This window comes from Ostrea edulis, chromosome 4, assembly GCF_947568905.1.
Source record: "Ostrea edulis chromosome 4, xbOstEdul1.1, whole genome shotgun sequence".
NCBI classification, from domain to species: domain Eukaryota; kingdom Metazoa; phylum Mollusca; class Bivalvia; order Ostreida; family Ostreidae; genus Ostrea; species Ostrea edulis.
The window spans coordinates 1,235,024-1,307,112 of NC_079167.1; the positions used below are offsets into that span (position 1 = coordinate 1,235,024).

General features: G+C 36.5%; 8 protein-coding genes, 1 long non-coding RNA gene and 3 pseudogenes across 11 annotated transcripts in view; 4 read left to right on the top strand and 8 right to left on the bottom strand.

Moving 5' to 3' along the window:
* LOC125671046 (histone H3) overlaps nt 1-1,652 on the bottom strand; it is a 2,655-nt gene extending 1,003 nt beyond the window's left edge. Inside the window, exon 1 of the mRNA XM_048906538.2 lies at nt 1-1,652. This exon is cut by the window's left edge and continues 1,003 nt beyond it. Within this exon, the coding sequence (XP_048762495.1) occupies nt 829-1,239 (411 nt within the window). The 5' untranslated portion in view covers nt 1,240-1,652 and the 3' untranslated portion in view covers nt 1-828.
* Nucleotides 1,653-2,942: 1,290 nt separating this feature from the next.
* On the bottom strand, nt 2,943-5,827 carry LOC130053907 (histone H1-delta-like). The gene has a single exon (XM_056161564.1). It carries the CDS (start codon nt 4,000-4,002, stop codon nt 3,448-3,450), a length of 555 nt encoding a protein of 184 aa, XP_056017539.1. The 5' UTR covers nt 4,003-5,827; the 3' UTR covers nt 2,943-3,447.
* An 11,237-nt stretch (nt 5,828-17,064) lies between these two features.
* Nucleotides 17,065-17,688, bottom strand: LOC130053910 (histone H2A-beta, sperm-like; annotated as a pseudogene).
* Nucleotides 17,689-17,745: 57 nt separating this feature from the next.
* Nucleotides 17,746-22,103, top strand: LOC125671887 (histone H2B-like; annotated as a pseudogene).
* LOC125671886 (histone H3-like) lies at nt 21,492-27,521 on the bottom strand. The gene is made up of 2 exons (XM_056161572.1): nt 26,301-27,521; nt 21,492-23,904 (listed from the first exon to the last, which is right to left on the bottom strand). The coding sequence occupies exons 1-2, from the start codon at nt 26,730-26,732 to the stop codon at nt 23,566-23,568; spliced, it is 771 nt and encodes a 256-aa protein (XP_056017547.1). The 5' UTR covers nt 26,733-27,521; the 3' UTR covers nt 21,492-23,565.
* Nucleotides 21,540-22,139, bottom strand: LOC125671894 (histone H4). The gene has a single exon (XM_056161571.1). The coding sequence runs from the start codon at nt 22,067-22,069 to the stop codon at nt 21,758-21,760; it is 312 nt and encodes a 103-aa protein (XP_056017546.1). The 5' UTR covers nt 22,070-22,139; the 3' UTR covers nt 21,540-21,757.
* A 4,528-nt stretch (nt 27,522-32,049) lies between the features above and the next one.
* LOC125671892 (histone H2A-beta, sperm) lies at nt 32,050-32,950 on the bottom strand. Its single transcript, XM_048907880.2, is given in 2 exon segments — nt 32,050-32,577; nt 32,580-32,950. Coding segments are annotated over 2 exon segments (411 nt in total). The 5' UTR covers nt 32,919-32,950; the 3' UTR covers nt 32,050-32,505.
* Nucleotides 32,951-33,007: 57 nt separating this feature from the next.
* LOC130054459 (histone H2B-like) lies at nt 33,008-34,189 on the top strand (annotated as a pseudogene).
* Nucleotides 34,190-34,310: 121 nt separating this feature from the next.
* Nucleotides 34,311-36,088, bottom strand: LOC130053915 (histone H4). The gene has a single exon (XM_056161570.1). The coding sequence runs from the start codon at nt 36,026-36,028 to the stop codon at nt 35,717-35,719; it is 312 nt and encodes a 103-aa protein (XP_056017545.1). The 5' UTR covers nt 36,029-36,088; the 3' UTR covers nt 34,311-35,716.
* A 1,448-nt stretch (nt 36,089-37,536) lies between these two features.
* On the bottom strand, nt 37,537-38,580 carry LOC130053911 (histone H3). The gene has a single exon (XM_056161566.1). It carries the CDS (start codon nt 38,108-38,110, stop codon nt 37,700-37,702), a length of 411 nt encoding a protein of 136 aa, XP_056017541.1. The 5' UTR covers nt 38,111-38,580; the 3' UTR covers nt 37,537-37,699.
* Nucleotides 38,581-41,310: 2,730 nt separating this feature from the next.
* Nucleotides 41,311-51,433, top strand: LOC130053918 (uncharacterized). 2 transcript variants are annotated; one of them, XR_008802140.1, is made up of 7 exons: nt 41,311-41,606; nt 42,592-42,701; nt 43,389-43,534; nt 43,787-43,825; nt 45,342-45,562; nt 48,155-48,219; nt 48,672-51,433. It is a non-coding gene; the product is annotated as an uncharacterized LOC130053918 (long non-coding RNA). The 2 variants fall into 2 exon arrangements; XR_008802141.1 differs by lacking the exon at nt 43,787-43,825.
* An 11,348-nt stretch (nt 51,434-62,781) lies between these two features.
* Nucleotides 62,782-72,089, top strand: part of LOC125671877 (conserved oligomeric Golgi complex subunit 3-like) — a 31,630-nt gene continuing 22,322 nt past the window's right edge. Inside the window, exons 1-4 of one of the 2 annotated variants that reach the window (XM_048907865.2) lie at nt 62,782-63,108; nt 67,523-67,648; nt 70,460-70,521; nt 70,723-70,888. In XM_048907865.2, coding sequence (XP_048763822.1) covers nt 62,962-63,108; nt 67,523-67,648; nt 70,460-70,521; nt 70,723-70,888 — 501 coding nt within the window. In that variant the 5' untranslated portion in view covers nt 62,782-62,961. The remainder of the gene's footprint in view (nt 63,109-67,522; nt 67,649-70,459; nt 70,522-70,722; nt 70,889-72,089) is intronic. The other variant, XM_048907867.2, reaches the window with a different exon arrangement.

The following is a 72,089-nucleotide window of genomic DNA, read 5'->3' on the forward strand; positions in this document are numbered from 1 at the left end:
CTAGTAATTAATTACAACAATATAAATAAATAACAATCCTGGAGATATATTATTACTGTCAGAGTTCACATTTCTGCACTGCACACATTTAACACGGTGTTACACGTGTAATACTGATTTCAGACAAGATTTGAATTAACATAATGAAATATACGATGTTCTGTGATTATATACGCAAGAATGTAATACGAAGTGAAGATTTCATTGACCTCTCAGAATAATCATGACCCCCCTAACGTCTACATATTTCTACATCTGGGTTTTTATTGATATATTTTGTTGTTGTTATAGATTTTCTCCGTGCGCTATTGATGCTAGCTATTATTTGAACCCCTTTCTCTTATTAATGCATGCTTTACATGCCCTCAAAAGCCCCGAGTTGGTTGAATGAAATACCGTAGTATCTGACCCTTCTAGAATTAAGGTAGGTTGTTTTAGTGTGTACTACAGGCTACCGATGTCTCTAAGTATGCGTTCTTAACAGCTATTCTCTGGGTTTGTTGTGTACTTTCCTGCTGACAAGGATTTTCAATGTGCATTTGTTGTCATCTATACAATTGATGCTCTGCAATGTATACTACTGTTTTGACAGTATAGCTGTACGTGTTCACATTCGCAGGATTTACAACAATGTAGTTTCATTACTTTTCTTATTTTACAGAAATTTACCAGACTTGGGTCAAGTAGTTTGTGGATGTAGGGTTATGCATGTCATTCAGTCATACTTTATTCACAAGTTTCTTGATCAAGAGCAATATGAAGGCATCTTTTCGAAAGAATTAGGTGGCCGTGAAAACGGCCGTTTGTTTGAGTGTCACACGAGTGAAATTAAGCTCGCTCGCCACGGATACGTCTGGCAAGCTGGATATCCTTGGGCATGATGGTCACCCTCTTGGCGTGGATAGCGCACAAGTTGGTATCCTCAAAAAGTCCTACAAGGTAGGCCTCGCTAGCTTCCTGAAGGGCCATAACGGCAGAGCTCTGGAAACGCAGATCGGTCTTGAAGTCCTGTGCAATTTCACGGACCAGACGCTGGAATGGGAGTTTCCTGATGAGAAGCTCAGTGCTTTTCTGGTACCGTCTGATCTCACGAAGAGCGACAGTTCCTGGCCTGTATCTGTGGGGCTTCTTGACGCCACCGGTGGCTGGGGCGCTCTTACGGGCGGCCTTAGTAGCCAACTGTTTTCGTGGGGCTTTGCCTCCAGTAGATTTTCTTGCGGTCTGCTTTGTACGTGCCATCTTCTCCAATTATTCGGATAGAATTAACTGCCCGATCGGAAACACTAGAGTTTATAAGCAAATTGAAATCGGCGCTCTCATATCTTACGACACTTGTCATTGGTTAAGCGGTTCAGAAAGACACTCTGCGATTAGCCGCTGGTATGCAGCGTTGATTGGTCTTGACTTGGGACATTTCAATCCACATTTTGCACAGAATTCATAAACTTGTAAAAAAAAAAAAAAAAAAAAAAAGAAAAGAAAAACAGTGAAGGGGATGGGTGTTACAAGGGATTTCAGGGTACAATTGTAAACATTTATTTGTGGATACAAAAGTATGGACAGACAAGTAAATGTTAAAAACATTTAAAAGGAGATGCATTTATTTATTTATTCACCAGTTAAGGACCCTCAGTGAGCATACACAATTTTATTATATTCATTATAAACACATGATATCATATACTTATAGATACACACACCGTACATATACATGTATACATAAACACATATATACACATACATTTATACACATACATGATTGTATACACACATACATGTACATATGTAAAGGACTTCTATATTAACATTGATCTGAAATTGGCTCATAACAACATAGAATGAAAATGCACAGCACAACAAGGATGCAATGTGGGAAGTAAAAGTGAAACAGTATAAAATGCTGTCCTGAATGCAGAGCTAGGTACCAAGGGACAGTGCTTTGTGCCCAGTCGATCAGACTGGCAGTCTTCTACCATAAGTATTTAAAATATGTACATGTACTAAGAACTTTTGGAATCTGGGATATTTCAATAGCACATAAATATACATAATTCCATATTAATACTAAATTTTGTATATTTATCACGTGCAATTGAAATATCCCAGATTCCCAAAGTTCTTAGTACATGTATACGTACGTATGTACATACATACATTCATTCGTACATAGAATTTTGTTTTGAAGTCTTCCTTTCTCACCTGTTTGTATATTTTGCACCGATACATATAAATATAGTTTAAATCAATGATTACCAAATTTGTAACCTGAATATTTAACAAAGAGGTTGCAAAATAGTTATTTGACAAAAGCAGACCTCAAATATATTTGGATAGAGATGATATATGACATTGCATTCTTACTAGAATAATCATAATTCTTGGAATTCAAGAAACACCCAATAAAAAAAAAGTCATTAAATTTTTGTTTGTTTTCACTTAATAATAGTTGTGACTAACATCATTGTCATAGGATTTGATGTTATTAGTACTAGTTAGTTGTGACTAATGACTTTTTCGGACAGCTTTGTGAATTTCAAGACCCCAAATCATTCCAGAATATCCTAGACTACTGTTACATCCTAACAAAAATCACTCCTCTATATAAATCTTGAACAACATTGAGGCTATGAAGTTGATGTACACATGAAGTGAGCGAGTCTCTGGACAACGGAGAACTGTTTAAAATGTGTAAATCCTTATTTCATTTTGAAGACTAAATTAGACGTGCGAGAATTACAACTTACTCTTAGAGGTGATGTGTCGTCACTCTGTTCCTAACAAAGAAAGAACCCCATTTTTTCACTTTTAGACACCGATCAGACATTTCTCGGTGACTAAAGTCTGAAAACATTGTTACACACATGAAACATTGCATTATGAGAGTGAATTATGTTAGTCCTGTCAAACCTGGACTGTATACAAATCAAGTACTGAAATAAAAGTCCACGGATGATACTTTTAATTTTTGTTTTCTTATCGGACAATAAACCGAATGAAAACAATCAAGCCATTGTATGTATAGGAAATGCATATATATATATATATATGAATGTTTCAATTCAGCTAGCTTTACTCAAACGAATGAGGACTCAATGATGCAGGTACTGTACTATATGTTGTCATAATTCACCGGTCTCCATCTTATTTCTTACCCTACAGCTTTAGGAAGGGAGAGTTAATAAATCAGATAAAAAAATGTCATGTTGTTTGTAAAAGCGTGGGTTAGTTTCCTCTCCCCCTCCCTCTTTTAACTGAATGCCATGCAGGACAAGTAAATCAAAGTATGAAAACGTTAAAACAGCTTGAATCAGTATTCACTTAAATGACGTAGAAACGCATTTCTCTCACACGTGTAAGAACAGCATCTTTTCTAAAAATGTTGGTAGCCCTAAAAAGGGCTTTTGTTTTGTGAGTAAACACTCTGTGCAGGAATATTGCAAAGACTGCTTATTTCTTGGCGGCGGCCTTCTTGGGGGTCTTGGATTTTTTGGCGGCGGGCTTCTTGGGGCTCTTGGCCTTCTTGGGGGCCTTGGCTGCGGGCTTCTTCTTGGGAGTCTTGGTCTTCTTGGGTGCGGCTGGTTTCTTTGGCGTCTTCTTCACTTTTTTCTCTACGGCCGCCTTCTTGGGCTTGGCAGCAGCAGCAGCCTTCTTAGGTTTGGCAGCCTTTGGTTTGGCTACTTTCTTGGCTTTAGGCTTCTGCTCAGCCTTGGGCTTATCTCCAAGCTTGAAGGAGCCGCTGGCACCTTTACCCTTGGCTTGCTTCAAAGCACCCTTTTTGACTCCATTCTTAAGGGCCATTTTGAGGTGGGCATTGATGGAGTTGACGTCATTGCCCACTTTATAATTGGCCATCAGGTGCTTAAGAATGGCTTGTCTAGAAGATCCACCACGCTCTTTCAGTGACCCGAGGGCAGCCTTGATCATGTCGATGTATTTTGGGTGCGCTGCGGGCACCTTGGGCTTGGAAACCTTCTTTTTCGCGGGAGCTGCGGTATCTGCCATGTTTTCGAACGATGCGAGAACGGTAAATAATAGTCGATCGGAACGCACTCACTGTTTTGTTTACATCAAGCGCCGACCTCCTTGAAAACATCCAATCTGTTCGAGTCGATCGGTATGTGTATTGTGTTGTTTAGATGTGCTTTGGTGTTAGTCTTTGCATTCGAGTTGCGCTTCAGCAATGGAATATCCGCCGGATATGTTATCGGAACTCCCAGATCTACATTCCCCCCTGTCATTCTATTTACTTACATATTGGGCTTTGCCAAACTACAGCAGTCAAAATCCAGAAATATAGACACCTCAACCGGCGATTTGCAAGTCCGTTCATTCATTAAAATTGGGTAATTTTTTTCCAGTGGCCGATAACAAATATCATTGTTGCTTGATTTCCTTTCAAAGCTTGAAAGAAGGCACGCTCGTTTTCCTTTTGCTGTAGAAAACATCATGTCGGTCAGAATTTTTGAAAAACATCCGGGGGTCGTACACATTGGGTATCAAAAGCGAGCGGTAGACATTAACGATTGCGTAGAACGATTTGGAATGGGCTTACACAATATTAAGAACACAAGCACACGCCTAAAAAAAAAAAAAAAAAATCCTGATCTATTTACTTTACTATAGAAATATATACAACACGGCATAAGATATTTGCTTTGATTTATGATTTAAAAGAAAAACGTTAATCCTTGTTTACACATACTTCTTATAAATAATGCCTGTATTCAATAAAAATTACACCGATGAAATGTACCAGGGTTTGACACTAAAGCACGTCCGACCGACCGAGTCTACTAAATAATAGGTCTGGTCGGGTAAAATGTCGATTTACTAGTCCGACTGGTCGTGTTAAATAATAAACAAGAAACTACCAATCTTGAACCATGTGGTGGAATAATCTCTATTTTTAACTCTAAAAAATAAATCGCGGTCGGTAGTGATGTTTTACGACATCTACTCGATGTTAATTTTAAACAGTTTATTTGAATTGACTATAATAAAGTGTTTATCAAGTTAATAAATTACGTCGTAAACGTTTGTCATTTACATGAAGTATTTATTTCTGGAAAGTTGGTCAGGGCTAGTGGATATAAAGTCAGGTCTAGTAAAAATCATTTGAAGTAGCCCGACTGGTCTAGTGCTCAAAAAAGTAAATGTCAAACCCTGTGTACAAATGACCAATCTTGATGTTTTGATTTTAAATGAAGTGTAATTAAACTGGTTGTCTGTCTATTTACTTTGTTTTTGTTTCTTTTTTATGTTTGTTGTTGTGGGGTTTCTTTTTTTTTTTTTTTTTTTTTTTTTTTTGCTTTTAGTTTTTTGGTTTGTTTGTTTTGTTTTCTTCCAATTATTATGTAAGTGCTATGCTACGAGGTTATCGTAAGAGTGATTAGATCTTTCCACTATAGATACATAATATATATATACAGTGTGCGAAACTAACTTTAAAGTCCTATAAACTTTCGGTCCATAGTCATTTTATTTCCTATAGACCACAACAAATTACGGAAGCATATTAGGGCCGCAGCAGTATCTTTTTTTTAGTTTGTTATAACAGATTAATAATTTGTTATAACAGATTATTAATTTGTTATAACAGATTATTAATTTGTTATAACAAATTACTAATTTGTTATAACAAATTACTAATCTGTTATAACAAATTATTAATCTGTTATAACAAATTACTAATCTGTTATAACAAATTATTAATCTGTTATAACAAATTAATAATCTGTTATAACAAATTATTAATCTGTTATAACAGATTACTAATCTGTTATAACAGATTATTAATCTGTTATAACAAATTACTAATCTGGTATAACAAATTATTAATTAATATATTAATTTAACAAGAGGCCCACATGCTTTATTGGTAACCTGAGCATTAGTTAAAAGTGTCACTACTGCAAAAGACTATGGAATCGATACTAATTTTCCTGGTTGCATATCTGAGCTACATATAATGTAATCTCTATTCATATTATATTTAGCTTTTGCAGATTAGCTCAGACTCAGGCCATCTTTAAGGCCCATGAATCTCTTGTTTTACTTTATTGCCACTATAGTTATACTGTGAATAATTGTAACTTAAAAAGCCTTCTAATACATGGTGCTAGATCTTATATTAAGCACATAACTTTCAGTTTGCAGGAAACCCATTTTGAAAATGTATGCCTGTTGGAAAGCGGTAAATGTAGTACGACCGAAAGCCGAAAGTCCCGAATAACGATTTTTGCATTATTTCTCTCTTAATAGTTGATAGAATGACATCAAACATATTGTGATAACTGTTTGACATATTAAACAAGAATCGTATAACTTTTTCTGGGAATTCTATAAAGAAGATATTGAACCAGAGTTTTCGGATACCAAAAAGCGGTAAATCTAGTACGTTTTATAAATGTCGAAACCTGAACACGGTCGCCGATCTTGTGATCTACCGAAAGTCTGCGTTTTAGCATTATAGACAATATTGAATCAGACTGAGTTCTAGATATCTAAGGTAACTTAAATCGCAATTGCATATATGGTGCATTTATATGCGCATTTTTATGGAGTGCCAAATTAACATAAACTCAAATAATTGAAGATATCTTCAATTATTTGAAGATATCATCAATTCAATTATTGCTCTCTTTAATTGAATTAATGCGCGCTTTAAATCATTTATTGCTCTCATCAAATGAATTAATACGTGCTTCAATTCAATTATTGCTCTCATCATTTGAATTAATGCGCGCATCAATTGAATTAATGAGAGCAAAAATTGATTTAATGTGCGCATTGATTCAATTATTGCTCTCTTCAATTCAATTGATGAGAGCATCAATTCAGTAGAAATATTGCTCGCAATAATTAATTTAGAGCTCGGTATTAATAATTTGATGATCTCTTTAATTCAGTTGAAGATATCTTTAATTATTTACGATGCTTTTGTATAAGGAATTAATGCGCGCATAAATTCTTTTAAAGAGAGCAACAATTCAATTAAAGAGATCATTAATTCAATTGTGGATATGTTGAATTGAAGATATCGTTAATTATATAGTTGCTCTCTCTCTAAAAGAATTATTGCTCTCTTCAAATGAATTAAAGATATCATTAATTCAATTGAAGAGAGCAATAATTGAATTAATGCGCGCATTAAATCAATTTTTGCTCTCACCAAATGCATGAATGCGCGCATCAATTCAATTATTGCTCTCATCAATCGATTTAATGTGCGCATTATATCAATTATTGCTCTCTTCAATTGAATTGTAGCGCGCATCAATTCAATTGTTGATATCATTAATTCGTTTGAAGAGATCATTAATTCAATTAAAGCGTGCATCAATTCAGCTGAAGAATTAATGCTATCATCAATTCAATTAATGCGCGCAATAATTCAGAATTGAAGATATCATTAATTATTTGAAGAGATCTTTAATTAAATTGTTGCGCGCATCAAATGAATTGATGCTATCTTCAAATAATTGAAGATATCTTCAATTATTTGAGTTTATGTTAATTTGGCGCTCCATACATTTTATTGTGTCACCCTACATATTTTGTAATTATACATGTGTAGTACACGCAATCTTTTGTCATGCCAAGAAATTCCTAGCAAAATCTCCGGTATAGAAAAACCGTAATAAATCATGCAATGACCGCAATTAAGAGATAAGCGACGGCTACTATTAATCAGCATGTAATATGGGCCTACTGAAGCCAACGAATTCAGACCGGACGGGATTTCTTGGCATGAATATTTCAATCCATTTTGATATATACACTATAAAAAGTGTGCTTCTTTTTAAACTTCGGTTATTGAAGCATATTCGTTATTGAATTAATTGAATAATTTTATAATTCAATTATTATTTTGATGTAGTGTAGGTTACTAATGCTTACGAAGTGTGATTTAAAGTAATCATAGGTAATTTATATGTAATTTATCGAACAGAAACGACAAATTTTAACATTATCATTCCATCATCAAGACGATTAAAGACTGTACTATCATAATTCCCTTTTCTTTCTTAATCAAAATGACAAAATATTGTAAAAGCACACTTTTGGGGTTACATTATTTACTTTAGGGAGTATAGTTTCTTTACTTTCGCAGTTTTGATTTTTATTCAAAATAACATGACTGGGTGAATGAGGAACATTCGCGTGGCCAGAGCTGGGCAACAGAATCAATGTTTAATGTCATAATCATGACTAATTACCGACAGACATCCTCAACTATCGTTTTACGCGTACGCTGTTTAGGTACGAATTTACCAAACTAAGGGGACCTACACTTGTTCCGATTAAAACAATATCACGATTACAAAATACAGCAGTTTTTATTATTCTGTGTTGTGGAAGTAATGATAGAAACATAAAACGTAGTCTTAATCAATATTTTTTGCATGAATAGGATTACTTAGAACCCAGTATTTACAAAGGGGCTGTGGGAATCGGTCAGTGTTTTCGACTGTGTTTGGGTTCCGACATTTATAAAACCTACTAGATTTACCGCTTTTTGGCAGGTGAAAACTCTGGTTTGGTACTTTTGTAGAAGAATTCTCAGAAAAAGTTTATGTTTTTTATGTACCTAGGTTACAACCAGTAACCTCTGCAAATTATGTGTTATTCCATGCAGCATTAAGAGAGAAATCTCGAAAAAATCGCTATCCGGGACTTTCGGGTTTCGGCCGTACTACATTTATCGCTTACCATGCATGTTCTTGATAGAAAAGTTTTTGTACCGGTGGTATTTCACATTTTTTTCTTTAAAAATATTTATGAATAAATATACCTCCCCTTCCCAGAAAGGGGACATATTGTTTTAGTGTGAATTCTTCATCTTCTTCCGTTTCTCATACAAGTTTGTCCGGGCCATAGCTTTTTTGTCTTTTCCTTTGATATGTGGAGACTATGGAGAAAAATCCACGATTGTCTATTATGATCTCTTGTCGTTGATATTGATGATCTGTTAAATTCGTTATAACAGATTAATAATTTGTTATAACAGATTAGTAATTTGTTATAACAAATTAATAATCTGTTATAACAAATTACTAATTTGTTATAGCAAACTAAAAAAAGATACTGCTGCGGCCCTAATATGCTTCCGTAGATTCTTCATCCAAGTCACGTACTTCTACTACGTTTCGTTTTCTCATGATTTTCTGCGACTTTGGCCTTGCTGGAACTTGTACTGACCGCTTTCCGTTTGATTCAAGTGCGTGCATCTTTCACGTATTTTTAAAACCATCAAAAAGGACATTGCGAATTTGCACGAAAATGGCGTACATTGAAGTAAATATCAAATTGAATAATCTGATTCGAATGATTTGTAATTACATTGGGGAACATTTTATTACAGCTAAGGGGTAAACAGAAACATTGGCGTACTACATATAAACTGGTCCCGCTTGTCATGCAACTTTCCTCAAACAAATTGAATAGTTTGATATTATTTTTTTAGCGGAAACTCATATAAGTCATGAACAACGAATGTACAAGATTGGAAACTACTATTGTCACTTTGTCTGTAGATCTGTTTCTAAACATAACAATAGAACTTTTGGAGGGTTAGCAATGCTATGTAAAAATGAATTTAAACCTCATATAAAAATTCTAAAAAACACAAAAGCTGACTTTCAGTGGATAAAACTGGAGAAAGATTTTTTCGATTTTGACAAAGATTTATACATTTGTATGATATACAACCCTCCAGAAAACTCCTCATATTCCAAGGGCATCAATTACGATATTCTTGACTGTATTGAAAAAGATATATCATTTTATAAACCCAAGGGAAACATTTTACTATGTGGTGACTTCAATGCGAGAGTTTCAACAGATCCAGACTTTATTGCAAACGATGATAATGAGTTTCTCCCTCTCCATTCATCATATACTATAGACAATCAAATTACAAATCGTCACAATATGGATTCTAAGTTAGATAATAGGGGCAAAGACTTGTTTGATATGTGCATTGCGAATCAACTGAGAATACTGAATGGTCGTACTTTTGGTGATATGTTTGGCAAGTACACTTGTTTTACACCAAATGGCTGTAGCACATTAGACTATGTTTTGGCTTCAGAACATATTTTTAATCAAATATTGTATTTCAGTATTTCTGATTTTTTACCTACACTGTCTGATTGTCATTGCCTTCTACAATGGTCACTGTCCGCTAGATTCTCTTTTAAGTCTGATAATACTAAGGATACTAATACACATCCAATTTCACCAAACTACATATGGTCAGATGAATCACCTGTTCTTTTTCAGGCAGCCCTTAATTCTACAAACATTCAAGAGAGATTACAAAATCTCTCAAGTTGTAAAAATCTTGACTCTCACGAACTGATTGACAATGCCTCCACAGAATTATCAAATATAATTATTAAAGCAGCAGACAAATCTCTTCGAAAATCTAAAATTAAACACAATAAGACAAACAAAAAAAATGCACAAATGGTTCGATATAGACTTAAAATCCATGCGGAGAAATCTGTTTAATTATGGTAAAATATACTCCAAATTTCCGAAAGATCCAATAGTGAAAAACCATTACTACAAATTATATAGGGAATATACCAAAATGAGAAAATTCAAATGTCGAGAATTTAAACAATCTTTATTAAGACAGTTAGAAACCTTACATGTTGAAAATCCAAAATCTTAATGGAAATTGATTGAGAAACTTCAGGGAGTAGAAAAAAACAACAATGCAAATGTAATTGACCCAACAACATGGGTCTCCCATTTTCATGACCTGAACAAACCCAAACCAAATTTCAACCACCGTCTGGCACAGCTAGATAATATTCTAAATGAGTTAGAAAAAGAAAAATGTTTTAATGACTTGGACAAACGTATATCCATTTCAGAAATATCAAATGCTATTTCCAAAATAAAAGTAGGGAAAGCTCCAGGTCTAGACAAAATTTCAAACTACATGATTAAATACGGTCAGACCCATCTCTTGCCATGCTTTTACAATATTTTCAACAGCTGTCTTACTTTTGGTCATTATCCTAAACCATGGTCTTCAGGTTACATTACTCCTATCCATAAAAGTAATGACATTAATGATCCAAATAATTACAGAGGCATAACGGTTACAAATGCAGTTGGGAAATTATTCAATAAAATACTTGACATTCACCTAGATAAATTTCTTACTAAACCAGGCACGTAAATTAACCTTCAATTTGGAGGAGGCAGGAAATTAGGCGGGGGTCTGGGGGCCGCCCAGGCCCCCAGACGCTGAGCACATTTTGTGCACACTGAACACGTTTCGTGCAAAATCCTTGGTTCTAGGACCTTCTAAGATGTTACTTGACTAACTCATTCTAAAAGAAAGATGTGGAATGCTTTTTAAGGGAGGTATCATGTTCTTAGTTATTGGAAACAACATAAATTCTAATGAACTTTAAATTTTAATTTTTTTTGGCTCAAAAGTTGGAGGAGGCAGCTGCCTCCTCCGCCTCCATGTAATTTACGGCCCTGTAAACATCGTATAATCAATGAATGTCAGATAGGTTTCACCCAAAAAGCAAGAACTTCTGACCACATGTTTATTCTCAAGACTATTATAGATAAATATTGTAAGACCAAGGATGGAAGAGTGTACGCCTGCTTTATTGACTTTCATAAAGCATTTGACACCGTCATTCATTCAGGAATTAAACTTAAACTCTTAAAATTGGGAGCTGGAACAAATTTTTATCAGGTGATTAATAGCATGTACTCTTCAAGCAAGTCCTGTGTCCGTTTAAGTAATGGTATCACCGATTTTCTCTCAATAAAAGTAGGTGTCAAACAGGGGGACAATTTAAGTCCAAATCTGTTTAAAGTATTCATTAATGATCTTCCAGACTATCTCAATTCATCCCCAGATCCTATGGTCTTAAATTCTCGAACATTTAATTGTTTAATGTATGCTGATGACATAATTCTACTTTCCTCCTCAGCTAATGGTTTACAACAAAAACTAAACATTTTGCAGCGGTATTGTAATGATTGGTGTTTGAGTATTAATTTCTCAAAAACTAAGATCCTAATTTTTAACAAGGCAGGCAGACTCTTGAAAACTAAATTCTATTTGGCTGGTATTGAACTAGAATGTGTATCCAACTACAAATACCTTGGGGTTTCATTTTGTTCATCTGGTTCTTTCTCCCCTGCTCAGAAAGAACTATATCATAAAGCCCTGAAAGCATTATTCAAACTAAAAAAAGACTTCATTTCACTAAACCCTGATATTAAAACCATTTCTCATATATTTGACCATACCATCAAACCAATATTATTATATTCTTCGGAAATCTGGGGTTATTTCAATCCTTTTTTCAAAAAATCTACTAACTCCGGTGGTACAATAGACAAAATTTACTCAAACCAACTTTGTGATAAACTACATCTCAAATTTTGCAAATCAATATTTGGGGTACATAAATCTGCAACAAACTATGCCGTACTGTCGGAATACGCCGGTTTCGAGATACATCCGAGTTATTTCCCTTTGGAGAACTCTCGTACATAGTAAGGCGCTAAAGAATTTGTTTACACGCGGGAGTGGGACAGATATTCATCACAGCGTAAGTGAATGTACTAAAGAAGTTTTTCATACGCTGTTTGATAACCCGAATTCGACTGATACACAAACTAAGTAAGTGATAAGTATTTAGGAAGTAATTAAATACATAGAATTCTTATCCTATCACGTTATTTCGTTCGTCATAAGTACCATATCCAAGATATTTTTGCAAATATGACATTGTTTGTATGTTTTCACTTCGGTAAAACATTTCTTTCGATAGTATTTCCCACATTTACATATTTAAACCATATCCAAGATATTTTTGCAAATATGACATTGTTTGTATTTTTTCACTTCGGTAAAACATTTCTTTCGATAGTATTTCCCACATTTACATATTTAAAGAGAAGCCGCTTTTAACACATTTCATCGTCTTCCTTGTTGGCTGTATATACACTCTGTCCCACTTAGGCATTCAAAGTTCCACTAAATGCACCTCCTATACAGAAGAGTTCGTATCTCGAAACTGACGTATTGGGAAGATTCCCCCTTCACTTTGACATATTAAAAAGTATGTTAAGTTACTGGTACAGACTCGAAAATCTTGGTCAGTCATTTCCACTATTGTTTGATGCATATCGAGAATCAAAATTACTTTTTGAACAAAACAATTCATCATGGTTTGGTTCTATAAACTGTTTCATAACCAATATTAATGGGATTAGAGATTTGCCCATTAAAGGGGCATACCAGTTTAAAAAGGCTCTTAAAAATTGTTTATTCAAACATTACATCAAAGAATGGCATTCACACCTTACATTAAATTCAGATAAAAAACTAAATCGCTTTTCTACTTTTAAACAAAACTTTGGTTTTGAGAATTATTTGAGTTCAATTAAAAATTTTGAGCAAAGGAGAAGTCTAACACGTTTGCGTATATCAGCTCATAGACTAAACATTGAAAGGGGACGTTACCAAAAAATCCCTCGACACGAGAGATTTTGTCTAAGATGCAACAACAATTCAGTGGATGACGAAAAACATTTTTTATTCTCATGTAGTCATTTATCAGAAGAAAGGGTTATTTTATTCCAAACGATAGACAAATCATGTAAGAATTTTGTAAAGATGGACAGTGATCAAAAACTTATATGGCTAATGACCAATGAAGATGAAAATATTCTCATCCAAATTAGTAAGATGATTTTAAACAGTGGGATATAATACTACAAATGTTACATTTCATTGCATTATGCACATTTTCTCTCTTCATATTTTACACCTGTAGGCTGTCTTGGCTACTGGGAGTACAAGACCAACAGTCTGGTACAACAATTTACTACCAGATTGTTAACAGGCATTGTCCCTTGGTACTCCCTGTAGTCAGGTCAACATATCGTGTTTTATTTTCTCATATAACGTTATTCTCTTTTATATAAGTATTCTAACCTTCCTGCTTTAGACATAAAACATTCAGAACAACTGGATCCTGCGTGTAAATATGTAATATACTAGCATGCTGTATTCAGTAAGATGATTTTGAATAGTGTAATGTGATACTGTAAATACATGTCTTTGCATTCTACACATTTCCTTTACTTTACAATAGTAAGCTGTCTTGGTTACTGGGAGTACAAGACCAACGGTCTGGTACAATAAATTTATTACCAGACTGTTAACAGGCACTGTCCCTTGGTGCTCCCTGTAATCAGGTCAACATATTGTGGGGGTTTTTTTTGTGTTTTTTTTTTTTATTCTTTCATATAATGCTATTATTCTCTTTTATATAAGTATTCACACGACACTATCATTGTCTGCTATCCCAGTAACTGTTATGTGAGGCAGTTGGGTTATTTTATTTATCATGTTGTTAATTTAAATCTTGTCTGTAATCAGTATTTCATATATAATTATATAGATATGTGCAGTGCAGAAGTGTGAACTCTGTCAGTATTACCAGTAGTACTTCTAATTGAGTGTTATTTATTTTCATTGTTATAATTAATTGCCTGTTAACATGTACATGCCCTCCGAGGGCCCTTGATTGGTGAATAAACTATTATTATTATTATTATTATTATATATGTTAAATAAGCAACAGAGAACCAGTTATTTACTCAGAATTCCTATAGACAAGTTGGTCTATAGCTATTTTGATTGTTATAGACCGACTCGATTTTCTATAGACATTGTCTATCGGTCCATGGTTAATTTCGCACACTGTATATATATGATATATAGAGCCACTTTTACGCTACTTTGTGAGTAGGGATCAATTCACTTATATTGAGCTGTACACAATACGCACACAACATCAAAAATGTAAAAGAAATGATAAATTTAGGTGCTATATTATCAATTGAAGTTTCAGAAGGTGACACATGATCCAAACTCGGGAAAGGTTTCAGGACATGTTTACGATTTGCCTATACTTTTCTGTTAAATAGTAATAGCTCTGTTTGTTTAAAAGGTTTCGATAAAACAAAGAGGTTTCAAATTAAAACAATCTTAAAAATCAGGTTTATCCTATAAGCAGGCGATAAAACGTACGTATGGGATGATAAAAAAAATGAGTTTAAACTTTATTTCATTTGAATAAATCAATATATGTATATACACAATACGTTATATGCACACAGGATTCGGAATCAAGTCGTATAGCAACTTATATTAATCCGTTTCCTTGAATTTAAAACTTTGAATGGTAAGTGTGCATTTGCCCGTTGCACATGACAAAAATGACAACGAGGAAGTAAAGAAAAATGAAAGAAGAAAAATCTAACAAGTAAATAGATCATCATTGGAAGAGATGTTATGACCTAAGTTCATCAGAAATGGATATACAATAACTTCCAAACAAGAAATTCCACCACTCTACACATTTAAGCGGAAGTCGATGAGATTAAGCTACATATCTTTTGGATGATGCACATGCATATAATGAAACTATTTTTAATATAGAAATTATTTTTAGTAAAGTCTCCATGTACAAGGATATTTACAGTTATTGGTCTTAATGGATCAATAAATTTATTCAAGTAAAAAGTGTGTTGTTGTTTCGATTTTTCCACAGGCACAATATGGATTATCTATTACATGTATGTGTTTCGCGAATAGGTGAGATTTAAGAGTACTAATTACAGTCGTGTGTGTGGTATCTGTCCGTTGCGTTTGCACGGTGCAAATACAATGATTTCTAATGTTCTTAAAGTTCGATCATTTGCCAGGATCAATAGTTCTTTTTGCAATAGTATGTACTCGTTTTCGTCTACGAATGGGTGTTATTTAATGAGGAGGAATCTGATTTTCTAACGAAAGAAAGAAGTCGAGTTACACCATTTCATGTACCCGTTTGACTTGTTGGACAAAGTAAGCATCACACCCAGTGTGAAATTTCTAGACCCAGTCGAACGTGTTCATGTGAAATTAATCACCGAAACTGAAAATCGTTTTTCAAGAAAGTTGTCGGTTTATACGGAGGGCGTTTTCCTGCGTACGTCAAGGTTTAAAATAAATACGATATATATATTTGAGCATACCATTTGCGGAGGAAAGGGGTTCGAAAACCCATGGATCGAATGTATTCAGAAAATGTTCAACAAATGTTTAGTATTTATATGAACCAAAAATAAATTCTTCATGCTTATAAGTAAAGTCGTCATTTTGCGACAAACTACAGGTTTTTTTTTATAAAACACTTTTTTTTTTTTATATATGACTGCTTCATGTATAAAGATATAGGAAAGAAATATTACCCTTTGAACATCTACAATTCAGATGAAGATATATCAAAGGAAAATCACTGTAAAGTACTATGCAACCCTGTCAATGTCGTTCATGTCAGAAGATTGTGTGAATTTTTACATGAATGTTTTGAATTGCGCACCCAAAGTAAAGTGCTATAACTCATTAACTACATTTAATTTATGTTGATATGCAATACTAAATTGCATACATGCAGTCTAATATCACAGGTACATGTCAAATATATACTTGTATTTACATATATGTAAATGAACTGTTAGTATTTAGTTTGTTGTCATTATATATCTGATATTGTGTAACAGGATTGGTGAATCCATAAATAAATTGAGTATATTTCGGAGATAAAACAATTCGGCCAAGATAGTGATATTTTGTTTGCGGATATATTTACAATCCATGTACCAGGATCGTCTATGTCGTCTCCAAAGATTTTGTTCTCTTTCCATTTTTTTTTTATTGCCCCATCACATCATGATCACCCTATCTAATGTCAGGTAGCTCCATGTCTACCTCTATTTCTCACATTCATACTGGTACAAAATCATTTCCTTTGTGGCTTTTCGTCTATGTAAATTAAAAGCAAGAATGACCACGTGAAGATATACGATCACTCGCCCTGTATTTCAAAAGTTTTGGCACCCTTGTTTTACTCTTCCATTGACAAACTACAGAGCTGGTTGAGAAAAATAAAAAAAGAATGCAAATAAAAACTCATTTCCTTTTGGTATTTCCATGATTTCTCAATGAAGTCCAAAGGAGTGAGGACAATTTATATAGCGCTTTTTTTGCGCCTTGAAATGTATGAATGACTGCAAATATTGTCATCCCCATTTCTCAGTGAGCATTGAATGTAAGATTAGACTGCCATTCTTGACATTTCGATGCTTATAGAAGTGTCTTTTCAAAAAAGGTTGGTGGCCGTGAAAACGGCCGTTTGTTATAGGTCCTGCAAGCAGACTTTGTACTTCTTTACTTGCTGGCGGGTTTCTGGGTCTTCTTGGGGAGGAGCACGGCCTGGATGTTGGGCAGGACACCACCCTGGGCGATAGTCACGCCGGACAGAAGTTTGTTCAACTCCTCGTCGTTGCGGATGGCCAGCTGCAGGTGACGGGGAATGATTCTGGACTTCTTGTTGTCACGGGCGGCGTTGCCTGCCAATTCCAAGACTTCGGCGGCCAAGTACTCCAGAACGGCGGCCAGGTACACGGGGGCGCCGGCTCCCACTCTCTCGGCGTAGTTCCCCTTCCTCAGCAGACGGTGGATACGACCCACGGGAAACTGAAGTCCCGCACGGGAGGATCGGCTCTTTGCCTTTCCCTTCACTTTGCCTCCTTTACCACGTCCTGACATCTTGATTCAATACGGTGCGCTGACGAAATCAAAGCAACGAATAGCCCTCGTACGCAATACATCAACCTTTTTAAACACGCAGTCGGATTCAACTGCCAGCCAATCGTGGCCATCGTGTTTCTCGTACCTTGGCGCACACCGAACGAATCAATGTTTACAAGGAGGTCCGTAATACGCTTATCCGCCGTTATCCGACCGTGTAATATAAATAGCAGAGCGGCCATTTGTTCCACACATAGTTTACTTGTAAACATGCCACCTAAAGCCGGATCGAAAGGAGCTAAGAAAGCCGCCACTAAGGCGAAGACCCAGAAAACTGGGGACAAGAAGAGGCGCAGGAAGAGGAGGGAATCCTATGCCATCTACATTTACAAAGTCCTGAAGCAGGTCCACCCAGACACTGGCGTTTCCAGCAAAGCTATGAGCATCATGAACTCGTTTGTCAATGACATTTTCGAGAGAATCGCCGCTGAAGCTTCCCGCCTGGCCCACTACAACAAACGCTCAACCATCACCAGCAGAGAAATCCAGACCGCTGTCCGACTTCTCTTGCCCGGTGAATTGGCCAAGCACGCCGTCTCTGAGGGTACCAAGGCTGTCACCAAGTACACCAGCAGCAAGTAAACTCAGCAAGGACTTGAACCTCATACTCAAACGGCCCTTTTCAGGGCCACACAAATTTTTCGAAAAGATGCCTTTTATAACAATGCATTGAGAAACGTTTATTGGTTGACATTGCATATCTACAAAATATGCATAGAATATGATTTATTTCCAAATTAGGGCCCTCTCGGGCATACATGATTGTTAACATTTCAAATGTGCAATGACGATAAAAAGAAAAACAAAACAAGAGTAAAATCTGCACTATTAGTATGAGCAATGTTCATACATGAGACGTTTGAACATGATAATCTTATTTGCATTATATGTAAGTACCATCTTGTATCCTAATGCAAAACAGTAAGAAATACACATAGGGAAAAAATATATATATATATATAGAGAGAGAGAGATCTATATATATACATGTACATAACAACTCTACATGTAATAATAGTAAAGGTAGTAAAGTACATATGATTAACTCCACTGTAATGCAAAAGATACCACGGGACGGTGCATTGGTACTAGATCAACATGTCATGTTTATAATGAGTGCATATGTGCAATATGGTTTCATATGGTTCACACATAATATACAGTAATACTAGTAGTATGAGCTTAGACAATGTACATAACATGAGACATTACTTGATGTAATATATGTAAGTACCACCGTGTATCCTAATGCAAAACAGTCAGAAATACACACAGGAAGAAAATAACAATATATGCAATGACACATAATAATAGTAAAAGGCACGTAGTACAAGTACATATGATTGAATGGAATGCAAAAGATACCACGGGACGGTGCATTGGTACTAAGTCAACATGTCATGTTTACAAGGAGTGCATAATTATGTATAAACATATTGGTTTGAACTTTCACATGTTTCATTTTATATTGCTTCTTTAATCAAATCGCAAAGGGCTACAAGTACATCAGTATTTTCACAATTGAGTAACCATATTAATCTATTCATGTTGTCAAGACTGGAAAAATGTTCACATTGTTGTTTTATAATTTCATACATGTTCTGCCTGAGTGAGTTATAAGTTAAACATTCAAAAATTAGATGAATTTCATCACCAATTTTACAAGAAGAACACTTTGTGCAAAATCTTAAATGTCTAGGGATTCCTGAATAACGACCTCGTTCTACTGGTAAATTGTGCGCTGATGTACGTAATCTTGCAAGTGTTCTACGTTGTGCAGGTGGTAAGAGTGTTAAGTAGTTTTCAAAAACAAAATTAGTTTTAAATTTAACATAAGTTTCAAGTTTTCCATATTGTAAACTTCTGATATGTCCCCATTCTTTCAAATAATGATTGCATAACAATTCCTTACATTTTTTCTTAAAAATTGATAGGTTATTGATTGCAATATGACTGTTTCTAATTCCAACAATTCCAAATAACTTTTGCACCACACCATAGTACCATGACTGCGATTTTAATGTACAAGCATTATGCTTACTTTGCATGTATGCAGCATTTAGTAGAGAAAAAGAAGTACCCAGATTTTCTAATCTGTTTACATATTTTATTATATTTTTCACTACATCAAAATGTAATGGAAACCTACCAAGTTCGGATAGTGTTGCAAAGTTTGAACTTTTTCTATGAAGACCTAGAATAAATTTACAGAATTTTACATGGAGGTTTTCACATTTTAATTTAGAGTAAAAATCATGTAAGGAGATATCATTGCGATTGAAAAAAGAAGGGCGATTAAAAATTCCCCAAATCTCACTGCCGTAAAGTAAAATTGGCTTGATATACAAGTGTACTATGTGTTGAAACTACACACTGTACTCTATTGAAATGGAATTCAAGACCAGCCATTCAGAATACACAAACAAACAAATGTATATCTCATTGTGTTCATTTTCAACTGCATACATTTCATCACTTATTGTGATAGCTTTGTTTGTAACTTTAACCAGTCATTGATAAAATTGACACTAAGATGAAGATGTTATCAAAATAAACATTTTGGCTCTGTTGAATATATAGCATTATAGAGAAATATTGATATTAACAAAAAAGTTTCTAGTAAGTCTTATTTTCTGTCATTGAAATAGTAAATCACAGTTTTATGACAGCTAATAGTATAGAATAGTATTTATTACCAACTCAGGGCCCAAATGAGCATAAACATGTAATTCAAAGTATATAATTGTTGATACAAGTAAAGACGATACACAGTAAAGAGTAATACACTCATTGGAGGCATTTTAAGTTTCGCATGTAGGCATTGATCAGTACTCAGTTGATACATGTGTGTTTTCCCTAGTGCAATATATAATATGCCTGATACATCAACAAGAGGCAGCAAGAGTCGGTGCTATTTAAAGGATAGAAAACAGAAACATGTAGAATAAACAGATACACACATTATTATATGAAATGTTGAATCGCATGTGTAAGATTATATTTAAAAAATGCACATGTCCCCCAACAGGCCCTTAATAGGTGAATTGATAATGATAGTCTCTTTATGAATCCAATCTTGGAAAAAAAGTTTGTACAACATCTTTCATGCGACTGCATATTGTGTATTGGTTTATATTGTGTAGGTGTGCCACGCATCAGTATCTCACGGTTTGCAATTACTTTCCAGTTACAATGTACAGAATTAGTAAATGCATATGTTACGAAAGTCAACTGTCACCAAAGGGTAAACTAGATACCCATGTTAATTAAGATGAAAGCATATATTACATTTACTTTGCCTTCCACAGAGGAATCTGCTAAATAGAAAGTCTTGAGTTTGCTATTTCAGCATTCCTAGCAATAAAAGAGTTTGTATAAAAAAAGAAGAAAAAAGAAAAACATGTTTAGGACATTTGTGACGGCAAGAAGCAATAACATATATCTATAATCAATTTAATTTAACATGTGCCTACATGGTATGCATTTTAAAATATCTATAGTACTAATTAGTACTTTGTATACCGTGACGTGGGATATTTTGTAATACGGGGGTTATCACAATATTATCAGCTGCTTTTTAAGTCTTCGTTTTGTCTCCTTCATGTGTAACATGTTCAAATCATTTGTTATTGTGTGATAAATAAAGAATCCATCTAGATAAATGTGTGCGATATATATATTACCATGCTCACAATGTAAATTTATTGGGAGTATAGGATTTGCATGGTCAGCCTTTCTGCTCCATAATGATCTTGGATATCATTTGGTTGTTTGTTAACATAAACCTACAAAGTTGTGGTGTAGTCTGACTATTTACTTGATATGAAAAGAAATCCAAGTATCAAATTGAAATCTCTTCACTGCAAATGAAACATGTTAACCACAAAGTGCATACCTTTTCTTAACAAGTTGTATGCCAATTTGTTAACTAAAAGTACAATACAGGGTAACCGTTTCTCTTGATAACGTTTCATAGAGGCGTCTTTTCAAAGAATTTGGTGGCCGTTATAACGGCCGTTTTGTTTTTGCGCTGGGATGCACAAACGGTGACAAGAGTATCTAACCACCGAATCCGTAAAGGGTGCGTCCCTGTCTCTTGAGGGCGTAGACAACATCCATGGCTGTGACTGTCTTTCTCTTGGCGTGCTCGGTGTAGGTGACAGCATCACGAATCACGTTCTCAAGGAAAACTTTCAACACACCACGGGTCTCCTCGTAAATGAGTCCAGAGATACGTTTGACTCCACCTCTACGTGCAAGACGACGGATGGCGGGCTTGGTAATACCCTGGATGTTATCTCTAAGGACTTTCCTGTGACGCTTGGCGCCCCCCTTTCCAAGACCTTTTCCTCCTTTGCCTCTTCCTGACATGATTGCTGATCAATAGACAAGTGCTGAATGACCTGACAAATTGAGAAATTGCTGGTTTACATAGCCCTAATTGACGACCCGTTAGAGCGCATAATACCTTGAAACTTCGGCTAGTCGATTGTCGTGTCCGAAGAAGCGCTGTTAACTACATCTTGATTGGTTCTCGCTAAACGCGCCTACCTGTGTTTGTTTACATTTCTCTTGCATAGTATACTAGTATACAAGTATTTATTTATTTTGATAGCAATATAATATTTTATCTACGCACACATTTGAGATTTCCTAGCTTAGTTACTGTTCTGTTTTTTTTTTTAAATCATCGTTTTGTTTTCCTTTTAATTAACACACAACAATAGCATTTGTTTTTATTAGGGTAATTAATATGAAAACATGGCTCACAACTGTGAAAGTCTACTATACTATATCCAAAAAACAACAACAAAAAAAGGGGGAGAGAAAAGGTAAATAATAAAGATAATCCATTATTAATCAAGCTAAGCAAATTTCTACTCAACATGTTGAAAATAAGAAATATTATATCTGTGCAAGTTGAAAAAGAAATTCAAGCCCTTTGTTAGACTGTATGTATGGTCTCCTGATATAAAATGTTATGACATGTTAATTCATCAATTAAGGACCCTCAAGGGGGTGGGGGTGTACAGATTAACTAGTAATTAATTACAATATAAATAAATAACAATCCTGGGGATATATTATTACTGTCAGAGTTCACATTTCTGCACTGCACACATTTAACACGGTGTTACACGTGTAATACTGATTTCAGACAAGATTTGAATTAACATAATGAAATATACGATGTTCTGTGATTATATACGCAAGAATGTAATACGAAGTGAAGATTTCATTGACCTCTCAGAATAATCATGACCCCCCTAACGTCTACATATTTCTACATCTGGGTTTTTATTGATATATTTTGTTGTTGTTATAGATTTTCTCCGTGCGCTATTGATGCTAGCTATTATTTGAACCCCTTTCTCTTATTAATGCATGCTTTACATGCCCTCAAAAGCCCCGAGTTGGTTGAATGAAATACCGTAGTATCTGACCCTTCTAGAATTAAGGTAGGTTGTTTTAGTGTGTACTACAGACTACCGATGTCTCTATGTATGCGTTCTTAGTACGTTCTATACAGCTATTCTCTAGGTTTGTTGTGTACTTTCCTGCTGACAAGGATTTTCAATGTGCATTTGTTGTCATCTATACAATTGATGCTCTGCAATGTATACTACTGTTTTGTACGTGTTCACATTCGCAGCATTTAGTTTCATTACTGAAGTTGCGTTAAAACTTCTTATTTTACAGAAATTTACCAGACTTGGGTCAAGTAGTTTGTGGTAGTAGGGTTATGCATGTCATTCAGTCATACTTTATTCACGACAAGTTTCTTGATCAAGAGCAATATGAAGGCATCTTTTCGAAAGAATTAGGTGGCCGTGAAAACGGCCGTTTTGAGTGTCACACGAGTGAAATTAAGCTCGCTCGCCACGGATACGTCTGGCAAGCTGGATATCCTTGGGCATGATGGTCACCCTCTTGGCGTGGATAGCGCACAAGTTGGTATCCTCAAAAAGTCCTACAAGGTAGGCCTCGCTAGCTTCCTGAAGGGCCATAACGGCAGAGCTCTGGAAACGCAGATCGGTCTTGAAGTCCTGTGCAATTTCACGGACCAGACGCTGGAATGGGAGTTTCCTGATGAGAAGCTCAGTGCTTTTCTGGTACCGTCTGATCTCACGAAGAGCGACAGTTCCTGGCCTGTATCTGTGGGGCTTCTTGACGCCACCGGTGGCTGGGGCGCTCTTACGGGCGGCCTTAGTAGCCAACTGTTTTCGTGGGGCTTTGCCTCCAGTAGATTTTCTTGCGGTCTGCTTTGTACGTGCCATCTTCTCCAATTATTCGGATAGAATTAACTGCCCGATCGGAAACACTAGAGTTTATAAGCAAATTGAAATCGGCGCTCTCATATCTTACGACACTTGTCATTGGTTAAGCGGTTCAGAAAGACACTCTGCGATTAGCCGCTGGTATGCAGCGTTGATTGGTCTTGACTTGGGACATTTCAATCCACATTTTGCACAGAATTCATAAACTTGTAAAAAAAAAAAAAAAAAAAAAAGAAAAGAAAAACAGTGAAGGGGATGGGGTGTTACAAGGGATTTCAGGGTACAATTGTAAACATTTATTTGTGGATACAAAAGTATGGACAGACAAGTAAATGTTAAAAACATTTAAAAGGAGATGCATTTATTTATTTATTCACCAGTTAAGGACCCTCAGTGAGCATACACAATTTTATTATATTCATTATAAACACATGATATCATATACTTATAGATACACACACCGTACATATACATGTATACATAAACACATATATACACATACATTTATACACATACATGATTGTATACACACATACATGTACATATGTAAAGGACTTCTATATTAACATTGATCTGAAATTGGCTCATAACAACATAGAATGAAAATGCACAGCACAACAAGGATGCAATGTGGGAAGTAAAAGTGAAACAGTATAAAATGCTGTCCTGAATGCAGAGCTAGGTACCAAGGGACAGTGCTTTGTGCCCAGTCGATCAGACTGGCAGTCTTCTACCATAAGTATTTAAAATATGTACATGTACTAAGAACTTTTGGAATCTGGGATATTTCAATAGCACATAAATATACATAATATCATATTAATACTAAATTTTGTATATTTATCATGTGCAATTGAAATATCCCAGATTCCCAAAGTTCTTAGTACATGTATACGTACGTATGTACATACATACATTCATTCGTACATAGAATTTTGTTTTGAAGTCTTCCTTTCTCACCTGTTTGTATATTTTGCACCGATACATATAAATATAGTTTAAATCAATGATTACCAAATTTGTAACCTGAACATTTAACAAAGAGGTTGCAAAATAGTTATTTGACAAAAGCAGACCTCAAATATATTTGGATAGAGATGATATATGACATTGCATTCTTACTAGAATAATCATAATTCTTGGAATTCAAGAAACACCCAATAAAAAAAAAGTCATTAAATTTTTGTTTGTTTTCACTTAATAATAGTTGTGACTAACATCATTGTCATAGGATTTGATGTTATTAGTACTAGTTAGTTGTGACTACTGACTTTTTCGGACAGCTTTGTGAATTTCAAGACCCCAAATCATTCCAGAATATCCTAGACTACTGTTACATCCTAACAAAAATCACTCCTCTATATAAATCTTGAACAACATTGAGGCTATGAAGTTGATGTACACATGAAGTGAGCGAGTCTCTGGACAACAGAGAACTGTTTAAAATGTGTAAATCCTTATTTCATTTTGAAGACTAAATTAGACGTGTGAGAATTACAACTTACTCTTAGAGGTGATGTGTCGTCACTCTGTTCCTAACAAAGAAAGAACCCCATTTTTTCACTTTTAGACACTGATCAGACATTTCTAGTTGACTAAAGTCTGAAAACATTGTTACACACATGAAACATTGCATTATGAGAGTGAATTATGTGTAGTCCTGCCAAACCTGGACTGTATACAAATCAAGTACTGAAATAAAAGTCCACGGATGATACTTTTAATTTTTGTTTTCTTATCGGACAATAAACCGAATGAAAACAATCAAGCCATTGGATGTATAAGAAATGCATATATATATATATATGAATGTTTCAATTCAGCTAGCTTTACTCAAACGAATGAGGACTCAATGATGCAGGTACTGTACTATGTTGTCATAATTCACCGGTCTCCATCTTATTTCTTACCCTACAGCTTTAGGAAGGGAGAGTTGATAAATCAGATAAAAAAATGTCATGTTGTTTGTAAAAGCGTGGGTTAGTTTCCTCTCCCTCCCCTCTTTTAACTGAATGCCATGCAGGACAAGTAAATCAAAGTATGAAAACATTAAAACAGCTTGAATCAGTATTCACTTAAATGACGTAGAAACGCATTTCTCTCACACGTGTAAGAACAGCATCTTTTCTAAAAATGTTGGTAGCCCTAAAAAGGGCTTTTGTTTGGTGAGTAAAGACTCTGTGCAGGAATATTGCAAAGACTGCTTATTTCTTGGCGGCGGCCTTCTTGGGGGTCTTGGATTTTTTGGCGGCGGGCTTCTTGGGGGCCTTGGCTGCGGGCTTCTTGGGGGACTTTGCTGCCGCCTTCTTCTTGGGAGTCCTGGCCTTCTTGGGTGCGGCTGGTTTCTTTGGCGTCTTCTTCACTTTTTTCTCTACGGCCGCCTTCTTGGGCTTGGCAGCAGCCTTCTTAGGTTTGGCAGCCTTTGGTTTGGCTACTTTCTTGGCTTTAGGCTTCTGCTCAGCCTTGGGCTTATCTCCAAGCTTGAAGGAGCCACTGGCACCTTTACCCTTGGCTTGCTTCAAAGCACCCTTTTTGACTCCATTCTTAAGGGCCATTTTGAGGTGGGCATTGATGGAGTTGACGTCATTACCCACTTTATAATTGGCCATCAGGTGCTTAAGAATGGCTTGTTTAGAAGATCCACCACGCTCTTTCAGTGACCCGAGGGCAGCCTTGATCATGTCGATGTATTTTGGGTGCGCTGCGGGCACCTTGGGCTTGGAAACCTTTTTCGCGGGAGCTGCGGTATCTGCCATGTTTTCGAACGATGCGAGAACGGTAAATAATAGTCGATCGGAACGCACTCACTGTTTTGTTTACATCAAGCGCCGACCTCCTTGAAAACATCCAATCTGTTCGAGTCGATCGGTATGTGTATTGTGTTGTTTAGATGTGCTTTGATGTTAGTCTTGGCATTGGAGTTGCGCTTCAACAATGGAATATCCGCCGGATATGTTATCGGAACCCCCTGGTCTACATTCCCCCCTGTCATTCTATTTACTTACATATTGGGCTTTGCCAAACTACAGCAGTCAAAATCCAGAAATATAGACACCTCAACCGGCGATTTGCAAGTCCGTTCATTCATTAAAATTGGGTAATTTTTTCCAGTGGCCGATAACAAATATCACTGTTGCTTGATTTCCTTTCAAAGCTTGAAAGAAGGCACGCTCGTTTTCCTTTTGCTGTAGAAAACATCATGTCGGTCAGAATTTTTGAAAAACATCCGGGGGTCGTACACATCGGGTATCAAAAGCGAGCGGTAGACATTAACGATTGCGTAGAACGATTTGGAATGGGCTTACACAATATTAAGAACACAAGCACACGCCTAAAACAAAACAAAAATCCTGATCTATTTACTTTACTATAGAAATATATACAATCTTTCTGGAAAGAAAATCACCTCTCTTCTATATGCGGATGATCTTGTACTGCTTTCAGAAAACCAAAATGGACTACAAAACAAACTAAACTTACTTGAAAAATATTGCAACGATTGGTGCTTAGAAATTAATACCAATAAGACAAAAGTAGTCATTTTTAATAAAAGCGGACACCTAATTAAAGAAAATTTTATGTTCGGTAACATATGTATTGAATGTACTAACAAATATAAATATCTAGGAGTAATATTATCCTTCAAGGAAGCAAAATCTGATCTATACAATAAAGCTCTTAAGGCCTCATTCAAACTTTATAAAGACATCAAATCTATCGATCCACCAATTAAAACATTTTTGCATCTTTTTGACCATATGGTAAAACCCATCGCCTTGTATGGCTGCGAGATATGGGGAACACTTTCAACATGCATGCTGGAAAAAGACAGAGATTTATATGATATCTTTAAAAATTGGGAGGTAGAAAACCTGAATATTAAGTTTTGTAAACATCTACTGGGTGCCGGTAAAAGAAGTACTAATATTGCAATAATCTCTGAATTGGGTAGATATCCTATGTTCTGCTCTATAATCCAAAGTATTTTACTATATTGGCATAGACTCAAGAATTGCCCAGAACCATCCCTGTTATACAGTGCTTATACAGAGAATATCAATCTGAATTCATATAATATAAATTGTTGGTACAAAAACGTTAATCATTTTAAGGAAAAAATGGGCATTTTGGTACCCAATTGTAAAAATCTCAAATTCTCATTTTTCAAAAAACAATTGAAGAATCAGGTACGGAAACAATTTTTACTTTACTGATCAAAACGACGTGAAGAGGGTCAGAAATCAGGAAAACTCACAACATATTTTTTGTATAAAGAAAACTTTACTATGGAAAGTTATATATTTTTAGAATCCCTAGAATTAAGAAAAACTATATTAGTCTATATGTAGATTTCGAATTAGTACACATGACCTTCGAATTGAAAGAGGAAGATATGAATTTACAAAATCCAATTCTGGCCAGAAGATTTCTTTAGAAAGAAACAAAAGAATATGTGAATTATGTAACCTTAATTGTGTTGAAGATGAATTTCATTTCCTTACTGATTGTCCATTCTATGTTGAAGAGAGAAATATGTTTTTTAATGGTATCTACAAGCTCAACAAAAATTTTATCTATCGAACAAATAAGAACAAATTTACTTGGTTAATGATTAATGAAGACAAACCAGTAATTGTCAAATTGAGTGAATATTTAGTGCAAACTTTCAGAAAAAGAAGTGATGCTTTAAAACTGCAAAAATCATTATAGTTTATTATTCATATATTGGTACAATACTGATACTGTCCATCTACTTGTATATATACATGATTAGCAATTCATATATGTATGTACTTGTGTCCCCAACATGCTGCATCCACATGCAGTTTGCAGTCTCTGTAACCTGTAGTTAATGTTGTAAACTTTCTTTCTTTTTTGAATTTCCTTCTTTATAAACTGTCTTACTGTTATGCCCTCTGGGTCCAAAATTGGAATAAACTTATCTTATCTTATCTTATCTATACAACACAACATAAGATATTTGCTTTGATTTATGATTTAAAAGAAAAACGTTAATCCTTGTTTACACATACCTTTTATAAATAATGCCTGTATTCAATAAAAATTACACAGATGAAATGTACAAATGACCAATCTTGATGTTTTGATTTTAAATGAAGTGTAATTAAACTGGTTGTTTGTTTGTTTACTTTGTTTTTGTTTCTTTTTTATGTTTGTTGTTGTTGTGAGTTTCTTTTCTATTTTTTTTTTTTTTTTTTTTTTTTGCTTTTGTTTTTTGGTTTGTTTGTTTAGTTTTCTTCCAATTATTATGTAAGTGCTATGCTACGAGGTTATCGTAAGAGTGATTAGATCTTTCCACTATAGATACATAATATATATATATATACAGTGTGCGAAACTAACTTTAAAGTCCTATAAACTTTCGGTCCATAGTCATTTTATTTCCTATAGACCACAACAAATTCCTATAGACCAAAATTTAACATGCAATATTCATTGTTATTAAAAAATAAATAATTGATACAAATTCGGTTTGGCAATTTGTTCATAGTCTAATTATATTCTTTTTCAATTGCATGCACGGCAAGCTTTTCAATTAGAATTTCGTTTTCTTTTTCATTTTGTTCCAGCTCAGTTTCACTATCTGATTCTTCATCCAAGTCACGTACTTCTACTACCTTTCGTTTTCTCATGATTTTCTACGACTTTGGCCTTGCTGGAACTTGTAATGACCGCTTTCCGTTTGATTCAAGTGCGTGCATCTTTCACGTATTTTTAAAACCATCTAAAAGGACATTGCGAATTTGCACGAAAATGGCGTACATTGAAGTAAATATCAAATTGAATAATCTGATTCGAATGATTTGTAATTACATTGGGGAACATTTTATTACAGCTAAGGGGTAAACAGAAACATTGGCGTACTACATATAAACTGGTCCCGCTTCTCATAGATATGTTAAATAAGCAACAGAGAACCAGTTATTTACTCAGAATTCCTATAGACAAGTTGGTCTATAGCTATTTTGATTGTTATAGACCGACTCGATTTTCTATAGACAATTGTCTATCGGTCCATGGTTAATTTCGCACACTGTATACATATGATATATAGAGCCACTTTTACGCTAATTTGTGAGTAGGGATCAATTCACTTATATTGAGCTGTACACAATACGCACACAACATCAAAAATGTAAAAGAAATGATAAATTTAGGTGCTATATTATCAATTGAAGTTTCAGAAGGTGACACATGATCCAAACTCGGGAAAGGTTTCAGGACATGTTTACGATTTGCCTATACTTTTCTGTTTTAATAGTAATAGCTCTGTTTGTTTAAAAGGTTTCGATAAAACAAAGAGGTTTCAAATTAAAACAATCTTAAAAATCAGGTTTATCCTATAAGCAGGCAATAAAACGTACGTATGGGATGATAAAAAAAATTAGTTTAAACTTTATTTCATTTGAATAAATCAATATATGTATATACACAATACGTTATATGCACACAGGATTCGGAATCAAGTTGTATATAGCAACTTATATTAATCCGTTTCCTTGAATCTAAAACTTTGAATGGTAAATGTGCATTTGCCCGCTGCACATGACAAAAATGACAACGAGGAAGTAAAGAAAAATGAAAGGAAAAAAATCTAACAAGTAAATAGATCATCATTGGAAGAGATGTTATGACCTAAGTTCATCAGAAATGGATATACAATAACTTCCAAACAAGAAATTCCACCACTCTACACATAAAAGCGGAAGTCGATGAGATTAAGCTACATATCTTTTGGATGATGCACATGCATATAATGAAACTATTTTTAATATAGAAATTATTTTTAGTAAAGTCTCCATGTACAAGGATATTTACAGTTATTGGTCTTAATGGATCAATAAATTTATTCAAGTAAAAAGTGTGTTGTTGTTTCGATTTTTCCACAGGCACAATATGGATTATCTATTACATGTATGTGTTTCGCGAATAGGTGAGATTTAAGAGTACTAATTACAGTTGTATGTGTGGTATTTGTCCGTTGCGTTTGCACGGTGCAAATACAATGATTTCTAATGTTCTTAAAGTTCGATCATTTGCCAGGATCAATAGTTCTTTTTGCAATAGTATGTACTCGTTTTCGTCTACGAATGAGTGTTATTTAATGAGGGGGAATCTGATTTTCTAACGAAAGAAAGAAGTCGAGTTAGACCATTTCATGTACCCGTTTGACTTGTTGGACAAAGTAAGCATCACACCCAGTGTGAAATTTCTAGACCCAGTCGAACGTGTTCATGTGAAATTAATCACCGAAACTGAAAATCGTTTTTCAAGAAAGTTGTCGGTTTATACGGAGGGCGTTTTCCTGTGTACGTCAAAGTTTAAAATAAATACGATATATATATTTGAGCATACCATTTGCGGAGGAAAGGGGTTCGAAAACCCATGGATCGAATGTATTCAGAAAATGTTCAACAAATGTTTAGTATTTATATGAACCAAAAATAAATTCTTCATGCTTATAAATAAAGTCGTCATTTTGCGACAAAGTACAGTATTTTTTTTATAAAACACTTTTTTTTTTATATATGACTGCTTCATGTATAAAGATATAAGAAAGAAATATTACCCTTTGAACATCTACAATTCAGATGAAGATATATCAAAGGAAAACCACTGTAAAGTACTATGCAACCCTGTCAATGTCGTTCATGTCAGAAGATTGTGTGAATTTTTACATGAATGTTTTGAATTGCGCACCCAAAGTAAAGTGCTATAACTCATTAACTACATTTAATTTATGTTGATATGCAATACTAAATTGCATACATGCAGTCTAATATCACAGGTACATGTCAAATATATACTTGTATTTACATATATGTAAATGAACTGTTAGTATTTAGTTTGTTGTCATTATATATCTCATATTGTGTAACAGGATTGGTGAATCCATAAATAAATTGAGCATATTTCGGAGATAAAACAATTCGGCCAGGATAGTGATATTTTGTTTGCGGATATATTTACAATCCATGTACCAGGATCGTCTCCAAAGATTTTGTTCTCTTTCCATTTTTTTATATTGCCCCATCACATGATGATCACCCTATCTAATGTCAGGTAGCTCCATGTCTACCTCTATTTCTCACATTCATACTGGTACAAAATCATTTCCTTTGTGGCTTTTCGTCTATGTAAATTAAAAGCAAGAATGACCACGTGAAAATATACGATCACTCGCCCTGTACTTCAAAAGTTTTGGCACCCTTGTTTTACTCTTCCATTGACAAACTACAGAGCTGGTTGAGAAAAATAAAAAAAAGAATGCAAATAAAAACTCATTTCCTTTTGGTATTTCCATGATTTCTCAATGAAGTCCAAAGGAGTGAGGACAATTTATATAGCGCTTTTTTTGCGCCTTGAAATGTATGAATGACTGCAAATATTGTCATCCCCATTTCTCAGTGAGCATTGAATGTAAGATTAGACTGCCATTCTTGACATTTCGATGCTTATAGAAGTGTCTTTTCAAAAAAGGTTGGTGGCCGTGAAAACGGCCGTTTGTTATAGGTCCTGCACGCAGACTTTGTACTTCTTTACTTGCTGGCGGGTTTCTGGGTCTTCTTGGGGAGGAGCACGGCCTGGATGTTGGGCAGGACACCACCCTGGGCGATAGTCACGCCGGACAGAAGTTTGTTCAACTCCTCGTCGTTGCGGATGGCCAGCTGCAGGTGACGGGGAATGATTCTGGACTTCTTGTTGTCACGGGCGGCGTTGCCTGCCAATTCCAAGACTTCGGCGGCCAAGTACTCCAGAACGGCGGCCAGGTACACGGGGGCGCCGGCTCCCACTCTCTCGGCGTAGTTCCCCTTCCTCAGCAGACGGTGGATACGACCCACGGGAAACTGAAGTCCCGCACGGGAGGATCGGCTCTTTGCCTTTCCCTTCACTTTGCCTCCTTTACCACGTCCTGACATCTTGATTCAATACGGTGCGCTGACGAAATCAAAGCAACGAATAGCCCTCGTACGCAATACATCAACCTTTTTAAACACGCAGTCGGATTCAACTGCCAGCCAATCGTGGCCATCGTGTTTCTCGTACCTTGGCGCACACCGAACGAATCAATGTTTACAAGGAGGTCCGTAATACGCTTATCCGCCGTTATCCGACCGTGTAATATAAATAGCAGAGCTGCCATTTGTTCCACACATAGTTTATTTGTAAACATGCCACCTAAAGCCGGATCGAAAGGAGCTAAGAAAGCCGCCACTAAGGCGAAGACCCAGAAAACTGGGGACAAGAAGAGGCGCAGGAAGAGGAGGGAATCCTATGCCATCTACATTTACAAAGTCCTGAAGCAGGTCCACCCAGACACTGGCGTTTCCAGCAAAGCTATGAGCATCATGAACTCGTTTGTCAATGACATTTTCGAGAGAATCGCCGCTGAAGCTTCCCGCCTGGCCCACTACAACAAACGCTCAACCATCACCAGCAGAGAAATCCAGACCGCTGTCCGACTTCTCTTGCCCGGTGAATTGGCCAAGCACGCCGTCTCTGAGGGTACCAAGGCTGTCACCAAGTACACCAGCAGCAAGTAAACTCAGCAAGGACTTGAACCTCAAACTCAAACGGCCCTTTTCAGGGCCACACAATTTTTTCGAAAAGATGCCTTTTATAACAATGCATTGAGAAACGTTTATTGGTTGACATTGCATATCTACAAAATATGCATACACACAAGTGTACTATGTGTGTTGAAACTACACAATGTACTATATTGAAATGGAATTCAAGACCAACCATTCAGAATACACACTCAAACAAATGTATATCTCATTGTGTTCATTTTCAACTGCATACATTTCATCACTTATTGTGATAGCTTTGTTTGTAACTTTAACCAGTCATTGATAAAATTGAAACTAAGATGAAGATGTTATCAAAATACACATTTTGGCTCTGTTGAATATATAGCATTATAGAGAAATATTGATATTCACAAAAAAGTTTCTAAGTCTTATTTTCTGTCATTGAAATAGTAAATCACAGTTTTGCAGCACCCAACACCCAAATGACAGCTAATAGTATAGAATAGTATTTATTACCAACTCAGGGCCCAAATGAGCATAAACATGTAATTCAAAGTATATAATTGTTGATACAAGTAAAGACGATACACAGTAAAGAGTAATACACTCATTGGAGGCATTTTAAGTTTCGCATGTAGGCATTGATCAGTACTCAGTTGATACATGTGTGTTTTCCCTAGTGCAATATATAATATGTCTGATACATCAACAAGAGGCAGCAAGAGTCGGTGCTATTTAAAGGATAGAAAACAGAAACATGTAGAATAAACAGATGCACACAATATTATAGTTTATTCACCAATCAAGGGCCCTCGGGGGGCATGTACATGTTAACAGGCAATTAATTATAACAATGAAAATAAATAACAATCATTTAGAAGTACTACCGGTAATACTGACAGAGTTCACACTTCTGCACTGCACATATCTATATAATTATATATGAAATACTGATTACAGACAAGATTTAAATTAACAACATGATAAATAAAATAACCCAACTGCCTCACATAATGTTGAATCGCATGTGTAATAGGTGAATTGATAATGATAGTCTCTTTATGAATCCAATCTTGGAAAAAAAGTTTGTACAACATCTTTCATGCGACTGCATATCGTGTATTGGTTTATATTGTGTAGGTGTGCCACGCATCAGTATCTCACGGTTTGCAAGTACTTTCCAGTTACAATGTACAGAATTAGTAAATGCATGTTACGAAAGTCAACTGTCACCAAATGGTAAACTAGATACCCACGTTAATTAAGATGAAAGCATATATTACATTTACTTTGCCTTCCACAGAGGAATCTGCCAAATAGAAAGTCTTGAGTTGGCTATTTCAGCATTCCTAGCAATAAAAGTTTGTATAAAAAAAGAAGAAAAAAGAAAAACATGTTTGTAGGACATTTGTGACGGCAAGAAGCAATAACATATATCTATAATCAATTTAATTTAACATGTGCCTACATGGTATGCATTTTAAAATATCTATAGTACTAATTAGTACTTTGTATACTGTGACGTGGGATATTTTGTAATACGGGGGTTATCATAATTATCAGCTGCTTTTTTAAGTCTTCGTTTTGTCTCCTTCATATGTAAAGTGTCCAAATCATTTATGTTAATGTAATAGTGTTATGTAATCACTTCTTTCTGTATATGTACATTATTTGTATGTATTTTCATGCTGCCCCTTGATTGGAAATAAATATAGTAGTAGATATGTTTAAAGTGTCCAAATCATATATGATATTGTGTGATAAATAAACAATCCATCTAGATAAATGTGTGCGAGATATATATTATAATGCTCACAATGTAAATTTATTGGGAGTATAGGATTTGCATGGTCAGCCTTTCTGCTCAATAATGATCTTGGATATCAATTGATTGTTTGTTAACATAAACCTACAAAGTTGTGGTGTAGTCTGACTATTTACTTGATATGAAAAGAAATCCAAGTATCAAATTGAAATCTCTTAACTGCAAATGTAACATGTTAGCCACAAAGTGCATACCTTTTCTTAACAAGTTGTATGCCAATTTGTTGACTAAAAGTACAATACAGAGTAACCGTTTCTCTTGATAACGTTTCATAGAGGCGTCTTTTCAAAGAATTTGGTGGCCGTTATAACGGCCGTTTTGTTTTTGCGCTGGGATGCACAAACGGTGATAAGAGTATCTAACCACCGAATCCGTAAAGGGTGCGTCCCTGTCTCTTGAGGGCGTAGACAACATCCATGGCTGTGACTGTCTTTCTCTTGGCGTGCTCAGTGTAGGTGACAGCATCACGAATCACGTTCTCAAGGAAAACTTTCAATACACCACGGGTCTCCTCGTAAATGAGTCCAGAGATACGTTTGACTCCACCTCTACGTGCAAGACGACGGATGGCGGGCTTGGTAATACCCTGGATGTTATCTCTAAGGACTTTCCTGTGACGCTTGGCGCCCCCCTTTCCAAGACCTTTTCCTCCTTTGCCTCTTCCTGACATGATTGCTGATCAATAGACAAGTGCTGAATGACCTGACAAATTGAGAAATTGCTGGTTTATATAACCCTAATTTATATAACCCTTAGAGCGCATTATACCTTGAAACTTCGGCTAGTCGATTGTCGTGTCCGAAGAAGCGCTGTTAACTACATCTTGATTGGTTCTCGCTAAACGCGCCTACCTGTGTTTGTTTACATTTCTCTTGCATAGTATACTAGTATACAAGTATTTATTTATTTTGATAGCAATATAATATTTTATCTGCGCACACATTTGAGATTTCCTAGCTTAGTTTCTGTTCTGTTTTTTTTTTAAATCATCGTTTTGTTTTCCTTTTAATTAACACACAACAATAGCATTTGTTTTTATTAGGTTAATTAATATGAAAACATGGCTCACAACTGTGAAAGTCTACTATACTATATCCAAAAGACAAAAAAAAAGGGGGGGGGAGAGAAAAGGTAAATAATAAAGATAATCCATTATTAATCAAGCTAAGCAAATTTCTACTCAACATGTTGAAAATAAGAAATATTATATCTGTGCAAGTTGAAAAAGAAATTCAAGCTCTTTGTTAGACTGTATGTATGGTCTCCTGATATAAAATGTTATGACATGTTAATTCATCAATTAAGGGCCCTCAAGGGGGTGGGTGTGTACAGATTAACTAGTAATTAATTACAACAATATAAATAAATAACAATCATTACTGTCGACAGAGTTCACATTTCTGCACTGCACACATTTAACACGGTGTTACACGTGTAATACTGATTTCAGACAAGATTTGAATTAACATAATGAAATATACGATGTTCTGTGATCACAGCATTTCTGTGATTATATACGCAAGAATGTAATACGAAGTGAAGATTTCATTGACCTCTCAGAATAATCATGACCCCCCTAACGTCTACATATTTCTACATCTGGGTTTTTATTTATATATTTTGTTGTTATAGAATTTGAACCCCTTTCTCTTATTAATCATATGTACTTTATTACCTTTACTATTATTACATGTAGAGTTGTTGTGTGCATGTATATATATGGACATCTATATATATATATATATAAATATATATATATGTATATGCATATACATGTATATATATATATATATTTTCCCCTATGTGTATTTCTGACTGTTTTGCATTAGGATACACGGTGGTACTTACATATAATACAAATAAGTCATTATCATGTTCAAACGTCTCATGTATGAACATTGCTCATACTAATAGTGTAGATTTTACTCTTGTTTTGTATTTCTTTTTATCGTCATTGCACATTGAAATGTTAACAATGATGTATGCCCGAGAGGGCCCTAATTTGGAAATAAATCATATTCTATTCTATTAATGCATGCTTTACATGCCCTCAAAAGCCCCGAGTTGGTTGAATGAAATACCGTAGTATCTGACCCTTCTACTACTGTTTTGACAGTATAGCTGTACGTGTTCACATTCGCAGCATTTAGTTTCATTAATGAAGTTGCGTTACAGAAATTTACCAGACTTGGGTCAAGTAGTTTGTGGATGTAGGGTTATGCATGTCATTCAGTCATACTTTATTCACGACAAGTTTCTTGATCAAGAGCAATATGAAGGCATCTTTTCGAAAGAATTAGGTGGCCGTGAAAACGGCCGTTTGTTTGAGTGTCAAGTGAAATTAAGCTCGCTCGCCACGGATACGTCTGGCAAGCTGGATATCCTTGGGCATGATGGTCACCCTCTTGGCGTGGATAGCGCACAAGTTGGTATCCTCAAAAAGTCCTACAAGGTAGGCCTCGCTAGCTTCCTGAAGGGCCATAACGGCAGAGCTCTGGAAACGCAGATCGGTCTTGAAGTCCTGTGCAATTTCACGGACCAGACGCTGGAATGGGAGTTTCCTGATGAGAAGCTCAGTGCTTTTCTGGTACCGTCTGATCTCACGAAGAGCGACAGTTCCTGGCCTGTATCTGTGGGGCTTCTTGACGCCACCGGTGGCTGGGGCGCTCTTACGGGCGGCCTTAGTAGCCAACTGTTTTCGTGGGGCTTTGCCTCCAGTAGATTTTCTTGCGGTCTGCTTTGTACGTGCCATCTTCTCCAATTATTCGGATAGAATAAAGTGCCCGATCGGAAACACTACAGTTTATAAGCAAATCGAAATCGGCGCTCTCATATCTTACGACACTTGTCATTGGTTAAGCGGTTCAGAAAGACACTTCAGAAAGACACTCTGCGATTAGCCGCTGGTATGCAGCGTTGATTGGTTTTGACTTGGGACATTTCAATCCACATTTTGCACAGAATTCATAAACAAAAAAAAACAACAACAAAAAAAAAACAGTGAAGGGGATGGGGTGTTACAAGGGATTTCAGGGTACAATTGTAAACATTTATTTGTGGATACAAAAGTATGGACAGACAAGTAAATGTTAAAAACATTTAAAAGGAGATGCATTTATTTATTTATTCACCAGTTAAGGACCCTCAGTGAGCATACACAATTTTATTATATTCATTATAAACACATGATACCATATACTTATAGATCTATACACACACCGTACATATACATATACATGTATACATAAACACATATATACACATACATGATTGTATACACACATACAGTATAGTTTATTCACCAATCAAGGGTCCTGGGGGGGGGGGGGGGGGGGGGCATGTACATGTTAACAGGCAATTAATTATAACAATGAAAATAAATAACAATCATTTAGAAGTACTACTGGTAATACTGACAGAGTTCACAGTTCTGCACTGCACATATCTATATAATTATATATGAAATACTGATTACAGACAAGAATTAAATTAGGCTACATGATTGTATACACACATACATGTACATATGTAAAGGATTTCTATATTGACATTGATCTGAAATTGGCTCATAACAACATAGAATGAAAATGCACAGCACAACAAGGATGCAATGTGGGAAGTAAAAGTGAAACAGTATAAAATGCTGTCCTGAATGCAGAGCTAGGTACCAAGGGACAGTGCTTTGTGCCCAGTCGATCAGACTGGCAGTCTTCTACCATAAGTATTTTAAAATATCTTTCATAAATTAAGAACAAGCACTAAAAAGAATTAATACAAAATTTCATATATAAAACACTATACAGTATTAGCACAACACAATTGTTGATGAGGAAAAATTAGCAATTAATGAGTACTGTACTATTACACACACACACACACACACACACACACACATTGGGACAGTTGTGGTCTTTTTCACTCAGTTGATGGTCCATACAAGGCAGAGCAAGCTCGGAGAAGTTGGGTTGTAAACAGCTCACCATTGTTGTAGTTCTCCCATGTATGGAATAACTTCCCGTTAAGTCTGTGCGCTTTCTATGAATCCTCTTCATCTTTCCCCCCTGAAAGAAGCCGTGCAACCAATGGAATGTCCTGTGCTCCCTGGTACAACTCAATTAACAGCAGATAAAACTGCACTTTCCCGACACAGTTTACTCTGTTGTTTAGCCTGCTGTGCCATCAGATAAAACTGCACTTTCCCGACACAGTTTACTCTGTTGTTTAGCCTGCTGTGCCATCAGATAAAACTGCACTTTCCCGACACAGTTTACTCTGTTGTTTAGCCTGCTGTGCCATCAGATAAAACTGCACTTTCCCGACACAGTTTACTCTGTTGTTTAGCCTGTTGTGCCATCAGATAAAACTGCACTTTCCCGACACAGTTTACTCTGTTGTTTAGCCTGTTGTGCCATCAGATAAAACTGCACTTTCCCGACACAGTTTACTCTGTTGTTTAGCCTGCTGTGCCATCAGATAAAACTGCACTTTCCCGACACAGTTTACTCTGTTGTTTAGCCTGTTGTGCCATCAGATAAAACTGCACTTTCCCGACACAGTTTACTCTGTTGTTTAGCCTGCTGTGCCATCAGATAAAACTGCACTTTCCCGACACAGTTTACTCTGTTGTTTAGCCTGTTGTGCCATCAGATAAAACTGCACTTTCCCGACACAGTTTACTCTGTTGTTTAGCCTGTTGTGCCATCAGATAAAACTGCACTTTCCCGACACAGTTTACTCTGTTGTTTAGCCTGTTGTGCCATCCTTCCAAATCATATATTGGTGCGCACTGACAGCATAAAAATGGACCAATTCCGAATGGGAAGATGTGGTTACGCATCAATTGCCGCCAAACATAATCCATTTACGTAGGTCGCGGGTTTACAGACCTTTTTTTTTTTCTCACTCGAAAAACTATAAACTTTGAAGAGGCGGGGTGGGGGGTTACCAATAACTGGAGTCAAATTCGTCCAAAGATCAGAGCTTTGTAAGAGAGAGATAATCCTTAATTTTGAGATAAATTTCTACATTTTATCATAACAATTGAATTTAAATTATGTCCATTCTTTCAAGCTAGTAACGAAGTAAATAGCTACTGGACTGTTGAAACCCTCGAGGACTAATGTTAACACTAACAGTCCACCATCTCGATCAAGGACTTATAATACGGTTCCAATTTTTATTCACCAGATGCGCTTTTCAACAAATAATGTCTCTTTCAGTGATCTGTTTCCATGAAAAGATTATCTCAAAAGAAATATATTTATCATTAACTGTAATCTAAAGAAAATAAATAAATACCATGCACAATGCAATTCAGTATAAAAGTAAACTCTAATCAAATGTACGAAAATAACAGGTGCCGAAACGTCCTATACACATTGATGGATATAAATGGGGGTCCAGTAAAACGATATATCAGAGAAATATATTTTAAAAAGAAATGAAATGGTCAAAATTCAGAAATATTTTGATTTTTCTAATTTGAACCCAGCCCGATCGGAATTATAAAAAAGAAAAAGTCACAGAGAACATTGTAATCAGAAAACTGCATTCCGTTGATGTAAAATGGCTTACAAATTAAACGACTTTATAAGGGTAACTAATTTCTTGATGAACAGTGCATACAATTAGCAACAATATGAGTATCTTAGTAATTTCTATCAATTTTGATCGGGATCGGTACTTTTTTCTCCACTTTGAAAATAGTGATCATATCTAAAATTTGGACATTTCGTTCCAATTTCCTTTTATACTATATTTCTTCGATATATCTCTTTTCTAACTGACATGTGTTTTGAAGATTCTATCCGTAGATATAAAAAATATTAACAAATGACGTTTTCAATTTTCATAAATATCTTTTTCTAAAAAAAAATTAGAACGTTCATATCTGAATCCTTTAGGCATATTTTATTAGATATTTATATCATGCACCGAATCACAGGGTTAACGCTATTTGGTACCGCTTGCAGGGCGGCGACCACGAGTTACCTGCCCCTATACAATGAGTTAATTGCCCCTGTATTTCATCTGTTAAGTTGTACTTAAAATAGGCTAACTCTTGCGCAAAAAAAGATAGAAAATATCAAATATGGGAAAGCGGGACGATAGACCAAACATATCTACGAAGAGACCGTTGGTGCCGGAAATATCTCTGTCTTTAGTAGTGTCCGCGAGGTATATTAATTTATAAAACATGAGATATTAGTACCATATTGCCCGGGAATCAAAAGATTTTTGCAAGATTGGTAAGTATATTCTATATAGGCTAAACAAGCACAAGGCAAGGGCACGTGGCCTGGGAAGTCATTCCGCAGCGCAGGAATGACCAAAACTAGCCTACTACGGTACCATTTACAGAAATTACCAAAAAAATGACAAAAATTACCGAGAGAGGAGCTAAAATGATCTCAGTAATACATGACATCTACTATCATATTCACATTAAAAATGTTGGTCCCTCCTTTGACGACTTCAATAATTTTTAATTTCGGTCATATCTTTGGTATTTTCTGTGAACGTTTGTAATTTCGGACATTATATGTAACAATCCTACTATTCATTCCACAATGAAGGCCAGTGGGCCTAGATTTTTAATTTGATACACGTATAAACTTAACACTGCGCAAGTTATGTCACGGAATGCAGTATAGGGGAGGAGAAAATATTTGGCTGGACCAGGAGTCAAACCTAGGATCCCTGCATTACTAGTCAGGTGCTCTAACCACTGAGCTATCCAGGTCGATATCCACGGTCCGTGTAGCCCTAACTACTAAATTCCTCCCTTTAATTTGTCTTTGCCGTCGAAGACACACAACCCAAGATTCATTTCACCCCTGGCAGGACAAGAGTAGTCACGGCACCAACTGGTAAAATCTTGCACAGAGGTCCCTGGGTTCAATTCCCGATCCAGCCACAAATTTTCTCCGTGTATGTCTATCTGAGACTGAGTTGGAAAATTACAGTATCTTCATAGTGACAAACTAATGAAAATATTGATCAAATTCGACTGGTCAAGGACTGTTAATATAAATAAATTTGAAACATTGGTCATTGTAATGATTGGTTTCATGTTATACTAAGTTTGTGTTTCAAGACAAGGCTGTCTTTGTTGGTGATGATACTGATGTATATATTTAGAAACAAGTAATGCTTTGATTTTGATTACAGGTGTGGTCTTTAAAAAAATTAATGCATGGCAAGGTTGATAGTGAGACTAATAAATTCTTTCAGCAGAATTCAGCTAGACACACAAAAAAAGACAATCACTACAGCCTTCCAAGAAGATGGACTGCCTCACAATAGTTTCCTTGAGGACTGTCTTGAAATATCCAGAGTTTAAGGTATGCATTTTGTACACCATGAAAATCAGCTTATAGTTTAGCTATTATCTAATTAGAGGGAATTTTCAATAGGGACTGGGTCTTTTCATTTACTGGACTCTTATGTAAAAATGACACTGTTCTTCCACCCCTGTTAGATCCACTATAACTTTAAGGAAAATAATTGGATCATCCTGTCCCACCAATATGCACATCTACAAATGAGAATGAAGCATTGCACAAAGTTTCAAGACTATCCGATAAGCCATATAGGAGAAGTGTTCACAAGATTTTGTGACAGACAGAAAGACGGATGAAGTACAAAAACTATGTCTCCCCCTGGAAGAGGGGAGACATAATTAGAATTTTTTTTAGACAGAAAGGAATGAGATCTCTGACACAGATTTTGCTATGAATATATATCATGTTTTGCTGAGTGAAAACATTTTTTTCTTCTCTTTTATTTATGCGTATCTAAGCACAAGGTAATTAATACTTTTCATACTTTCCCAATTTGAACATTTTATGTGTCAATTTTCCCAATTCTACGGACTCTGGACCCAGTTTGAAAATGGTAGGAAAACCCCTGCAAAGACTCAAATATGAAATCATTTTCAATTAGAGGTTAAAACATTTAGTGATGAATTAATTACTGGAATTTATGAGGACTACTGAGACATGTTAAAATGGTGTCATATTTGTCTTCAGATTCAAGAAACGGACTCTATCTGGAAAAGGAAAACAATATCAAAGCTCCTCTGAGAGAAGTTGGCCAAGGAAAGCATTTAGAAGAAAGTGGAGATTCATTGTTTTTACCAGATCCAGCAGATCACAGAAAGCATCTAGTAGGGGAGGTAAATGAAGCATCTTTTACTCCCTATATACAGTGCTTGAAGCTAACTTTTTATGTCACCAGTCCAGCCGGACTGATGGGGTATAATTTCAACCAGTCCGCTGAAAAATTTACTAGTCCAACAGAGTTTTCCAGAAATATTTAAACACATTTCATTAATGTTATTAAAATGAAATTTAGCTCAATATGTCTTAAACAATATTGTAACACTTAAATGTGGGATTTATATTTACAACTCGGATTTGTCTGATAGGTCTACAGATCGAAGCATGCCAAACGTGTAAAGAACAAGGTACGATTGTATACATAAAAAGGCCCAAAAATTTTCTCTCAATAAAATGTGTTTGGAATTAACCTTAATAAGCGTTTTAAGAAAGTAAAATATATGCCAGGTATACTATGTCAACAAAACCAGAATGATATTTCTAATTGGACAGCATTATGACATTTCCTGCCTTTTTATGCCCCCGAGATTGAAGATCAGGGGGCATATTGTTTTTGTCCTGTCTGTCATTCTGTAATTCTGTCATTCTGTCTGAAACTTTAACCTTGCTAATAACTTTTGAACAGTAAGTGATAGAGCTTAGTTATTTCACATGAGTATTCCTTGTGACAAGACCTTTCCGTGGGTACCAACATTTTTTACCATGTGACCTTGACCTTGGAGTATGACCTACTTTTTGAAAACTTTAACCTTGCTAATAACGTTTGAACAATAAGTGATAGAGCTTTGATATTTCACATGAGTGTTCCTTGTGACAAGACCTTTCCGTTGGTATTAAACCTTTTGACCTTGACATTTAACTTACTTTTAATTTTTTTTTTACATTGGTCATAACTTCTAAATGGTAAATATTAGAGCTTTCGTATTATACATGATGATTTCTTTTGACAAGATCTTTCTACTGGTACCAAGATATTTGCCCTTGTGACCTTGACCATCTTTGGAATTGGCCATTATCTGGGGCATTTGTGTTTCACAAACACATCTTGTTTTCAAATAAGCCTGAAAACTGTCAAATGTCATACAGATTATTGCTCAGGAAAAGATGTGCGCATTTGTCGAGCAAAATAAAAATGATATATATTGTGTATTAATTTAAGATGAAAAACATACTTGAATATGAATTTGCTCGACGCATGCACTGTATGTTTTCTGATAAGAAAACCACCTGAATTTGTGGATATTTTCATTGAAAATGGCATTTTTGCAATTTTATGCCAACTTCTAGCTCACGTCATATGACACAAATCATTTTGCTGATCAAACTGAGCAGATTTTGGGTTTGCTAATCCATTCCTTATTTGAATGCCAGGGTTTGAGCTCCAAGTGAAATCATCGATATTTTGGGCCAAATTACTTTAGAAACTGTACCTACTTCTTTCATAAGTATATTTTGCAAAATGATGCTTTAGAAAATTAACTCATCTGACTGACTAAAACAAATGTCAGTCAGTCAGCCAGACTTTTAACCAGTCACGGAGTGACAGGCATACATTAATTTTGAGCCCTGTATATATTGCCAGACAAGTAGTCCAATCAGATTATAAACTTTAACTGAAAAATTTACAAGCCCATTCATAAATTAGAGACCGGTGGCAGTGCAGTGTTTCTCACCAATGCTACAATCCCTAAAATTATGCTATGTCAGTAATTCCCAAATGTCACAGGCATCAAACTTTCAATATATACATAAATGAAAATTGTAAAACTTAAATTCTGTTGGCAAAGCTCAGCAAGAGAGGCATACATTTTGTTTCAAATCCCCTTATATAATTACATGTATTCATTTAGAATGTTTTCTTAGTTTCCAGGATTAAGCCAGCCAGTAGATGAGACTATTATATCAAAAATACATTTACTTGTACACGAGGGCACACAAAGCGTTGATGAAACAAAAAGACATTTCCGTCTGTTTGTAAAGGATACTATTTCACCAGGGAACACCATCTCAGAATTTAACAGATGCTTTTACCCCGCCAATAAGGATGTAAGAAATCACATTTACAGGGCACCGAGATTTTGCCAGTAAGTTCTAAATTTTTAGGTCACCTGAATTCATTCAGGTGACCTATTGCTATCTGTTTTTGTCCGTCGTCGTTCGTCGTGCTTTAACATTTCAACATTTTCAGCTTCTTCTCTGAAACCCCTGAACCAATTTCAACCAATTTTGGCATATAGCATCTGTGGGTGGAGGGGAACAAAAATTGTGAAATTCGTGGTCCCTGCCCCCTGGGACCTGAGGGGTGGGGCAAAAACCATCAAAATGAGTGTAATTTTAAAAAATCTTCGTCTTTACTCCTGAACATCAAGAAGCCAAACTGTGGGCATAATTATAATGAGCGTTGAGCCCTCTACCAAAAATGTGAAATTCATGGCCCCTGGGGCAGGGCTTCTTGTCATAGGGTGGGGCTCTATTGGTCATATAGTGAAAGTGTAGAAATTCTTTGAAAATCTTCTTCTCTGTCTCTGGGTATTAAGTAGACAAACTAATAGCATGGTAATGATGAGCAAGGATGCCTCTTTGTACCCCATGCAACAAGTTGTGGGGGGGTATACTGGAATCGGGTTGTCCGTCCGTCCGTCTATAGACGCAATGGTTTCCGGGCTCTAAAGCATTATCCTTTCCACCTACCGTCACCATATCATATATATGGACTACCCATGGGATGAAGATGTTCCCTATCGATTTTGGGGTCAAAAGGTCAAAGGTCAAGCGCACTGGACATTGAAGTAGCAATATGGTTTCCGGGCTTTAAAGCGTTATCCTTTCCACCTACAGTCACCATATCATACATATGGACTACCCATGGGATGAAGATGTTCCCTATCGATTTTGGGGTCAAAAGGTCAAAGGTCATGCGCACTGGACATCGAAGTAGCAACACTCAGAAAAGAGGTAGTTTATACCTATTACCAACACCCTTTGGGAGATTGAGGTAAGCGGGGGATATTCTTAGTGAGCATTGCTCACAGTACCTCTTGTTAAAAATTGTGAAATTCATGGCCCCTAGATCAGGGGTTCTGTTGCTAGGGTGGGGCTCTATAAGTCATATAGTGAAAATGCATTATTTCTTTGAAAATCTTCTTCTGTGTCCTTGGGTATTAAGTAGACAAACCAATAGCATGGTTATGATGAGCAAGGATGCCTCTTTCAAAATTGTGAAATTCATGGCCCCTGGGTCAGGGTTTCTGGTATTAGGGTGGGGCCCTATTGATCATATAGTGAAAATGCATTTTATTTCTTTGAAAATCTTCTCCTCTGCTGCTGGGTATTAAGTAGACAAACTAATAGTATGATAATGATGATCAAGGATGCTTCTTTCAAAACTGAAATTTATGGTCCCTGGGTAAGGGGTTCTGGTGCAAAGGCGGGGCTGACCACATAGCTATTCAATGTTTCTTCCATCCAAAAGTAAAATTCTTATATTTAAACACAAACCTAATTCAAACATTGGAAGGTTGTTACATGATACTCAGGTGACCTATAAGGCCCCTGGGCCTCTTGTTTTTTTCTCAGGCTCAAATGTGCTTTTCTGATCAAAATTTGTTAGTTGTCTGTCGTCGGCATAAACTTTTCACATTTTCATCTTCTTCTCCAGAACCACTGAGCCAATTTCAACCAAAACTTGGCACAAAGGGGAGATAATCACAAAATTAGGGTGGGGTCATTTAAAAATCTTCTCAAGAAGCACTGGGCCAGAGGACCTGAAATTATCATTAAAGATTCCTGACCTAGTGCAGATTCAAGTTTGTAGCTCACCTGAGCTGAAAGCTCAAGTGAGCTTTTCTGATAATTTTTTGTCCGTCGTCTGTCTGTCTGTCCGTCTGTCTGTCCGTTTGTCTGTTAAACTTTTCACATTTTCGACTTCTTCTCCAGAACCACTGGGCCAATTTCAACCAAACATGGCCAAAAGCATCCTTGGGTGAAGGGCTTTCAAGTTTGTTCAAATGAAGGGCCATGTCCCTTTCAAAGGGGAGATAATCATAAAAATGAAAAAATAGGGTGGGGTCATTTAAAAATCTTCTTCTCAAGAACCACTGGGCCAGAAGAGCTGAAATTTACCTGGAAGCTTCCTGACGTAGTGCAGATTCAAGTTTGTTCAAATCATGGCCCCTGGGGAGTAGGATGGGGCCACAAGTGGGGGGGGGGGGGGTCAAAGTTTTACATACAAATATAGGAGAAAGCTTTAAAAATCTTCTTCTCAAGAACCATTGGGCCAAAGAAATTGACATTTACATGAAAGCTTTCTGACATAGTGTAGATTCAAGTATGCAAAGGGTAGTTTGGGCCATAATAGGGACTAAGGTTTTACATGGAAATATATATGGAAAGTCTTCAGATATGGGCCAAAGTGACTCAGGTGAGCGATGTGGCCCATGGGCCTGTTGTTACAAATCATGGCCCCTGGGGGTAGGATGGGGTCACAATAGAGACCAAAGTTTTACATGCGAATATATAGGGAAAATCTTTAGAACTGGACCAGGGTGACTCAGGTGAGCGATGTGGCCCATGGGCCTCTTTGTTAACCTATATCTTTTATTTGTGTGAAGATATTCAAACATTAAGAACAGACATATATATATATAAATCTTTTTTTCTTTCATTTTTTCATCCAGGGTAGTTTAGAACTGTGTGCATTGGTTTTGGAAGAATTTGGACTGTTTAGGCTAAAATCCATTATGTAAGTTCATCTTTGTGGTGCACAAATTCCATATGATCATTTCAAATATTCAACATTGCTTCTATTTTCAATTTGAAATTCTACATGTATTTTGTTTGAGAGATGAAAACAATCCTCGAAACATTATCACCGTTATCTTTAATTTTCCATCATACTTGTGTCAAAGAGTTGAACTTTCTTTACCAGTAATTTTATATTGACTTCGCATTGTGTGATATATAAAGTTTTTATGATTTTATTTTCTGTCTAAGATATTCAATATTTAAAGGAAAAAGATAATGGTAGGAGATGGTAGGATAAATTCTAATTATTCAGAGAAACTTGATAAATACTGTGTTTGAACTTATATACTCGATAACACAATAGAAGAATGCAATTTACTAGTTAAACTTTGATAGGATACTAAATTTAGGATGAGCCAATAAGATTATGTCTTGTTTTTCATGTTACAGGATTGGACAGAATATGAACACACACATCCAATACTTCAAAGATATTATGTTTGTGGAGGCAGAGATTTTGATTGCATCCACTGTTTAGAATACATCCTTAAGGGAAGCAGACTGCCGCCTTTACCCAATGATATAATGATTAATCATAACTATATCTGTTTTGTACCAAATAGAAAGACCATTGATTCAGGTCATTTTCAAATCCACTGGCATACATTGTACTATACATGCAACCTTTTCAAACTTTACATTTAAGATTTTGTAAAGGAAATATCTTAATGTTTCACATGTTTACCTTTCACTGTGCTATGTAATTCATTATACCTGCCATTATTCCAGTCTTCCTGAACATAATTTGTTTTCTGCAATTTCATTGGCCAAGAGGCTTAATCCTGGGTTATCAGATTGAGCATTTATATTTAGTATCCCATTGATTTTGTCAGCCCTATATAAGGAGCTGACTCAGATTTACTCACTCTGCTAGGTTAAAGAACTCTAAGGTTTGTACTTTTCACATGAATTTCGTGTTCGCCTCTTATCTTTTACATAGAGTAGGAAATGAACATAACATTGAGTTAGGGAACAATTTAGATTTTACATTATAATATGTAAATACCTTAGCAGAGTCAATTTACTTGGTTCAGGGTAGTATCAGATATTACTTTTTCAGAGTTTAAGTGTTTAGGCTATCTCAATGTTTCTATAGTTAGCCTTGTCCTATGTTACTTTTAGATGTATGGAAGCCTTTTAGTGTTATAACACTATATTTATGCTCCCATTCAAAGAAGAGGGGCATATTGGTTTGCACCTGTTGGTCGGTCGGTAGACCACATGTTGTCCGCTTAATATCTTAAGAACCATTCACTTGATCGTAACATATTTCATATGTGGGTTGGTTATGAAAAGAAGAGGACCCCAATTGTTTTTCGGGTCGAAATGTCAAGGGTCAATCTACTCTGGACATAGGAAGACACTGCCTGCTCAATATCTTGAGAACCCTTTGCTTGACAGACATCAAACTTGGTACACTGGTACATCTCAAGGAGTAGATTTGAGGTCACATGGTCAGAAGTCAAGGGGTAAACTGGACATAGTAATATATTGTCTCTTATGTTTTAAGAATTATTTGCTTGATTGACACCAAACCTGGTACAGCATAAGGAGTAGATGACCCCTATTGATTTTTAGGTCACTTGGTCAATCCACTCCTGACATAGGAAGATATTGTTTGCTCAATATTTCGAATTGATGATACTACTATCAATCAAATTATGCATGTGTATAACCCTTTTCAATTTTGCACCATGGGGGCTTATATGTTTTACAAACACCTCATGTTTTATAGTTTGTGAAAGCTTGTTAGGGTCATAACTTTAGATTTTCTTATTATGGTACTTGCCCGTCAGAGACTGGACATATTATGGTATGTTGTTGTCTGTCCGGACCTTGTAAGATGGGATACAGACTGAACCGTAAGCTCCAGAATCTTACAACTTGGTACATTTGATCACCATAAAAGGAAGATGCTTATTGTTTTTTAAGGTCAAGGTTGTAGGTTCACTTAATAGGAAAACCTTGTTTGAGAAAATTACAGATTCTTGAACTGAGTATTTTGAGGAAACATTACATAGAAAGTACATGATTTGTCAAATTTCTCCCAATATTCAACTGAGAACCTTATTCTGCAGAGTATTTGTATGGGTATGGAAAATGTGTATGTGGTTATGATTTTGATTTTTGTTTAATTTTTTTGTTGTTGAAAATTACAGGTTTAACCGAGTCAGTTTTTGAGGAAATATACATGTATTAAATAAATGACGGCTTGACCTTTTAACTCATCTCACAGTTTTGAAGCTAGGGTCTTTGTAAATAACTTCTTTGGTGTTTTAGAATATTTACAGATTGTTGATCATGGTCAATTTTGGGGAAATATTTTCCGCAGAGCTCTAGTTGTCTATCTACCGGCCTCCTGTCACTTTTAAGTTTAGGAGCTTTTATTCATGGAAAGAAAGTATGTGACAGCCTGATGATGGCTGATACTATTTAAAGCCTTTTTATACGCCCGTCTTAAGACGTTCCATATTATGGTATGGCGTTCATGTCCGTCCGTCTGTTAGCTTTTTCGTGTCCGACCCGTAACTTAAATACTACAAGGCCTAGAATCATCACACTTTGTCTGTAGATACATCTTGGGTAGAAGGTGTGTCGCACATTAAAACCAGGTCACTGTGACTTTTCATTAAGAAGATATCCGTCTGTTAGCTTTTTCGTGTCCGACCCGTAACTTAAATACTACAAGGCCTAGAATCATCAAACTTTGTCTGTAGATACATCTTGGGTAGAAGGTGTGTTGCACATTAAAACCAGGTCACTGTGACTTTTCATTAAGAAGATATGGCCATATATGGCAAAAACTTGTCCGGCTCATAACTTGAAAACTATTAGACCTAGAATCACCAAAATTGGTCAACTAATGCATCTTAGGTAGAAGGTGTGTCGCATCCTACTTTAAGGTCACTGTGACTTTTAATTAAGGTGATATAAAAAAAATGTTTTAATGGGTACAATCTATACTGTTAACAATATGTGACGGGCGTATCATGTGCCGTGACGTTGCACTTTATTCTAGAAATGGCATCAGAAAAACACCCTATGTAACCTTTTCTGCTTGTACTCATTTATTTTTATTGGAAAACTTATTACTTGTTATCAGCTACTCTAAAACAATATTGACTTGTGCTATAATAAATTTGTAAACTTTACAAGTCTTTTCATTTCAAACAAGGTGTTGAACAAGTTGTTGAACATCATCTGGGATTCACAACCAAACAGGTACAACATGGAAACAGTGTGTTCCATGATTTCTGTAGTGTAACAAGTCCAGCTGATCCCAAGTACACTGTACTATTGACAACGATTGTTTTTGATAAGCACAATAGAAGTTCTACTTTGGGAGAAGCTATAATTATTTTAGTCCTAGCATACACTGCTTCCTGTTAGAGTTAGGGTGCTGTATAACTTGGTACCTCTTTGAGATAAAATGCTTTATCATCAAATCATAAAGCATCTTCCCTCTAACAGATACCAGATTATAAAGCACCCTCCCTCTAACAGGTACCAACTTATAACGCACTCTCCCTCTAACAGGTACCAGATTATAAAGTACACTACCTCTAACAGGTACCAACTTATAAAGCACCCTCCCTCTAACAGGTACCAACTTATAAAGCAGCCTCCCTCTAACAGGTACCAGATTCTATAAAGTACCCTCCCTCTAACAGGTACCAACTTACAAAGCACACTTCCTCCAACATGTACCAGATTATAAAATATCCTCCATTTATAATCTGGTACCTGTTAGAGGGAGGTTGCCTTATAATCTGGTACCTGCTAGAGGGAGAGTGCTTTATTAGTTGGTACCTGTTAGAGAGAGAGTGCTTTATAATCTGGTACCTGTTAGAGGGAGAGTGCTTTATAAGTTGGTACCTGTTACAGGGAGGTTGCCTTATAAGTTGGTACCTGTTAGAGGGAGAGTGCTTTATAATCTGGTACCTGTTAGAGGGAGAGTGCTTTATAATCTGGTACCTGTTAGATGGAGAGTGCTTTATAAGTTGGTACCTGTTAGAGGGAGAGTGTCTTATAAGTTGGTACCTGTTAGAGGGAGAGTGCTTTATTAGTTGGTACCTGTTAGAGGAAGGTTGCCTTATAAGTTGGTATCTGTTAGAGGAAGAGTGCTTTATTAGTTGGTACCTGTTAGAGGGAGAGTGCTTTATAATCTGGTACCTGTTAGAGGGAGGTTGCCTTATAAGTTGGTACCTGTTAGAGGGAGAGTGCTTTATTAGTTGGTACCTGTTAGAGGGAGGGTTTCCTTATAAGTTGGTACCTGTTAGAGGGAGAGTGCTTTATTATTTGGTACCTGTTAGAGGGAGAGTGCTTTATAATCTGGTACCTGTTAGAGGGAGAGTGCTTTATAAGTTGGTACCTGTTAGAGGGAGGTTGCTTTATTAGTTGGTACCTGTTAGAGGAAGAGTGTCTTATAAGTTGGTACCTGTTAGAGGGAGGTTGCCTTATAAGTTGGTACCTGTTAGAGGGAGAGTGTCTTATAAGTTGGTACCTGTTAGAGGGAGAGTGCTTTATAAGTTGGTACCTGTTAGAGGAAGGTTGCCTTATAAGTTGGTACCTGTTAGAGGGAGAGTGCTTTATAATCTGGTACCTGTTAGAGGGAGAGTGCTTTATAATCTGGTACCTGTTAGAGGGAGAGTGCTTTATAAGTTGGTACCTGTTACAGGGAGGTTGCCTTATAAGTTGGTACCTGTTAGAGGGAGAGTGTCTTATAAGTTGGTACCTGTTAGAGGGAGAGTGCTTTATAATCTGGTACCTGTTAGAGGGAGAGTGCTTTATAAGTTGGTACCTGTTACAGGGAGGTTGCCTTATAAGTTGGTACCTGTTAGAGGGAGAGTGTCTTATAAGTTGGTACCTGTTAGAGGGAGAGTGCTTTATAATCTGGTACCTGTTAGAGGGAGAGTGCTTTATTAGTTGGTACCTGTTAGAGGGAGAGTGCTTTATAATCTGGTACCTGTTAGAGGGAGGTTGCCTTATAAGTTGGTACCTGTTAGAGGGAGAGTGCTTTATTAGTTGGTACCTGTTAGAGGGAGAGTGCTTTATAATCTGGTACCTGTTAGAGGGAGAGTGCTTTATAAGTTGGTATCTGTTAGAGGGAGAGTGTCTTATAAGTTGGTACCTGTTAGAGGGAGAGTGCTTTATTAGTTGGTACCTGTTAGAGGAAGGTTGCCTTATAAGTTGGTACCTGTTAGAGGGAGAGTGCTTTATTAGTTGGTACCTGTTAGAGGGAGAGTGCTTTATAATCTGGTACCTGTTAGAGGGAGAGTGCCTTATAAGTTGGTACCTGTTAGAGGGAGAGTGCTTTATTAGTTGGTACCTGTTAGAGGGAGGTTGCCTTCTAAGTTGGTACCTGTTAGAGGGAGAGTGCTTTATTAGTTGGTACCTGTTAGAGGGAGAGTGCTTTATTAGTTGGTACCTGTTAGAGGGAGGTTGCCTTATAAGTTGGTACCTGTTAGAGGGAGAGTGCTTTATTAGTTGGTACCTGTTAGAGGGAGGTTGCCTTATAAGTTGGTACCTGTTAGAGGGAGAGTGCTTTATTATTTGGTACCTGTTAGAGGGAGAGTGCTTTATAATCTGGTACCTGTTAGAGGGAGAGTGCTTTATAATCTGGTACCTGTTAGAGGGAGAGTGCTTTATAAGTTGGTACCTGTTAGAGGGAGAGTGTCTTATAAGTTGGTACCTGTTAGAGGGAGAGTGCTTTATTAGTTGGTACCTGTTAGAGGGAGAGTGCTTTATAATCTGGTACCTGTTAGAGGGAGAGTGCCTTATAAGTTGGTACCTGTTAGAGGGAGAGTGCTTTATTAGTTGGTACCTGTTAGAGGGAGGTTGCCTTCTAAGTTGGTACCTGTTAGAGGGAGAGTGCTTTATTAGTTGGTACCTGTTACAGGGAGGTTGCCTTATAAGTTGGTACCTGTTAGAGGGAGAGTGCTTTATAAGTTGGTAGCTGTTACAGGGAGAGTGTTTATTAGTTGGTACGTGTTAGAGGGAGAGTGCTTTATAATCTGGTACCTGTTAGAGGGAGAGTGTTTATTAGTTGGTACCTGTTAGAGGGAGAGTGCTTTATAATCTGGTACCAGTTAGAGAGTGCTTTATAATCTGGTACCTGTTAGAGGGAAGGTGCTTTAAGTTGGTACCCATAGTATGTTACAACATAGACCATAGCATATCTTGCGCATCTGACAAATTAAACGTTATAAACTACTATCATCAGTTAACTGAAAATTAGAAAGTTCAATACATTGATAAAATAGAAGTTCTGTACAGTTTTAGTTTCAATTAAAATAACTAGTGCGATTAAATAACACTACTGTTATTATAGACAATGAAGTACAGAAGACATCAGGAATTAATTGAAAAGTGGGGTATATAATATGTATCGGTACTGCATGTCTGAAAGTGCGCAAGATTTAAAAACAAAATCGATTGCTTTTAGATAGTCAATATCATAGGCGTAGCTTGGGTTATAATATTACCGAGGCAGGGGGTCTGGGGGGCTGTGCCCCCCAGAAGCTATCGACATTTTACCAACGTAAAAGGTTTTTTTTTTTTTTTTTTTTTTTTTTTACCGAGGCAGCTGCCTCGGTTGCCTCAATGGAAGCTACGCCACTGAATATTGACATTTATGGTCATAAACTGGTGATTATACAATGTTTGTGACTTCCATCTCTTACTTCTGGGAAAGTTGGAAAAACGTCATTATATTTTGCTGCTATTTTCTTGTGTATAAAGATCTACGTGACGCAGATTCTTGTGCATAGAAAATCGTCTTACTTAATGAGGACTTGTTCTTAAACCTCGGGTTGTCTTTTACAAAAAATATCATTTTACATGTATTCATTTCATTTACGAAATGACACTACCCCGTTCTTAATGACAGTTATGATGTTCTAATAAATATTTCACAATTTCCTACAAATTTGAAATAATCACCATTGCATTTCTGAAATCAAAGTCGCCGCCCTGAATTTTTACCGCCCATATGATATGTAGAGGCTAGACAATCAAGACAACTGCATTTGTCCAAATTCCGTGGTCTTTGTTTGAAGAACAGGGATATCAGTTTTCAAACAACAAATATGTAAAAGTCTTGATATCCTCTATGGAAAATAACATTTCAAGTTGATTTAAAGTGTACACATTGTTAATTGTAATTAAGCGTATTTCATATCAATGTGCTGTCACAACATTCCGTGAAATTATGAATACTACGACGTTCTAATGGTGTATCAAGATTTTAAAATATTCTGCCCGAAATTTGTACATCAATGATTTAGAAATATCAGTCTAATACTTTGGGGAGGGTGTGATGCTAATACATCCATTATAACACACGGTACCTAATATGCATTAAAAAAATTATATGTTTATGCATAGAATTACCATTTTTCTCAATTCACTGCAACAGTGTATCATTCTTGTTAACAATGTAGATTATTAATATTTGTCAGGGTTTTTTGATACTTGCTTATGTAATATATGTCTCTTGATTTAGACGCGGGTTGTGTCGAAAATCTGAGTTTTAAATAATCAACAGTGTTGTGCTTCTCATTTTTAGAACCGAGTGATTTGAATATGATTGAAAGTATTCATGTTTCCTACGTAATTGATAATAAATATACATGTGTTTGCCAACCACAATGGAGCTCCAACAGGACCTATTTTACCTAATATTGGTCTATCAAGAAATAAGTATAAAAGAATTGACACACGACGATTATTCGTACGAATCATTGTGAATTATAAATTGGCACGAGGGATAACTCGTACCTACATAAGATGAGATAACTCGTGGTCGTCACCCTGTAAGCGGTACCAGATAGCCTCGACCGAATCACAGCGAAACTTGGACTCAAGAATCTTTTATTTGCAAACAAAACACGCTTTTTATCATTCCAGGAAAATCACAAAAAAAATTCATATAAAATAATTGAGAGCTTGTATCATTCTTTCGATGGTGAAATCATACTTCATAAGAAGTGTTTTAATGAGCAATTAAATAAAATTTTAGTGTAATAAGCTACCTTAACAAATTGGAAAATCTTTATGAAATGCAGATTATAAATTGTTGGAACGGTGGCTCTTGGTGAGATTACAATAGTAGTATTACTGCTTTATCACATGAATATAAATTGTAGTTGTAATTAAAAGATTTACATAACGCCCTATCAAATCAGTTCTCTAAAGCGCTTTACAAATGTGAGAGAAAAGATAATATAAAATCGATGTGATACATATGAACAAAATATTCAGTGTCAGAATTAAAATGCATAATTTTTTTGAATTTCTCTCTTCTTCTTTTTTTTTTTTTTTTATTTTGTAAAAAAAATGTAACAGCACTGTAAGAGCTGTAATGTAAGCAGGGGCGGATCCAGGAGTTGAGATTGGAGGCGCAAATTTTTGAGGCAGGGGGTTTGGGGACCGCTTTGAGGCCCCCAGTGGGTCCATGGCGAAGCTCTGATGGGGGGGGGGGGGACGAAGCCCCCGGAAGCTCCTGGATTTTACAGATTTTATAGGGCTAGAAATATGTCTCATATGCAGTCATTTTTACTATTTTCTTTCATTTTTGATAAGGTGAAATTAATAAAATGACGCAAATTTTAAGGATTTTTGGAAAAGATGTAAGTTCTTCCACTAAAAGTAATTCAATAAGTCAAAAGATTTCGTCATTTATTTCTCCGAGAGTGGAAGAAATCATTGCTTCTTTTACTGTTTACATTTTCCTAAACAAGAGACCACGATTTACTTTAATTTTGAAAATTTTATGGGGGGGGGGGGGGGGGGCTTAAATCCGCCACTGGTAAGAGCACTAAGTATGTAAATTAAAAAAAAATACAAAATGGTCCGAGGTCCGCTTTAAAACTAGACTGTGAAGTACATGTACGTTGTCTGAGTTTAAATGGCAGAGAGTTCTGGAAGAGACTCGATGCGGCCTTATCCAAACGTCGACCCCAATATGTTTTCGTACGTGTTCGAGGTACCTGGGGAAGATACAGAGATTCGGATCTTAGTGATCGTGTGGGATTGTAAACTGTAAGGATACCCGTTATGTAAACTGGAGATAGGTTGTTGAGAGATTTGAAAGTATGAAGAAGTATCTTATTTTGAATTCTGTATTCAACTGGGAGCCAGTGAAGATCTATTAGAACAGGAGTAATATGGTCGGATTTTTTTTTAGCGTGTTATTAATCTTGCAGCTGTGTTTTGTGCCCTCTGAAGTTTGCTGGTGTGTTGAGAATGAACACCATAAAGCAATGCTTTTCCGTAATATAATCTGGATGTAACTAACGAGTTTTTCATGCTTCATCATTGATAAATGGACGGATACAGCCAATTCTGCGAATGTTCACATATGCTGATCGGGAAATAGAGAGACAGTGTTTTTCCATGGTAAGGGATTTGTCAAAGAATACGCTTAATTTTATTTTTATGCCCCCCTTTGAAAAAGAGGGGGCATATTGTTTTGCAACTGTCGGTCGGTCGGTCTGTCGGTCTGTAGACCATGTTGTCCGCTCAATATCTTGAGAACCATTCACTTGATGATAATGATATTTCATATGTGGATTAGTTATGAGTAGAAGAGAATCCCTGTTGTTTTTCAGGTCAAAATGTCAAAGGTCAAGGGTCAATCTACTCTGGACATAGGAATATAATGTCCGCTCAATATCTTGAGAACCCTTTGCTTGAAAGACATCAAACTTGGCACACTGGTACATCCTAAGAAGTAGATGACCTCTATTGATTTTGAGGTCATATGGTCAAAGGTCAAACTGGGTATAGGAATATACTGACCCTTCAATGTCTAGAGAACCCTTTGCTTGACAGACATTAAACATGGTACGCCAGTACATCTTCAGAGGAAGATGACCCCTACTGATTTTGAGGTAACATGGTCAAAGGTCAAGGGTCAAACTTGACATAGGAATATACTGTCCGTTCAATATCTCGAGAACCCATTGCTTGGCAGACATCAAACTTGATACACTGGTACATCTTCAAGAGAAGATGACCCCTATTGATTTTGATGTCACATGGTCAAGCTGGACATTGGAATATACTGTCTGCTCCATATCTTGAGAACCCTTTGCTTGACAGACATTAAACTTGGTACACTGGTACATCTTCAGGAGAAGATGACACTTATTGATTTTGAGGTCGAGTGGTCAAAGGTGAAGGGTTAAACTGTACATAGGAATATACTGTCCGCTCAATATCTTGAGAACCCTTCGCTTGACAGACATCAAACTTGGTACACTGATACATCTTCAGGAGAAGATGACTACTAATTATTTTAAGGTCACATGGTCAAAAGTCAAGGGTCAAATTGGACATAGGAATATACTGTCCGTTCAATATCTTAAGAACCATTTGCTTGACAGACATCAAACTTGGTACACTGGTACATCTTCAGGAGTTGATGACCCCTATTGATTTTTAGGTCACATGGTCAATCCACTCTTGACATAGGAAGATATTGTCTGCTCAATATTTTGAATTGATGATACTACTCTCAATTAAATGATGTGTGTGTGTATAACCCTTTTCAATTTTGCACCATGGGGGGCATATGTGTTTTACAAACATCTCTTGTTTATTTTTTTTAAATTTTTTTTTTTGACGAAAGATGAATCACTTACAACACAGTCACCAAATTCAAGATCAAAACTGCTCATATCTTTAAGTCTGTGTTTTGGTGCGAAGACTAGAAGTTCAGTTTTATCTTCATGAGTTTGGGGAGGTTGATACTCATCCACATACGTATGTCCGATAAACAACTTGAGAGTCTTTGAGACATATCAGTCCAATTGTCACTAGGTTCAACGATGATATAGATCTTGGTGTCATCGGCGTATATATGATACGTCATATCATGACGTCTGCATACTTCCACTTAGGGTTTTGAGGGGAAAACAGTAAAGTCTCGGACCCAGGACTGAGCCTTGCGGTACACCACATTCGAGGAGACAAGCATCAGACAAAGATGAACCGACGGCAACACGTTGATATCTATCACTAAGATAGGATTTAATCCATTTCAATGCATATCCAGTGATACCAAACGTTGCAATAGAATATTGTGGTCTATGACATCGAAAGTCGCAGAGAGGTCGAGCAATACAAGGATAGCACAACTGTTATTGTCAAGTGCACATCCGATGTCATGATGTATTAGTGCAGTTTCTGTAGAGTGTGCCGTTCTGTACGCGGACTGAAAATTGTCATGCACGTGATGCATCTCTCCAGATGAGCTTCGATTCGTTTTACAATAAAGCCTTTTCAAGAATCTTCGAAACGAACGAGAGATTTGACACAGGGTGATAGTTTTTATAAATTTCTTTGTCAAGCCCTGACTTTTTCAGTAATGGTCGAACGATTGCCTGCTTAAAGTCACAAGGAACAATGGATTCCAACAGCGACTTGTTTATGATTAAAGTTTGGCCACGGTGGAGTAGTTATGAAATAAACTAGGCTGAAGCTAGCAGCCACTAACCAGCAGCCAATAAGGCCACAGAAGCTAGCAGCCAATAAGAAAGTTCATCAAAGTACTGCGAGTAATCAGACAGAATACTAAAAAGTAACACATGATAAATCAAAATTGATACTTTTTTCAAAAAATATTTAATTACGGAGTTTCATGCTTGAAGGCATAATAACAAATTAATCTTTGAAGGGTCCACTAAAGGAGTATGCAGGTAAGGAAGTATAGCTGCAGAACTGTAGTTCTCTGAAAAAATATTTTGACAGTGTTATGTCAAAATATTTTTTCAGAGAGCTACAGTTCTGCAGCTAGCAAGAAAGTGGACCCCTAGGGCTATCGTTTTTGGATCTCAGTTTGGGGCTGTAGGGGTACCACCTGGGGCCACTGAACGGTGAGACCACTTTTCAGACCGCTCTAATAAATAACTCTAGGAAGTTGGAATAGAACAATGAAGTAAAACATATCGAACCTTTGAAAGGGGTCACATAGGCCTTTAAGGGCAATTGAGCTCACCTGAAAGTTCCTAATTTTACATAATGTAGTGTCACAATGAAGGCTAATAACAACATAATCTTTGAAGAGTATATAGACAAGGAAGGGGACCCATGAGGCTACCATTTTCCGCCCTCAGTTTGGGGCTGTAGGGCTACCACCTGGGGCCTCCCAAGGGTGGGGCTACTTTTCAGACCTCTCTAATAATTGACTAAATGGTGTTGGAATAAAACAAAACTGATAAACGACTAAAGAACAATCATGCCAAATATACAGAACCCTATAAGGGGTCAAATAGGCCTTTAAGGGCAATTGAGCTCGCCTGAAAGTTCATGCTTTTACATCATGTAGGGTCATAATGGAGGCTAATAACAACTTAATCTTCCACTAAAATATTATGCAGGTAAGAAAGGGGACCCCTAGAGCTACATGATGTATCAGTTTCCACCCTCAGTTTGGGGCTGTAGGGGTACTAAATGGGACCTTACGAAGGTGGATCCGCTTTTCAGGCCTCTCTAATACTGTGATATAATTTTAATTCTCGGGGGGCCAATGTTCGTGGGTAAATTTTTCTGGTTCGTGGGGACGTAATTTCGAGGGTAAGCGATACGATGTCGATAGGAGAGATAACTCTACTTGATTTATAAAAATGTTTGAGGACACGTAAATTCGTGTGTAAGAGTGATCCACGGACATCAAATTGGTTATGATGCTCCACCTCTGTTTATTGTCGACTGCAAGCTAGACGAACAATCTTGTGCAAGAAGGATTTCCAAATAGAATGCATGCCCATCTTACCGCGAATCCGTGAACCTAGGCGCGTTTCTATCCGTGTCAATCGCGTGTTCCCCAGTACAAGAGTATTTGGGGACCGGGAAGGGTGTATGGGGCACTGGGACTAGCCCCTAGGCGGAACGTTCAGAGAATGGTGTATGTGATTATGGTTTACCTAACTGGGGCTTAACGTTGGCTACTCTCCCCCCTCTCCCCTACAAACAGTGGTGCCAGACTGTGTCTGAAAATGAGCAGAAGGCACCTGCTGCTGATAGGGGGCGGTCATGGCAAAGATGTGGTGCATATATGTGCTCGCATAACCACCAACCATGGGGGATACCAAAGAGTACCTGTATGTGTACTGGGCACCCTCTCAGACATAGAGTCAAGGAAATGGAACGAGTAGGTTTTGCGAAGTTGTACTGAATGGTAAAGGGCCAGAGGGCCCTGTGAGGAGATCAGGACAATGGAGGGACTATGGGAGCTGGTGAGTTCCGGGGGGTAACCCCCAGCTCCAACAATAGGGCAACTAAGGAATACGGTCCTGGTGTAGGGATATGCTGGCGCTGACTAGAACCCTTGATACAAACCCTGACTGAACTGACCTGGGGTCTGGTCATCAACTTATCGGTGAGGGAGTTGGGCTGATCTCCCCGACACTGGGGTGAATGGATGCAGTAACGGGGGTATGCTATTCTGGGAGATTTCCAGAACTGGATATGTAACCCTCAACTGTATAGTCGTAGTAGGCCTCACTGGGACATCGGGCATAACTGACCCCCTCCCCTACGGGGGACGAGTAGTCGTCAACCAACCTATCTATGTCCCTAAACCTTCGGGCATCATGGCTAGAACTTAGGGCCTTTCATACCGCCGTGGACACTCCCACACCATAATTTATTCATAATTATCATAGTCAATGGGTTTATCTGAGCCTGTCCATTTTTAGAACAAAAGATGTAATGTTTTAAGTAGGATATAAGCCTCAAACTGTCCATTCTGTGAGAGAAAGAATTGATCTCGGCCCTACGGGCCTCAGTCAGTTCTTTCTCTCAGAGAATGGACAGTTTTTGGCTTAAGCCTTTACAGAAAACAACTCTAACTTAGGGTCTTTCATACCGCCGTGGACACTCCCACACCGTGGGCACTCCCACACCGTGGACACTCCCACACCGTGGGCACTCCCACACCGTGGGCACTCCCACACCGTGGGTTGTCTAAACTAAAGTCTACATTGCCTACCAACACACTCATATGTAAATTCGGGGACGCGGTGTTATGCCGCGCGATCGCTGGAGTATCCGGGGAGTGGCTTGCAACACAGAGAACACTTAATCCATAGATAAATCCATCACATTTGTACACAAAAAAATTACAAAGCTATTAAATTGTGATTAAAACATGTCTAAATAATGGATCCTGGCTATCTAAAACAATTACTAAATCTAAATTTAATTCAAATAAAAAAAAACCCATCAACTAAATTGACAATCTAATTAGAATTAGATGTTATATCCGCTCGCGTACTCGCATACATACTCTGATTCGGCGACAAAATTGGGGGGGGGGATACAGAGAGAGAGAGAGAGAGAGAGAGAGAGAGAGAGAGAGAGAGAGAGAATATTAAAACTGTAACATATTTCAAATCAGCACATTTGGAGGCATCGCATTGAAATCAGACACCTGCAAAATTAGCATTGAATTATTCAACATTTTTTTTCTTTTTCTTTCTTTCTTTTTTTTTTTTTTTTTTTTTATACATTATTTGAAACTATTACACCGATGACCATGATGACAGCGGTTAAGTTCGAAATATCCAAAATTATCAGAACAAGAATTTCCTTTCTTTTTGAAACCGAGTTTGTACTTTCTCTATGTTGTTTCGAAAGTAGGATATGAAACGTAAACATTTCGGCTTTGCGCAGAATGTCGAAGATAAATAAACGCCTTGTGAGAGACAGATTAGCAAACTGGGAGTCTCGCGGCATTCCTTTGACCACATTATCAACGAAACAAAAGGACATATGCATACAATTATCGTCAACAGTGAACGAAAGACGAATACCGTCCAACGTGAGTCTAAAATTACTTGTGTGTGCGTGTCACATCTAGTCGTCAATTTCACTGGCACTTGAAGTGTGGATAGCTTGTATACATCTTATGTGGGTCCTTCTAGAATGACTAGAAATTATTTTTATACAGAACCAATAATTTATAAATCCAAAAAGAAAATGTTATTTCCCCATCGATCACCCTCAAGTGTAATGTCCTGATTGACCTGATGGGCAATAATTCTATCTACACTAAAGCATATATTATGATTTGTCCTAATTGAATATACGTTTTTCTTTCATAAAATAATAATTTTAAAAAATTATATGCATTTTAATGATTCATCATTTCCTAACATAACTTTTTAATATCATATTTTAAAAACATGTTTTATTGTAGATAGAATTATTGTCCATCAGGTCAATCAGGTCATTACGCTTATTAGGTCATTACACCGACCTCACTCATATGTCATTCTGAATAGCCAATTTCTTCCTTTTGTAAGCTTTTGAGATGACTACTTGTGAGATACTAATATATGTATTAGTGTCTCACAAGTGGTCATCTCAAAAGCTTACAGAAGGTAGAAACTGACTATTCAGAACAACTTATAAGGATCGGTGAGGAAATAACATACTGGATAAATTATTGATTCTGTATGAAAGTAATTTCGAGTCATTCTAGGAAGTGGGGGGGGGGGGGTATTATGTACATAAGATCTATATACAAGCTATCCACACTTCAGGTGCCTGTGGTCAATTTTATAAGTGCATCCAGAAAAGTGTTTCTACGAAGTAAGATACCTATACTGAGCGTAGCAAGCACTTTGTAGAAGCATTTTGGTGGACTTATTGATAAAATTTCTAGAAAGTCTCTATCAAAACAACTTTTCACTTACTTCATGTTACTTGCACATTGGTCGTGCTAATTAATGTAACTAATTATACACATTATTATCTGATAAAAGTATAGAAAGTATATTTATTTCAGTTTTGTGGGGTTAAAACTAAGATATTATCAAATAAGATATATAGTTATCACATTTTTTAAGATGCAAAACAGACATAAACAGAATCGTATAATATGTTTTACGGTGTGACCATTGAGACGAGCGAAGACTTTCACATCTTGCAACACAACTTTAGACATTTAATCCTCTTATTCATTTGACTTGGGAAACATGATGCAGTTGATGTAAAAAGTGCATTGTGACGTCATATTAAATGCAATGTTTTTGCTTTCAAAACAGCAATTATCAACAACAATTAAACGTTCATGTACAAAGATATGGGAAAGCTTGGCTGGAATATAGAAACATTTGTGGTACTTTCTAAACAATTTATTTATTTTATCTATGGGGTTGTTAATGAAGTATACTATAGTGATGGCGACATTTTTCTAGAAGCAGTAGGCCTTATGGGTAATCCTCATCATTTTTCAGTTGATGAAGAGGAAATCATGGGACTCACATGTGTAATCATCAAAGCGAGCTTTGCTCGCTATCAATCAACGTCAGAAAATTGCAATTTTCCTTAAACAGCATTATCAAAATTTCACAAAAACTGGTTATAGCAATGATATGTCCTACGACATGCCCGTGTTTGAGGGCTTCATTTTTGAGGAATACTAGTTCATTTTGCATTTCAGCTGGATTTGTCTGTCCTTGATCTACTTTCAGGCTAAAAGTAGGTCAAGCAGTTTTCCTACTTTTTTCATTACGGATATAGATATTGCCCAGAAATTTAGTCACAAGCTTCCTTTCAGGGAATACAAGATCAGTTTGTATTTCAGCTTGATTGGTTCGTCCGCCTGTCTGTGTGTCAGTCCAAGGTCATGTTTTCCAGACTTTTTCTGTAACAGATGCATGTACAGCATTGAAATTTGGTCACAATTTTTTCCTCAAGAAGTAGAAGAATGAGATTTCATTTCAGATGGATTAGTGTACTGTGACCTACTTTCGGGCTAAAAGTAGGTCAAACAGTTTTCTGGATTTTTTATACGGCCGCATAAAAATGCTATATTATGCTATATACCACTGTCGTCCGTCTGTCCCTTTAACTTTGTCTTCACAACTCCTCCTAAACCCTTTGGGGGATTTTCATGAAACTTGGAACAAAGAAAGATCACAATGTGGAGGTGTGCATACTGCAAGGGGAATGCTGTTCAATGTTTTTGAAAGGAGTTATGGCTCTTGGACTTTTTTCCCCCTATTCTAAATACTTTGTCTTTGCAACTCCTCCTAAACCCTTTAGGTAATTTTGATGAAACTTGGTACAAAGAAAAGATCACAATGTGGAGATGTGCATATTACAAGGGGAATGCTGCACCACTATTTTTGAAGGAGTTAGGGCCCTTGGACTTAGATTTATTTTATGCAAGTACCTTGTTTTCACAACTCCTCTTAAACCCGTTCGGGGATTTCAATGAAATTTAGTACAAAGGAAGATCACAATGTGTAGATGTGCATATTAGAAGGGGAATGCTGTCCCACTATTTTTGAAGGAGTTACACCCTTGGACTTAGATTTGTTTAATGCAAAATACATTGTTATTGCAACTCCGATGAAATCTTTTGTGGATAATCAGGGGTCTAGAATTATGCTTTACCGTTGCCCGGGGCAAGTGCAATGTCATCTCAGGAAACAGACCTAGAGTGATAAGCTTACCTGCACAGGAAAGCAATAAATTTTGGAATGAATCTTTATTCAGATCAATTAAACTTAATACTGACCACGTTAGATTATCAGTACAACTACAAGAATGTAACTTAGTTTATCTAAGCTAGTGCGCATTTCACTACCAGTAGTTACGTTGCTTATCTAATATCAAAACCAATCCGGATAACCTGCAGAATTCCAGAATGACTTCTGACACACAACGGTGTATGAATCTGATTACTTTGTTCTAGTTGTGATTAAATGACTTGATATTTCAGCAGAGTAATGAAATTTACAATCAATTATTATCTCTTGTGGTTTTTATACCCCCCGCAACAAAGTTTTTTTTGGGGGGGGGGGGGGGGGGGGGGGGGGGGCTTTCCACCTACACTTACCACATCATACATATGGATTACCCATGGGACGAAGATGTTCCCTATCGATTTTGAGGTCAAAGATCAAGTGCACTGGACATTGAAATAACAATATGGTTTCCGGGCTGTAAAGTGTTATCCTTTCCACCTACAATCACCATATCATACATATGGACTACCCAAGGGCGAAGATGTTCCCTATTGAATTTGGGGTCAAAAGGTCAAAGGTCAAACACACTGGACATCGAAGTAACAATATGCTTTCCGGGCTCTAAAGCATTATCCTTTCCACCTAAGTCACCATATCAAACATATGGACTACCCATGGGATGAAGAAGTTCCCCATTAAATTTGGGGTTCAAATGTCAAGTGCACTGGACATCGATGTAGCAATATGGTTTCCGGTCTCTAAAGTGTTATCCTTTCCACCTACAGTGACCATATCATACATATGGACTACCCATGGGACGAAGATGTTCCCTATCAACTTTGGGGTCAAAGTTTCAAAGGTCAAGTGCACTCCTAGAGAAGAGACTACCCAAGGTTTTGTCATGCCCTTTCTTTTCTAAATCTAAGTTGTCTTGTTTTCTTCTAGAGTTTAATTTTCAATATCTATTTATTTCTTGTTTAAAGAGCATCCTGACATAGTGCAGATTCAAGTTTGTTAAAATCATGGCCCCCGGAGGTTGGATGGGGCCACAATAGGGGATCAAAGTTTTACATACAAATACATAGGAAAAATCTTTAAAAATCTTCTTCTCAAGAACCATTGAGCCAGAAAAGCTGATATTTACATGAAAGCTTCCTGACATAGTGCAGATTCAAGTTTCTTCAAATCATGGCCCCTGGGGGTTGGATGGGGCCACAATAGGGGATCAAAGTTTTACATAGAAATATATAAGGAAAACATTAAAAATCTTCTGATGAAAAATCACTGGGCCAGAAATGTTTACATTCACATGAAAGCTTCCTGACATAGTCCAGATTCAATTTTGAAAAAAAAACATGGCCCCTGGGAGTAGGTTATGGCCACAATAGGGATCAAAGATTTACATGCGAATATATAGGAAAAATCTTTAGATATGAGCCAAGGTTACTCAGGTGAGCGATGTGGCCCATGGGCCTCTTGTTACCAATATTTTTACCTATCACTGCGAAAAGTAATTATCATCTATCTATCTATATTTATATCCTTGTGTTTAGAGTTTTTAGAAAAATTCAAGACAATTAACCTTACATCTGATTAAATTGCAATATTACATGTAACAAGGTCAGATTTCATGCTTTTTATGAACTCTCTTCTGTTATTGTCTTACTAATAAGTGAACACTTCCCAAGGTAAGCGTGACTAACCCTTCATCAGTAAGTTAACTAATTAATAATACCTTTTGCCTGTCATCTTCAGCTACCAGAGGATGATGATCAATTGGTATTGCCTCATAAACAACTGGAATCCAGTACAGGGGGCTCTGTCGTTCATGAAGAATTTCAGAAAAGTGCACCACCAGAAAAAGCAGAAACAGCACAGATGGTAATCTGAACACATAAATAAATTAACCCACCAGACAGTTCATAAATTAAGAAAGAATAAATAAGAACAGGATATATATACTATAGCGGAAAAAAGAAACTGCATTATTTAATATATGAAAAAATAATAAAAGATACAATGAACAAATTTTATTTTTTGTAATACTGTTAACAAATGTATTCGTTACAACATTTCATAATCCATTAATGTTAACGTCGAATAGCGTCAATTTCAGCACACTTGAAAGACACTGGTATTCGAACTTGAATTAACAAAGTTAATAACGCGTGTGACCACCATTTGCATTCATGCATGCATGACAACGGCGCCTCATTGATGCCACTAAAGTGTTCAGAAATGCTTGAGGGATGTTGTTCCAGATGTTGGTTAAAGCCTGGCCAAAATCAGCCAATGTCACTGGCTGAATTGGTAAACGGCGTAGACGTCGTTCCATTTCATCTTAGACGTGCTCAATCGGCGATAAATCGGGGGAAACAGCTGGCCAAGGCAAGACATCGACATTCTGTTGAACAAAAAAGTCTCTGACTACACGTGCAACATGTGGCCTTGCGTTGTCTTGCTGCAGAGTGATGTGATTTTGCTGTCTCTGTATGAAGGGTATCACATGGTGCTGAATAATTTCGTCTCGATAGCGTACGCCGGTGAGATTTCCATTGACAATTTGTAGAGGGGTCCTTCCATGTGCTGTTATTCCACCCCACACCATAACACTACCTCCACCGAATTGTCGACGTTGCACAACACAGGCGTCCTGGTACAGCTCCCCAACGCGACGATACACTTTACAACGGCCGTCACTGCTATCTAAATGAAATCTGGATTCATCAGTGAACAGAATATTGGCCCAGTCCTGTATTCTGAATCACAGATGTCGTCTGCACCACACTAGTCTAGCGATACGATGACGTTGAAGCTGTATTGGGCGCACCGCTGGATGTCTTGGTCTGATGTTGTGCTAGCGCAGACAATTACGCACAGTTCTTGGACTGATTGGTCGAAGTCCAGGAATGCTACGAGCAGTCAAACTTACTGTCTGGAAACAATTTCTCAGGTGCACAAGTCTAATGTGGTTGTCCTGTCGACGCGACGTCACACGAGGACGCCCAGAACGTGGTCGATCCCGAGTGTTACCAGATTGTTGGAAACGTCTCCATAATGACTGGATGGTGTTCCGATGAACTCCAAAATGTCTTTCTATGATATTTTGTGCCAATCCAGCTTGAAGCATCCAAACAGCACGATTACGTTGGTTTTCGCTGAGTCGTGGCATGACAGAAGGGTAAATTTTGTCAAAACTAAAGTGCTTTCCTTAATGAATAGTGTCCAAGCAAACCTTGTACACTTCTTACTCCAAACAGTATTGGCCAGTAAAACTCGTGCGTACGAACACTTCAATAAACAACATGTGATCACTAAACATGAAAAAGTCTGTGCATCTGAGTCGGGTACTATCCGATATTGTTAAAAAACATCACCTTTATCGATTGTTTAGATTTTATAAATATAAACAATAAATATAGAAAAATTATACTAAATTTTATAATGCACAGTTTCTTTTATCCGCTGGTATATTAAACTTCATTGATATGCGTGTTTATTTATAAGGAAAATGTGTTTCAAAAAGCATGAATCCTGGATTACATTTTTATCAAAATATATCATTTTAAGACTGCATGCCATATTGAATCACTAGTTAATTGGTTCTGTTCTTCAGAATGGAAAAGAAATGAGAATAATTCTAGAGTCTGAAATAGCAATTTCCTGTGATAAACCATATTGTATATTTATGATTGTATTAGCAAGTACATAGAACATACAAAAGATTCAAACAAATCATAGACCTATATGCCATTTTAGGCATTCTTTGGAATTTATCTCTGTTTTCAGTGAGTCAAGAGTTTTCAATCAGTTGCCTGTCATGAGTGACCACACTGTGCATCAGAAATGTATGAAACAGGCCCATGTGTTATGCAACGAATCATTAGTTTGAATGTGTTCCTTGTTCTTATAGAAAGTTGCAGTCTGAGTCACCATAGATATACAATTATACTATCACAAGTATCCATGACGATATAGATTTTTTAGTTCAGAGGAAAGAGAGGATATTGTATTTCTTGCGAATGCCGGGATGTCTTCAATACTTAATTCCAATACTCAATTCACATTATAAAAATTAAAGTCAAATCAAACCATTTTCTATCATCTCAACATTTTTAAAAAGAGGCATTATCTGTAATTTTGTCACCAAAAATTGAATTCACTGAAAATTGTTCTATATCATATATTTCAGTAATAACACCAGATTTGATTACATGTGTTTCAAACACTTTTTAACCTCAAAGCAGGCACATGAATATGTAATTTTGGTGATTTTTTAAAAATAATTATTTACTTTCAAGCCAATAATTCTTCCGTATATATTTCTTTACGCTAAAAGCGGATATTTAACGTAGTTTTCTTAAATTTCTCTTGTTTTTGTACAAAATTAATGTTTTTAGTAGTCATTTATCTATATTCCTATGCCATTGAGAGATTTTGAGGGGGGACAAATGGTTTCCATCACTTTCACAGCTAACGCCCCGTTAATGATGTGTTTCATACCAATTATTGGTATGCCATTCTTCACATACTGATTTTGACTATGGATTACTCTGTTTACCTGATCAATTCCGGTATATAATCCCACCTCTGGTATTTCTAGGGGTCTGTGTTTGTCCTACTCTCAATTTTGTATTCTTCATTGGATTTATGAGATTGATCACTGTTCTTTATCTACACGTTTTCATACAGTTTTTATCATGGTACTCTGACCTAGAAAAAGATATGGAAAAAGAGGAAGAAGCTCCCTACAGGTAATGTGTGAATTTTAGAACATAGTTTGTTTGAAAGAAGTCACTGTCATGAAGAAACTCTCTCAATGCCTTCATGGTGCATAGAAATTGTTCCTTATGATAAAGGGTCTCTTGTAGATAAGTCAATGAAATAAATGTTATGTAGTCAATGTATTATATGTTATATGCAATTGATGTATTTGATATGAATATCACTTTTAGACATTACATAGAGGAGCTTCAGGGATACCAGGACCAATGTGATGGTGTACTAGGGGAGGTAACCACTGCCTTGACCTATTTAGCAGGACTTCAGAAGCAATATGTTAGTGTATCCACCAAAACAAATGCACTTCATGAGGCCTGCGAGCATCTCTTGGCTGAACAGGTTAATTCATTACATGTGTACTACTTTTTTCTAGCTGGCTAGTACAGAAATACACTTGTAAGTTTGAGTGGTACAGACCCTGAGGCATACTACTACACCACTTGCACGGAACAGTACGAAACGATTCTTGCACGTAACAGTGAACGGTTTGCACCAAACTGTGAATGGTCTGCATGGAACACTGAACAGTTAGTACGGAACGCTTCACACAAATTGCGGACCACCTTGTAGGCGTGGCTTGCGCGTTTTGTGAATGGTCTCAGGGCTTAACACTAAGGCACATCCGACCGACTCAGACAAGTAAACGCTTGGTCCGGTGTAATTAATTTTGTGTCATGGTAGCCCGACTGGTCGTGTCAAAATATTACGTTATAAAATAATAAAACCAAAGTATAAATATTTGAAATTTCTAAAATAGCATATTTACAGTAACTTTGTAATCTACAGTACTTATCATGTTTCGCTCAAATTCATCGGAAGGTTTTCTAAGTTGCTAGAACTTGTAACTAATCCCTTTGTATATTTATACAATAAGATATGTTCAAATTAAATCATTTTTATTATTATATCGCGATGTTCTACAGCAGAGTTATCTTTCCTGTCGTGTTTTCTCTAATGTACTGGTGGCATATTGAAAGTTATTTTCTTTACGATAACATTGTCAGTAACCCCCAGTCGGTATTGCTATCCTCCTGTAGGACACAATGCCGAAACATTTGTTGGTCGGTGTGTTGAACTTTGCGATCTGATTGGTAAGAGATTCTAGTGACACCAAATGTGGGTTACCAGCAATGCACGACAACTATTATGCGGTATTATCATTTTTTTTTTCGGGAACAAACTTTTGAGATTAAGCTTTGATTTATTATCAGCTTCCTTTCCAGTTTTATAAAATGAAATTGATAGATATTATACTGATGTATTTTTCTGTTAGGAGGTCAGCAGATGTTATCTTTGTCTTTTATCACATCAGTAGGTGTAGTTAGGGAAAATGTACCTTGATCAACTTGTATAAAATACATGTACCTTGGATGCTACCTGGATGAACATCAAAATTTTATAAAATTTGTAAGTGAAAAATGCAGGACGATCTTGTTGAAATATTTCAAATGAAACAAATTCGGGATTACCTAACCGCAGACTCATGCAAACAGTTAATGCAGTCTTTGGTGGCCAGTCGTCATGATTATACTAATAGTGT

Bases quoted from the DNA above. Each gene is read 5' to 3' on its own strand.
- LOC130053907 (XM_056161564.1), bottom strand. From the start codon at position 4,002: ATGGCAGATACCGCAGCTCCCGCGAAAAAGAAGGTTTCCAAGCCCAAG.
- LOC125671894 (XM_056161571.1), bottom strand. From the start codon at position 22,069: ATGTCAGGAAGAGGCAAAGGAGGAAAAGGTCTTGGAAAGGGGGGCGCC.
- LOC125671886 (XM_056161572.1), bottom strand. From the start codon at position 26,732: ATGGCAGATACCGCAGCTCCCGCGAAAAAGGTTTCCAAGCCCAAGGTG. The intron at 23,905-26,300 runs GCCAGGACTCCC...TTGGCTACTAAG, and splicing joins AACCAGCCGCACCCAAGAAG to GCCGCCCGTAAGAGCGCCCC.
- LOC130053915 (XM_056161570.1), bottom strand. From the start codon at position 36,028: ATGTCAGGAAGAGGCAAAGGAGGAAAAGGTCTTGGAAAGGGGGGCGCC.
- LOC130053911 (XM_056161566.1), bottom strand. From the start codon at position 38,110: ATGGCACGTACAAAGCAGACCGCAAGAAAATCTACTGGAGGCAAAGCC.